Raw genomic sequence first — 70,754 nt, 5'->3', positions numbered from 1 at the left:
TTTTGACCAGAGCTTCCTACTAGAAGAGTGGGCTGGGGAGCCCACTTTGTTGGAAGCTTCCTGTTAAGGACATGTGACTTCCAGGTTCCATGAGATTTTCAGAATCTTTCTTTCAGAAATTAGGAGCTAGCCCCCAGGAAGGAAGTCTTTTACAAAAAATTACTCAAGTGAGTTTGTGACAGTGTACACCCATGGAGGTGCTTCCAAATGACATTGCATTAACTGCTTCCTGAGCTGTGCCGGTTGGTGGGTGCCCCCCAAGAGATGAGTTCAAGTTCTAAACTCTAGAAGCTCAGAGTGTGACCTTATTGGGAAACAGGGTCTTTGATGTCACTGGGTGACCTCAGTCCAATATGACTCATGTCCTTGTGAAAAGGGGAGTTTGGAAAGAGATGCATAGAGGAAATTCTAGGCAAGCAGGGAGAAGCCAGGTGAAAGCAGAGGGCGGCTAGTGACCCTGTTGCCAACCATGAGACACTAAGTATTGTGGATTGATGTGAGGTGTCCTCCAGAAGCTCACATGTGAGACAATACAAGAAGACTCGGGAGAAATAATTGGGTTCTAAGAGTCTTAACCCAATCAGTGAATGAACCCCTGATAGGGCTTCCTGAGCGGCACTGAGGTGGTGGGTGTGCTGGAGGAGCTGGGGCCTGGGGCGTGGCTCTGGGTCCACGTTTCTCTGCAGAGTGGAGTCTCTGCTTCCTGGTCACCATGTGAGCTGCTTCCCTCTGCCCCACTCGTCGCCCACCTTGAGCCCCGCGGAGTGGAGCCAGGACCTCTGAACCCCAGCCCTCAGGTAAGCTCCTCCTCCTCCACTGCTCTGTTGGGTCCTTTAGTCGCAGCAGGGAAATAGCTTTCTAAAGCACTAAGGGTCGTCTCCGAGCCGGGGGTCCTGAAGGGGGGCTGCTGGCTGACATCTACCTCTGAGACTTCCCGGCCCAGCACTGGGGGGCAGCGAGTTTCTGCTGCTCAGTGCCACCCAGCTGTGGTCCTCTGCCATGCCAGCCCTAAGAAGATAACATGTGACAAGGTCTCTGAGCCCCGGCCTGGAGCATCAGGAAGCAGAGGGCTTTGCCTCCCAACCTGTCCATCAGGATGGGCCTGGGCCACAGAACCTCTTCTAGACAGTGGACTCTGTTCCCCACTGTCTAGGCGGGGCGCGGCTGGTGGTCGGATGGTGCGTCTCCCCACTCCTGGTCCCCAGCCGGGAGGTGCATGCTCGTGGGCCCAGGTCTAGCGAGGCTGCTACCCAAGTTATGAATGGATTTTCTTTTAAGCCAGAGACAGACACCTACAAGTAGACACTCAACTATCACTTTGTCTTAAATTTCAGTAAAAATGTAATGCTGTTTCAATGAAAAGTACTTGGATTGAAATATTCTCCAAGTCATGGCTGGTTAACTAGTATCGTGTAAGCCAGGAGTTGCTTTCCCAGAACTGGGTATTCAAATTGGGACACATGGCGTGGGATCCTCACATCTCAGCAGATGATGAGAACGGTGTTCTCCGGCTCTCTGTCAAAGGTGCAAGGCTTTCCTCTGTTTTCTGGGGCAGGTGCCCTGAGGAAGTGCACAGGCGGCAGGAGTGTCCTCAGAGGCAATTCAGGCCAGAGGGACTTTACGACTCGGCTGCTGGTGATGTCAGAGCCTACATGGGCCTTGCAAGGCCAAGCCACCCAGCTCTCCCTTCTTCAGGGAATCCAAGGCACAGGGGAGTGCCCGAGGCCGGAGCTCAGTTTCTCTTGGAGGGGCAGCTCAGCTCCGGGAGCGTGTACTGAGCAATGCGCACATTGTGTCTCACACGTGGTGCGGAGCGTTTTCTCTCATCACTAAAGTCAGCAGTTGGTGAGATGGGGAGGTTCCGATCCTTCTTCTTTGTAGCTTTCCACGATAGCATTCCTCCACGCAGCTCCATTCAGCCAGCACGGCAGCCACGCTGGCCATGGTCAGGGCTCTGTCCTGCGGGAGGCCACTCAAGACTGAGGGCAGGGGGTGCCCAAGTTCTTTCCTCAGCCAGATTCATGGCACATGTCCACTAGCATTTGAATCAAAGCCTTGCTTCACTCAAGAATTTTAAAAGCATGTTTTCTGGAAACGTGGCAGCATGTTAGATAACGTCAGGAAACAGTTGACATCCATTTTGACCTATTCCACCTAAGCTCTTCCCTCGTCCTCCCAGGGTCTCCTTCCAGGGTCTCCCCCCAGGGTCTCCTCCCAGGGTCTCCTCCCAGGGTCTCCCCCAGGGTCTCCTTCCAGGGTCTCCCCCAGGGTCTCCTTCCAGGGTCTCCCCCCAGGGTCTCCTCCCAGGGTCTCCTCCCAGGGTCTCCCCCCAGGGTCTCCTCCCAGGGTCTCCCCCAGGGTCTCCTTCCAGGGTCTCCCCCCAGGGTCTCCTGTTGAGAGCCACAGCCGAAGGGGCCCCAGCAAACTTCCAGCTGCCAGCAAACTTCCAGCTGCCAGCTGATGATTGGCTCACAGCGGCCCCAGCAACATCTAGCTGATTGACTCCTCTGCGGTGATGCTCATTGGGCTGTTTCCCTGCCCTTTCAGACCACGGAGCTGCTCATTGGGGGACTTTTTTGGCTCCGCCCACACGACCCAGCCAATCGGCCTCAAGAGCAGGAGGAGAGGGGGAGGTTGAGAGGCTGGTGGGAAGCCGGTGGTGGTAGTTGGGCTCTGAGGGTTTTTCCTGAGGAGCTGTGTGGTTTGGTGTGTGTGGTTCTAAAAATAAAGTTCGTTTCTTTTGACAAGTGGCTCCTGAACTGTGCCCAGCCACTGCGGCAGTCTCCCCCCAGGGTGGGGCCGATAACCTGAAACCCCTTCTTCACTGACCGTGGTTTCTGGTTAGTCCACCCTTGGGAAGCACAGGCGGTTGATTAGGCTGATTGGCTGGTTAGCGGGAGGAGGAAGCCTTCCCCTTCTGCCCAGCAGGCCCAGCAGGACCCAGAGAGCGTTGGTCCTCCTGATCCCTGGCCCCTGCTCCCCTCCCCAGCCTTGGTCAGGCGCCCTGTTAGACCTCTCCAGGTGAGACCTCTCAGGGCCCTTCAGAGGGTGCTGAACCAGCACGGTGTCACTCACATGCTCCTGTTCACCACTAGAGCTGTGTGACTTAGGACTCTACTGGCTTCGGGGAAAGTGGCACCTGCATTTCTGAAATACGGGGTCTGTAGGCACAGGGGTGTGGGCACTGTCGATGAAGATGACGTCGGCCCGCTCCCACACGCAGTCACTCCTAGTGTCCTTCCCTTTCTCTGAACCCTGTGTATACCTACATATTCTCAGTGCGCTGATCTCCAGCAGGTGGAGGACTGAGATGTGGGACGTCTTAATCCCTCGGTGTCACAATCCCTAGTCAAATCACTGAGTTTTGTTTTTCAGGAGAAAATCTTTGTTCTTGGGTGAATCAATCTCTTAGTGACTCTGTTCAGAAAACCAACTAGGGTGAGCCTTGGTCCACTCATGGTCTAAGAGTCCACTTGAAACATTCCCCGTAGTACTTCCAGGGGATTTTAAGTCAACTGGGAAGGAGCCATTTATGGATCTGGAACCATTTGACATAGTGCAGAGCAGAGGGAAGGTACTAGGTCAGTTTTTAAAAAGTATTTGTTGAGTTAATGGACAGGGGACAAAAGCAAGATGACACAATGGCCAGAGGAGGGAGAAGAGAGGTGCAGCGCTGGCCCAGAGCACCCCACATGCCTGCGGGGAGAGGGGTCACGCAGATCTCTTGGTTTTCCCATCCCATAGGGGTGCCTGGAGGGGTGGATAATGGTGCTCACCTTTTTCATGAAAATAATTGGAGCCCAAAGTGGTTGAGTAATTTCCTATGGATCCACACCAGTGACGAAAGCCAGCACTTGCTGTGACTACTAACTGCTTTAACCATCAAACCAACCCATGGCTCCAGGGCCACTGACACCAGCATCTCACAGAAGAGGAGTGGAGGCTCAGGAAGGTGACCGGCTACGTGCGAGCAGCTCAGGGTGGTGCTCTGTGGAGTCTCAGCTGGGACACATGACTGCCCCCAGGGTGTGGCTAAGAGCTGGCCTGAAGAAATGCAGCTCTGACCTTGGGCCTGTGCGACCAAGTCCAGCGCGTCCTCCACACAAGCTAAAGAGTTTCCTGCTGAGCTGCTTCTCAAGAAGACCAAAGTTTCTTAATCAATAAAAACAATTTAAACCGGTCATGACCAACAGAGAAATAAAATAGAAAGCACGATGCCATTCATACTAAGCAGCCATAGCTACAGTGACCAAGCAAGTGACATTAAATACCTACAACCTTCATGAATTTAAAATACATAGTAAGACATGAAATTATACATGAAAAAGGGAAGGTACATACAATATTCATGGATGAGGCAACTTTTCATTGAAAAGAAGTATATCTCCACTCAATAAATCTATGAATGCAATGCTATTCCAATAAAAATACTAGTGATTGTTTCTAAAGTCAAATTATTGCCTTTTTCAAAGTTATAGCCTATTCAAGCTAATTAACAATGCATTATCTCCCATACTTATTTTTAGTGGTGAGAACACTTTAATTTAGTGATTTTCACAATCACTGTGAAAATCATCGTCACTATGTTCCACAATAGACCTCTTGAATTTGCTCCTTCTGTCTAGCTGAAATTTTGTTTCATTGATCAACATCTTGGCACACCCCACCCCCATCTGGCCTCTGGTAACCATTCTGTTCTCTGTTTCTGTATGAGCTTTCTGTCACTAGAACACAATTCCTGAGATAATCAACTTATAAAGGGGAAAAGGTTATTCTGGGTTACAGTCTTGGAGGTTCCAGACCATAATGATTAGCCCTCTGGTTTTGGGCCTGTGGTGAGGCAGCCCATCCTAGTGGGAGCTAATGAGGGAACAAAACTTCTCCCAGCACGAATTAGGGGGAAAAGCAGGGGAGAGAAAAGAACCAGCATCCCACAGTCCCCTTTGGGGACCAGCATCCCACAGTCCCCTTTAGAGGCATAACCCCAGTGTGTTAAGAACACGCCACAAAGTCACCACCCTGGGGACCTAACTTCTGACACAAGGCTTTTGGGGGACATTCAGGATCCAAACTAGAGCAACTTGGGTGAGTTCGACTGCTTTGGATCCCCGTGAGCGAGGTCAGCGGGTCTCCTCCTCCGGTGCCTGGCTGCTTCCCTTCCAGGCCGTCCTCCAGGCCTGCCCATGCACCAAGAGGACAGGACTTCTTCTAAAGGTCCCGTCTGGCTCCGCACATGGGTCAGCGGACACGCGCGGCTCCCCCTCCTGGCAACTTGAGTGCTGAAGGGCTGAGCGCCGGGTGCCCACGTCTCTTCAACGTGTTCTCAGAAGTGGGTTCACATCACAGGAAGATCTCGCCTCGCACCCGTCAGAATGGCTGTTATCAAAAAGGTGGGCGGTAAAGCCCTGGTGAGGGTGCACAGAGGAGCCCTTGCAGCCGCCGGTGGGAATGGACGTCAGAGCAGCCCATATGGAGAACGGAAGGGGCTTCTCAGAAACACAGAATGTCGAGCTTCTCCATGATCCAGCAATCCCCACACCAGGAGAATCAAACTTCCAGGTTCATGGGACAAGAGACACCCAGGACGGAAAAGACAATTTGAAGAAGGCAGAAATGTTAGTGCTCCAGGTACCGGAAAAGACAATTTGAAGAAGGCAGAAATGTTAGTGCTCCAGGTACCAAGACAGGTAGAAAGAGACGGAGGGAACCGGGAATCTGGCGGGAGAACTGGCCTGCGGAGCAGTCACCCAAGGCAGGTTTCCAGGTTGGCTGACACCGCTGGGGTTCCCACACCTCCTCAGTGGAGACAGGAGTGCTTTCAGCTGGTCCTGGGCAGCAGCTCAGTCCATGGACAGCAGTGTGGGTGGACGGAGGGACAGACAGCTGGCTGGAGAGAACACCAGGTATTGAAGAGGCAGCAGGAAGGCCTTTAAGTCTAGGGTGGGAAGGAATTCCTCCAGGGCCTGGAAAGCAGCCCCTGTGCCAAGCCTGCAGGTCTGCGGGGTGGAGCAGAGACTCCGCAGTGAACCAGAGCACTGCAGAAGGGGGGTTCTCCATCGTCTGGGTCCAGCAGACTGCCTCCAGGACACACCAGGTAGCTCTTCAGACGAGAAGCGGAAGAGGCCTGGGGCCTGCAGGAGCCGTCGGCAGTGCCGGGCCCTTCCGTTATTCGCCCGTTGTCTTCCAACATGGAAAAACCTGGTAGGTCGACGACTGGTGCTGGATGGACTAGAAATCCTAGAACACAGGTCGGGGCGGAGCAGTGTGTGGGCCGCAGTGGGCAGTACCTGGTGAAGATCAGGATCAGCGCCCGTGACTCGGGACTCCCCCAGAAGTGCTCAGGGGACGTAGAGGATGCTCACTGCTGGATGGACAGAATGACCAGCAGCCCCCGGATACTGGCATCAGCAGGGAGAGTAGAGCAGGGCAGGGGGTGGGATGGGGCCACTGTGGGCACAGCCTCCTGTGCCCACCTGGGAGGCCTGCAGAACTCTGGTAGGTGCTACTGGCCTTGCAGGGCCCTTCTCATTCCACGCCATTTGAAATAGCCAGTGCCAGGAGAAGACGGGGATTTTGCTCAGAGCTGAGGAATGGAGAGGGGAACTCCTGCCCCACAGCCTTCCTGAGAAGATCTGGGGGCTGGCAGGGGCTGTGGAGTGGGCGAGCCGTCTATTCTAGGGGCTGGGCTGGCAGCTGGCAGTGGAGAGTGGGGGGCCATAGGCCTCCAACCCTGAGTCCCATGGGCAAGCTGCACCTCAAACAAGCCGACTGACAGAAGAGACGGTCACTGGGCGGTTCTGGGTGGGGGGACACCCAGAGAGCCTCAAGGATCAGAGGGAGGCGCTAGCCCAGTGTGAGCTCAGCTTACAATGTATCTACGTAGGATGCACTGTAGAGACACAGGACATGGCGCTCTGGAGGTGGAAAGGATTTGGGGTGGAAAGAGAGCATTAATTGGAAAAATATAAAATAAAATAAACGAGGCATGGGGTTTTCACCGTCCTCTGGTGGCTGCTGTGCACGTCAGATAAGGTTTCTGTGGAGGCACACTGACCAGTCCCCTGGGGTGCTGAGTGCCCACAGACTCCTGCTCCCCATCCTCCGAGGCTGACAGGCCAGCTACGCTCTGTGCACTAGGGTTGGGCTTTGGATCCACACCTGGGGGCTCCCAAACCGTTCCTTCTCGTACCTGAGATGGTAGGTGCTAACAGTGCAGGGGAGCCGGGGTCCCAGGGGTCGCTCGGGGAGGGAGTCGGGACCCCCCTTGTGCTGGCGGAATTCCAACATGGACTTTGGCAGGACTTTGAGCTGGAGGAGAGGAACAGAGAGTGGGCGGGAGCACACCGCACATGAGGCTGGGATGCCAGGAGGGTACTCTGACCCTTCTTCAGGCAGGATGGGCGAGGAGGCACGGAGGGCTGTTGGGCAGGGGGTGGTGCGGTCTGCACGCACTTTGGGCTCTGGCGGCTCGGTGAGGACCCCTTCCTGAGGGTGAGGCAGTGGAAGGGCAATGAGAAGCCCGAGGGTGAGCAGAGGGCGTGAGCAATCAGTGTGTATGGGGGGTCTGCGCAGGGCAGCCTGGGAGCGAGGCCTTGGGACTGAGGCAGGAGATACCTCCGTGTGTAGCTGGAGCGCAGCGAGGAGAGCAGCCTGTTTAAATCTCTTCCTTCCACAGCTGAGAGGCCCTTTCCCGGAGCCAGATGCTGTGCCGGGGTGAGAGCCTCGCCCAGGAGCGCTCTTGGAGGAGAACGCTGTGTGAATCTGCGCTCCAGGCAGAGGAGGGCCCAGGACTGGTTTCTCCCGTTTCTCCCACTGGTCAGACTTGGTGATGTCAGTGGAGGCCTCCTGGGAACCGCAGCCACCCTCTGACTGGGGAGCTGCCAGGGAAGCACCTGGAGGCAACACCTGGGCAGGTGGCCCCTCTGCCCAGGGCTTCTGCTGTGCAGGCCAAGTCTGCCCCAGTGGGCACCTTGCTGCAGGGTGGCACCTGGTCTGCTCCACCAGGGGAGTGTGCTCAAGTGCAGGGCCGCGCGGTCCAGCGGGAGGTCCAGCGGGAGGTCCAGCGGGAGGTCCAGCAGTCCCAAGAGTCTGACCAGCTGTGGGTCCTGTTGCTGGCAGCCAGGGCCTGATCCTTGATACAGCGCCATGGCTCAGGCCACTCTTGCAAAAGGAGCTGTCAACTGTGTGCGCCTGTGAGACCACGGGGCTCTTTCTGCAGGCCACAGGCTGCATCTCCCTGTACTGTGCATGGAACTGTGGGCTCCCTTCTGAGAGGCCGTGTCCTCCAGGGGCGGCAGGAGGAAGAGCCCCACAGACTGGAGAAGCTCACTTCTGCACAAGAAGCTCGGCAGCACCTGGCCCAGCACCTGTCCAGGGAGGGAGCCCCGGCTGCGTGGAATGTGCCATGCATGTAGGCATGTAGCTCCTATGTGGACCAGATACACTCTCAGCAGGGCTTCCCAGACAGCCAAGCAGCTGTCCCAGAGCCATGCTGGGGCAGAGGGTGGGGTTGGAGGCAGGGGCTCGAGAGCTCCTGGCACAGGTGACGTACCCACTGCCCCTTTAGCAGAGTGGCCTGGAGCAGGTCACTGCTTCTGGACCAGTTTCTTTACCTGTTAATTGAAGGGTTTTCTTTACCTATTAATTGAAGGGTTTCATGGAGAAGAGATGAAAGGGAAACAGCATGGAGAGATGCAGGTGGTAAAATGTAGAGTAGGAAGGTGGTTTCTCAGCCCCTTTGCCCTGGGCTCTCCTGCCAAGACCCTCTCCTTGCACCGAGGCCCCTCACAGCGCGTTGTGCATCCCATCTGCGGTGGAGCCTTGGAGGAGCTGAAGCTGCCTGACCTTGAGGAGCCGTCAGCCTCAGGCGGGTGAGGTGCACCTAAATCATCCCGGGAGAGCTGCTCCGCGCTGGCTTTCAAGTCTTCCTGCATAATCAGCCCTTGTCCCTGGCCTTCCTGCAGAGCCAGGGCTTTAACCCTTGCAGGGGGGAAGTCTGCCTGAAGCCTCACCCGGTGCCTGGCAGCCCCTCCTGGCGGCCCAGGCTGGCTGGCTCCCGCAGGCTTGGGCGAGATACCCGTCATGCTGCTCCTCCTTGGCAGGGGGCTCCCAGCAGCTTTGGGGCATTGGGGTTTGCACCCTCTTCTCCACCTGTGTTGGCTTGTCCTGGTACCCTCACATCTTCACCTAGATACACTGTGGAATAAAATCTGCATCTGAGAACCTGCTTGGTGATGCCAGTAATGCCCCTGCACGCAGCTGCTGTCCTGGTGGGATGTCTGGGTGAGACGCCCGTGCTAGGTGTCTTCAGCAGTTCCTGCAAACCACCCCCAAGGTAGCCAGCTTGTTTCATTAATTCTGAAAACATGGGTAAGGCCCTTTCCATGTGCCACTTGTGCAAATATATTCAAATGATCATTCAAATGATTTAACACGCAAAGGGTCAGCCTTCCCCGAGTCAATCCTGCTTTTAATGTGCCTGTCTGAGTGATTTCATTAGGTTGCAATGTTAAAGAGAAGTGTATACTGACGCATAACTTATACAAATGTATGCAAATGATGTGCCTGAAAGAGCCCAGAGTGAAATTCCTTGGAGATTCCCCTGAATTCCTCCCTGTGTGGATCAGCTGTTATCATCACAAAGAGCACCAGCAGACAGCAGGGACAGGAGTGCCATTAAGGCTAAAATGGGGGGCGGTGGGAGGGGAGAGCTCAGTGACACCCAGAAAGCTCTTCCAGTTGGAGAGGGTCTCGCCCCGGGCTGGCTGTTGAGCCGACTCCCCCACTGTGCTGGATCTGCAGCAGCTGCCTGTGCTCAGAATACAAATCAGCTCTCAACTTTTGAACCCCTTTTGGTAGGAAAAGGAAAAATATCATGAAAAGAAGCCAATTCCATGCCGAGTCAAGGGACTGGCTTGATTTCTCTTCAGGGAGGGAGGTTGGAGAAGGGCCAGGAGAAGCCACCGGGAGGGCTCCGCTCAGACTTGCCCCTCAGGCTGCCGGGGAGTGCCAGTAGGTGCTGGGCACAGCTCAGGGCTGCTCTCAGCCGTGCCCCACATGGTCCCTCCCCAGGGAGAGCAGCCAGGCTCCATCATCTCTGGCCAAGGACACAAGACAGCAGCTTTCAGGAGCCTCCCTCTACCTTCCTCTGCTGTCCAACCCCATTCCAGGGCACAGGGACCTTCTGCACCTCCGCCTCCCAGAGCCAGGGCCCAGAAGGGGTGGGATCACATGGTGTGAGGTTCAGGAAGGGCACTGCACCAGACGGTTCTGCTGCCCAGACGGGGCATCCTGGGAGGAGGGCACTCTTTGGCTTTGGAGCTTCTGGGGTCACCTGGACTCTGAGCGCAGACACCTGTTCTGAATGGGAGACACAGGTTGTGGGGTCACTGGGCCTCCCAAGGGCTGATGGCCAGTTTGGATGTGCACCTGGTGCCGTTACCCCTTGCCCGTGGTCCCTGAAGTGCCTGTCCTGCGCTGGACACTGCCCTCTCACCCTGGCCACTCTGGGACCTAGTGCTGCTCTTTGAGCTCACGTCTCTGAATGTGCACGTCACTTCCTAGACCCAGAGGAGCCGCCAGGTGTTGGTGGAGTCAGGGCGCCTGCCACCTGGGGCCAGGCGCCTGCCCAGGCCTCTCTGCTGTTGCCGGGAACTCCCATCCCTGCTGCGGCATCTACTCCAGCCTCAGACTCAGAACCCTTCCAGAAAGCCTGCCCGGCCCTGGGCTGAGTAAGACTCTGCTCGGGCGCTTCCCTTCTGCCTCTCTCTGGTCTGGGCTTGTCTGCCTCTGTGCTCACCATCCCCAGTCACAAACCTCACCAGACCAGACATTGCTTCTTTTGTATTTCAACAGTCACACCTGATGGAGAACATAATCAGCATTTGCGATTGTGCCCCTTATCCACAGTCTTACCTTCTAGTGTCTGTCACCCGATGTCAATGGCAGTCTGAAAATATAATGTGGAAAATCCCAGAAATAAGCAATTCCTGAATTTTTTAAGTGCACTTGATCTGAGAAGTGAGATGGAATCTTGAAGTTCCACTCTGTCCTGCTGGGATTGGAGCATCACCTTGTCCTGAGTTTCCACTCTGTATACACTACCCACCCGTGAGTCAGTAGCTATTCGGTTATCAGAGTAACTGTTGGGGTACTACAGTTTTCCTGCTAAAACCCACATTTCACTTGAAGCCTGAGGGCAATTTGGACATACCACAGAGAAGCTGCAAATGTATCTCAGCTTAATAAGGAAAGGAAAAAGTCATGTGCTGAGGTTGCCAAGATGTACGATAACCTGTTGCTAGTGTCTGTCTGTGGCCCCCTTATAAATGAAACTCCACCACAGTATGTACATGTGGGAACACCACGGTGTCTCCAGGACTTGGAGTTGCCCTGGTGTGGACACCACTGAGGATTTCAGGGTCTTGGGCTGCATCCCTCCCAGGGGGAGGGAGGCTCTGTATTTGACTCCCACCGTGTGCCCAGTCTTTCTAGATGTGACCTCAGTTCTGCTACAGCCCTCTCCACGGAGCTCTGTGATCTCAGAGCTGAGAACGGCCTTCCTGGGGTTTGAGCCCAGATCTTTTCCTTCACTCTGCAGACATTATTGAGCACCTTCTGCGTACCAGGCACTGTGCTGGCAACTGATCACCCAGTACTGAGCAGAACAGGCCTGTTTGGTACTTGGCCTGCTTCCCAGTAGATGCCAAGGGGGGCCTGTGGTTTCTGGCTACCTCCATCGACTGCAGAGGCTCCTGAGGACGTGCCATGTGGACAGAGAAGCTGTCAGGCGTGGTGCAGGCTGGCACAGCTGCTTGCCAGTGGGGCCATGAGGACACTGGCTCAGGAAGACATCCATCATGGGAAGTGACTCAGTGGGGGGACGTCAGATGTGACTCAGAGAGACTGTCTGCTGACGTCTGGTGAGCTGGGCCAGCAGCTGTCATTGGTCGCTGCGTGTGTGTCACATGGAAGCTCCTGGTGCAGGGAGGTGACCTGGGCCACTCCAGAGGCCGAGGGTGGAGACTTGCTGAGCGTCCGCGTGTGCAGGGCACAGCTCCCCTGCAGGGCCTGGATAGGGGTGATTAAAAACAGTCCTCCCCAACTGGCCTTGGAGAGTGGGGCTCTGGGGTCACCCCTGTAAGTGCCCTGGGTCCCAGCACTGAGTGGAGAGGGGCGGGCAGGGTGGCAGGGCAGCCTTCTGGGAGGCCCTCCCCTGGTCAACTCACCCTTCTGGCCCTAGGTGGATGAAGACGTGGACACTCAGGAGGGGTGTGCCGGGAGGCAGTGTCCCCAGGGGCGGCTGCAGGAGGGACAGACGGGGACAGGAGACAACATGGCCTGCTGCCCCAGGACGGGAGGCCTTGGAAGAACGTGGCAAGAGGAGGAGCCCCGGTGGGCTGGCGGCCCCAGGGCTGGTGGCAACTCTCCAGGGTGCGTGAGGTGGTTCCGCCAAGGTGGCCCAGTGAGGGGAAGGCCTCACAGGCAGGCAGCAGTGTCTGGAGGGGGCCTGCTCCCACAACAGGAGTTGCCCTTATTAAGTGGGCGCACTGGAGATTCGGGGGACACGCTGTCAAGCTCCTCAGAGCTTGGGCAGGAGCTGACCTGGCCTGGGGGCCACTCTGCCCACTGGGCCACCCGCGGTGCTTCAGTGACTTCCCAGGGAAGTCACTGCATGCTCTTGGGGCCATTTTCCAGAGAGAGAAGCTGCATTGGCAGCACCGACATTCTAATGAAAGGCCACTCTGCTCTGGGACACCTTCGACAACATCTTCGTGGAGTAAGGCCCCAAAGAAATTCTACAGTGATCAAGAGACCCGAGGCCCAGGCCTGGCGTGACCTTTGCCTCGCCATTGACGAGCTGAGCACTGGGGACGGGGTCTCTGCAGCTGTGGCATCTGTCACCGCACAACTGGCAGATCCCCCTCGCAGCCAGTGGCCACAGGCCGTGAGTGCATGGGACACTCAGGGAGCCTGGGGCCCAGTGTGCGCTGTGGCCTGAGCTCCTGATGGTTCAGAGTTCCGGTTGAACCAGGAGTTGACGTCATCACTGTGTCCTCGCTGTCTGTGGCTCTGCTGTAACTGGAATGTGGCTGGAGTCCCGGGACCCAGGTGCTGGAAGGCAGGTCCCAGTGTGGTGACGTGAGAGGTGGTGGGCCCTTAAGGGGGGCTGCGTGGGAGGTCAGGACCCTAAGTTAGTTTTCTGGAGAAGGTTTTTGCAAGACGCTCTGGTCTCCTGTCACAGCAGGTGACCTCTCTCACAGGCTCCTGCCATGATTCCGCCTGCCATGGGGTGATGGCCCCAAGAGGACCCTTGCCAGAGCCTGTGCCTGTTGTTGGCTTCCCCAGCTGCGGGCTGAACGTGCCCCTTCTTTTGTGAGTCACTGGCCTCCAGGTGTCTCACTGTAGTAATGGAAATGGGCTGGGATCTGACTCCTGGCCCAGATCCGACTAGTCCTTCTAGTTGGCTGGACCCACTAGACTCTAAAATAAAACCAGAGATTTTATATCAGAGACCTGCCGAGACTCTGAGAAACACTAACTCCATGCTGAACACATAGTAGGTATTCAAAATAGTGGTTACCCATTTCCCTGTCCCAGTTCAAAAGTCTGTCCCCTGAGTTCAAAAGTCTGCAGAGGTGGCTGGGCTGAAACAAGACGGGTCTATCTTTGTGCCAATGTAAGTAACGAGCTCTGAAGCCAGGTGACCTCTGCAACGGGGCCTGGCTCTGGTCAGGCGAATGGGAGTCTCAGGAGCCATTCAACCCAAACAAGATTGGACCGTGACAGCGACTGTGGCCCTTGACTGATACCCCAGAGGCTGCTGCTGCTTCTCCCTTCCAGTCGCTGACAACAAGCGAGCGCTCTCCCGGGGACTCGGAGGAAGACAGGAGAGGAGCACAGGTGGGAAGCGTGGAGGAGATAAGGTGGGGCAGAGCCTCGGACCTGCACAGCTCAGTGTGCTGCTGGCCCTCTGCCAGGGCTGGACCGGCTCCTTGGAGGGCAGCCCAGCTGCTCCAAGCTGTGAAGCAGCCACCAGGTCTCACCCTTGACGTGGTGGTCGGTGCGGCTGCGCGGTGCGTCTGGGCAGAACCGTCCTCTGGGGGTCCGCGGAGCGTAGGGCCCTGGAGACGCTGGCTGCTCTGTGGGGCTGGTGACTGCTGTGACTCGCACTTCCTGTTGGCTTTGGTGGGATCCTCCCTGCCTTTCATTGTCAGCTCTTGTCCCTGTCAGGAATGTCGTCACCTGTCATTGCTCTCACAGTCCAGCGTCTTTTCCTGGGGTGCAGCCCGGGTCATCTCTTCTGCAGACAGGACCTGGACCGCCCGAGCCTGCTGCAGCCTCATGGGTCACTCATTGTGGTTCCCTCTGCATGGTGAGGGGCTCCAGCCCCCATTTCCCAGCACCTTGTTGGTGATGTGTGCTCACGTGTTCTGGTTCACTTATGTGTCAAGCGTGCCCTGAGTCCCTCTGTGTCCCAGGCCCTGAGGATGCAGGCGTGAACAAGCACACACACGGCTCAGGGAGCCCGCCGTGGAGGGAGGTGGAGGAGGAAAGGGTGAGCGAGTGGGTGCCCTCCAGTGCATGGACAGCGAGGAATGTGGAGGCGGAAGAGCGAGGCCGGGGACAGGAACGTGCTGTGGAAGCTGCCTTGGAGGGTGGCCCTGGAGTGACGCCTACGCAGCAGCCACTGAGCCGTGCTGGTGCCTGAGGTCAGTGGAGGGGCCGCAGCAGGGAGGTGCTCTCCTGTGAGGGGCTCAGGGCCAGCTGACTGCAGGGAAGCCGGAGCCCTGGGGAAGGGGAAGCGGGGGTCCCTGGGAGGCTGGGTCACGGGCAGGTGAGGACTGAGTTGGCCAGAGAGCCAGCGTGCGCAGGGCGGAGGCTCCACCTTGTTTCATGATCTGTTATTCAGAGCAGTCAACACCCTGGCTTAGTGAAAAAGTGTGATTTTGACTCACACAGTCCTGACCTGACGCCAGGCTCCTGGGCGCTGCCTCCAGGGGTGCTGCAGGCACCCAGGTGTGGCCCCTGCAACTGGAGGCTGAGGTACAGGGCCTGAGTTCCTGCAGAGACGAGAGCTGGGGAGGAGAGGCGCTCTTAGTGACACAGGCGCCTGTTCCATTGGCAAGGAGAGTCACCTGCCCAGGCTGACTGCAAGGGAGGCTGGGAAATGCCCCCGTCCCTGTGCCCAGGTGAGGAAAGCATGTAGACGTGGCGTGGCCTGCCCTAACTCTGTGGCTGTCTTGGGAACAGCAGGGACAGTACTTGGAAATCGGAGCACCTAAGGTTCCCTCGAGACCAAAGGTTGGCCACCATGGGTGCCCTTGGCTGGGCTACAAGGTTGCCAGTCTCAAATGGTGGTGAAGTCGGTGGGTCCCTCTGAGGTTCCCATCTCACAGATGAACTCAGAGAGGGCCACTGACCTGCCAAAAGACACAGAGCACAAGAGACAGGACCAGGACCCAACTCTCACTCAGCGGCACTGGCCATCACTTCTACTTCCACAAACACGTCGAGTCAATGGAGCCCAAGGGACGTCCACCAGGAAGGACAGGCAGAAAGGCAGATCAAAGGGCTGAGAGAGTAGGGCTTGGGAGAAGGAGGCCTCAGGAAGGCCCTGACCTGGCACGGGACTCTGGCAAGACGCTCACCTCCTTGAACCTTGGTTTTGTGACATGTTAAATGGGAAAGATAATGTGGGATCAACTCACAAAACCAACAGCAACGAAGCCCTTGGGTTTCGCAGAGGCACCTCCTGTGCCAGGGTCTCTCATGGGGACCGAGGACAGAGGCTTCTGCCCTGTGGTCAGGGGTCCCCAGGTTCCGGGTTCTGCTGGTGGATGGGCAGAAAGGCTGTGTGGAGGAGCCCCGTCCCCTTTCCAAATGCCCTGCCCAGAACGTAGCCCGTCAGCTCTGTCCATCTGCCATTGGCAGAAATCAGTCACATGACCACTCGGGAGCCAGGGGGACCAGAAACTGTCATCCCTGGTGGGCAGCAACACCGGCCAACCCCCATGAAGGACAGGACACGCCGTTCCTGGCAGGCAGGCGCCCACTGCTGTTTCATGGGCCTTTGGCTGAGGTGACTAGAAGACTCGCCCAGCACTACAGCCGAGGAGGGAAGGTGTATTTGGGGCTCACAGTCGCAGAGGTCTCAGTCCAGGACACTCAGCCCCATTCCTCAGGGCTCAAGGTGAGGCAGGACACCATGGTGGAAGAGTGTGGTGCGGGGACAGAAGCAGAGAGAGCTCTCCATTTGCCAGATACAAATATACACCCAAAGCCACGTCCAGGGCCCCTCCTCAGCCACACCCAGCACCTCAGCTCCCATGGTTAATCCCATCAACGGGGATCAATTCACTGATCAGGTTAGACTCTCACAGCCCAATGGCTTCTCCTCTGAACCCTCTCACATTGTCTCACACGAACTTTTGGGGACGCCTCATCCAAGCCGTGACACCTTCCACCATCACATCTTGCTGGTTGCTGTGGAGCTCTAGCCTGGCAACGATCGTGAAGCCCGACCAGGGGCCCGTGGCCAGGCAGACGCTGTCACCTAGACGCTGTCACCTAGACGCTGTCAGCTGTCACCTAGGCGCTGAGTCAGCTCCTTCCGTATCCACGCACGCTTCACAGCTAGGTTCCCCATCTCCTCCAGCCTGGGTGCACTCTTGTGTGACAATGGGGAGGGTGATGTCGATTTTAAGGACCAGTTTAGGGATCGGGTTCACGACATCTGGAAAGCAGCTCCATGATCAAAGGCTCTGCTCTGGTGGTCAAGGCCCAGGGAGCGGCCGTGCTGGAGCCTGTCCCGTCCTCGGGGGTGGTCGGCACGGTGGCAGGCCCTGCTTAAACTGTGAGCTGGAGGAAGGGCCACTCTTCCGTGTGCTCATGTTTTAGGCAGCTTCTGAGTCACTGTGACAAAAGACCAAGGGGAAAAGTCTGCTTTGGTTCATGGTTTCAGAGCTTCCGATGGTGATTGGCAGACTCCCTAGAGCTGGGTCTGAGGCGGGTGGAACCTCAAGGTGGAGGGGATGGTGGAGGACAGCAGCTCAGGACACCGCCACCAGGAAGCAAGGCACTCCCCTCACCAGGGGTGATGTGTCAACCCAGAGGCACGCCCCGGGGACCCTGTCCCTTGCCTACCGTTCCCACCCGCTCATCCATGCCATGACTCCATCGTGTCACCTCTGACCATTCTTGCACCCTCAGACATGAGCTCTGGGGACACCTCGTATCTAAACCTTAGCATCTCGCTATGATCATGGCCGTTCCCTTGTGTCCGCCTCAGCTTTCGAATCTCTGATGTGGGAAAAACAAGAGAAGCTGGAGGGGGAGTCGCTCTTCCCTTCTGCTAATGCAGCAGAGCCCACGGGCTATATCTCTGCCCCAGTCCTCACGCCTGCAGGATCTCACTGGAATCTGGGCAGAAAAAATGATAATACAAATGTGTTGTAGATGGAGTTGATTCTGCATGCACAAGGCAGAGCAAAAACAGGGCAGACTCACCTCCTTAAACAGCCTGTGCCTAATGGGGATTCACTGCTCCTCCGTTTCCTCATGCCACAGGATCTCACTGATCCATATGGAGGGCTGGAAGGGAATGCTGATGAGGAGAGTGGGGATGCGCGCCTCTCCTGGTCCTGCTCAGGATGCCAGCCGACGCATGTGTGCATGTGTACCTGATATCGACCGACCGGCGCTCCTGCTCCATCTGCTGCAGCTCTTGGATTTGGAAGCTGGGAAAGGTCTCACCGTTTGTGGTTTTGTGGACCAGGAGGCTGTAGTGTGTCCACAGACAATGGATGAACAAATGCCTAATGCCCAGGGACTGTGAGAGCACCCTGGGGCCAGGTTCTGGATGGCCCTGGGCCTCCCCAGGGTGCTGTGGGTGCTCCGTGTCCTGGCCCTGGGCCTGACCCTCCTGCAGGAGCACCATACCTAGGGCTGGAGGGGGTTGGCTGAACTCAGGCTCCCTGAGTATGGCTCCGCCAGGCGCCTGGCCCATCACTCAGATCACCCACCCCCAGAGCCCTGGGATGACGCCTCCCTCCACGTACCCCCCGGGCCTGGGCTCCCCTCACACACAGGACTGGGGCCCGGGCAGGAGCCCTGCAAAGGTGTTTCCTGCTGCTGCCCCCTGCAGCTTGCCCTTCCACAGTCCCTGGGGAGATCGAGCTCCTTGAGGAAATCAACACCCACCTGTCCTCCGCCCCTGCCCCCCTGCCCCAAGGCTCACGCACAGTGAAGGGCAGCCAGCAGCTGGAGGTAGAGGGCCAGAGGCCGCCGTGTGTGGCCGGTCCTGACATGGGGAGGCACAGCACCTCCAGCACTCGGTGGACAGAGGAGGAGGCTCCCAGGCCAGTGAGTGGAGCTGGGGGACTGGGAAAATGCACGAGGGGCTGAGGGGGAGAGAGGAGGCAGAGAGGTGCAGAGGCCCCACAGAGTGGGCAGGCGGCCCCAGACAGGATGAGCGCACCGCACTCACGGCCGCTCGGAAGGGGCAGGAAACTTGCGCCTGGCCTCAGGTTTCTGGACCTGGCGGCAGCACCCCCTCCAGAGTGTGGCAGCACGGCCCTGCGGGGACCAAGCCGCGGCCCTTTTAAAGTGGTGTAGTGCTGTGTCGGGTTGAACTACTTCAGCAGGGTTTCGCTTAGAAAATCCCCTACTGGTGAATACTCATCCCTCCCCCAAAGGATCAGCCTTGCTAATTTGAAGGCAGAGACACTGGTGGACTTGCTCGTGGCCGTGCGGAGCACACACTTACCGCAGAACCGTGCTTTGACTCTGCGCTCCGGGTCTTCTCCTGGGCAGCAATACGTCGTACCCTCCGTGCACTGGACTCCAAGTGAGCTGCCCCTCCCGGCAGCCTCTGGACCACCAGAGAAGCAGCGGAGGACACTCGATGCTTTTTCAATCTCGGATATATTCAGCTCACCCTGGGCTTATTGGGCACAGTCCTGCCCCGTGTCAAGGGGCTTCTGCAGTCACAGCAGAAGCAGCCAAATGAGCGCGTTCTCCTTTCTCACCAGCCTGGCCCCCACCCCTCCTCACTGAAGGTCCTAGTGGGGAGGGGCCTTGCTGAGGGGAGTAGGGGAAAGAGCAGCGCTGTCAGAAAGTGGCCTCCATAAGCTGGCTGCACCAGAGCTGGGGAAGGGACCTCGGGGCAGTGCGGGCTTCTGCCTCCCATCAGGCGCAGGCGCATGGCCTTCCAGAGAGGTTGCAAAACCAGAGGTCTTCCAGAAGCATCTAACAGAGATCACGGCAGGTCGTCTCCGGTCCTGCCCCCGCCCACCTGTCCTCTGCCCCCGCCCACCTTGACAGTAGGCTATTAAAGTGGAACTCTTTGGCTTTTAGGACATTCCTCATCAGCGGGGTAAACTTTTTGTACATCTATTGAGCACCTGCATTTCCTTTTGGATGGTGAACAAACCTCAGTAGCTGGTGGGGAGCAGAAGCTCGATTGGCCGAGGATGCTGGGGCCAGCTGCAGGTGAGTGGCAATATTGACAACCAGGGCTGACGAACAGACAGGTGGCACTTGGCCCTGTGTTGGAGAGCTCGCTGACCAGGCACCAAGGAGCATGACACAGCATCCTCACCTTCTTGGGTACCGTGGTCAGCCAGGGACTTCAGGTGGCCGATGGTGTCCCAAACAGCTTTCTCCAGCGGCAGTGGTCAAGCATGGCAGGTTTCCTGGGTCCAACTCCACTTGGTACTGGACCTAAGGTTACAGGCAGGAGGCGTGGGGGAGGGGTGGAGTTGAGTCCCACCCACCAGTGGAGGGCTGAGGTCCCTGAGAGAGGGCGGTTTGGGGCCGTTTAGAACCACCACGGAGCCCTGGTCTGGTGGAGGCACTGCTGTACACATGGGTGGGAGAGACCTATCTGGCTGAATATCAGGGAATAGGAACCTCTGCAGGTGTCTGGCAGAAGGATCAGCACAGGGGACAGGTCCTTAGAGTCCTGCAGTGAGCTCCTGGGGAGGAGCCAGGAATGTGAACCCAGGGAGAGGCTCTTTGGAGCTCAGAGGCTGTGGAATTTCAGGAAGCCACTGCCTGGTGATGCAGAGCCCTGGGTGGGTGGTTTGTACCAAGTGCCTGGAAGCTTCTACACGAGTGCCACGGTGCCTGTGTGCCTGCTCACGCCTGCTGCTGGGAGGCACTGTCTGCACTTCTGTCTTCCAAGTTTGCCTGGAGCGCCTCTCGCTGGATCTCTGGGTGTCAGGGAGGCTGGAGGGTGGGTGCCAGTCACCAGCAGGCAGCGTGCAGCACTCTTCTGTGGTTGGGGTGTTTCCAGGAGAACCTCGTGTGCTGAGCAGCACATCAGAGAACACAGAAGATCCCTGTTTATCCCAGTGCTTCCTGGCAGTGTGAAGTTGGATCTGAGACCCTGGGATGTCTGGGAGTTGATGTGGGTGGGGCAGGACTTCCAGGCAGAGGGAGCCATGAGCAGATGCCAGCAGGAGAGCTCTGGCCCTTCCAGATTTCTCCAGCTGCAGTAGGAAAGTCAGCCTGCTCTGCTCCAGACAGAGTGGAGAGGGTGGGCCTGATAAGTGTGTCCGACCATGAGCTTCCAGGACACAGTGGCCAAATCAGCCAGGCAGGCAGGGGTGCTGTGACCAAGGGGGATGTGTCCCTGGAACCCCAGCTCTTGCCAGGATGACTCTACCATGTGCTGTTAACTCGGGCAGGAGTACAGAGTGGCAGGTTTCTGGGGAAGACTCACTCATGCTCGGGTTTGGTGTGGCTCTGAGTTCTGAGTTCTGAGTTCTGAGTTCTGTGGGATGCTCCAGGGAGGGATGTCTTCTGCAGCTCGGGAGCTGGTGGGACCATGGGGGGTCATCCCTGCAGGGGTGTAGAGCTGGCTGTCACCCCAGAGCAGACCTGGTCAGCAGGGCGGGCATGGAAGGCCTGGCCTGGGGCAGGGTTCACCCTGGGGAGCCAATGAGGGCCTTGGGGAGTGACTGGGTGCAGCAAGAAGTGGCTGTGTTCCCAGGAGTGTGCAATCTCCAGCCTCTTCCCTGTGCCGCACCATGTGCAAAGCCCGGCCACAGATGCTGTCCCCATGGGCTCAGGAGACTGAGTTTTATAGGTGGGGAAACCGAAGCCCAAAGAAGTTTAGGTGAGGCCCCAGGAAATCGCCACAGCAGAACCATCCACTGCTCCTCCTAACCCAAGTGGTCCCTCCTTGTCCCTCCATTGTGTGTTCAGGTGGCTCACACATCCCAGAGATTTGGTTCAAGTGCTTTTAAAAATAATGGCGATAGCTGGGCATGGTGGCCAAACCTGCAATCCCAGCAGCTCAGAACGCCGAGCCAGGAGGATCAAGTTCAAGCCTCTCTCAGCAATGTAGTGAGACCCTAAGCACCGAGTGAGACCCTAAGCAACCGAGTGAGACCTCATCTCTAAATAAATATAAAAAAAAGGCTGGGGATGTGGCTCTGTGGTACAGTGCCCCTGGGTTCAACCCTGGTACAAAAAAACCCCCCAAAACCCAAAATCGTGACACTAACAAGGAAATCGCTCTGAGGTAGAGGCCTCTGCAGCTGTGCTAATGCTCACGGGTTGGAAGTTCAGTGGGCCAACAGGTAATCACAGCAAATATTGGTGATCACATGGATCGAAGGTTGGAAATAATTGGAAATTGATTTTTCTGTGTGGAAACAGGGAACGTTAAGAATCATCCTAGCTGAGCCTTCAGGCAAAGAGGGCATGAGGCCTTCTTAAGTTCTCAAAGTCACGGTCACTGCTGTGACCCCGAGAGCAGCCAGGTGCTCGGGGCGAAGCTGAAGATAAGAAGTGGCTCTATGGTCTCAGAGCCTGCTCTGCCCACCTCCTGGTGCCCTGCCCACCTCCTGGTGCCCATGCCCACCTCCTGGTGCCCTGCCCACCTCCTGGTGCCCTGCCCACCTCCTGGTGCCCTGCCCACCTCCTGGTGCCCATGCCCACCTCCTGGTGCCCTGCCCACCTCCTGGTGCCCTGTCCACCTCCTGGTGCCCTGCCCACCTCTTGGTGCCCTGCCCACCTCCTGGTGCCCATGCCCACCTCCTGGTGCCCTGCCCACCTCCTGGTGCCCATGCCCACCTTCTGGTGCCCTGCCCACCTCCTGGTGCCCTGCCCACCTCCTGGTGCCCATGCCCACCTCCTGATGCCCATGCCCACCTCCTGGTGCCCTGCCCACCTCCTGGTGCCCATGCCCACCTCCTGGTGCCCATGCCCACCTCCTGGTGCCCTGCCCACCTCCTGGTGCCCATGCCCACCTCCTGGTGCCCATGCCCACCTCCTGGTGCCCTGCCCACCTCCTGGTGCCCTGCCCACCTCCTGGTGCCCTGCCCACCTCCTGGTGCCCATGCCCACCTCCTGGTGCCCTGCCCACCTCCTGGTGCCCTGCCCACCTCCTGGTGCCCTGCCCACCTTGAGCCTGTCTCCAGTTATGGGTGCTGCTGAGGTGACGTGCTCACCCCTCCACTGAGCAGGTCCTCTGCGCCTGGGGCATGGGTGGAGCAGCAGGTTGTCTTGGCCTTGCCAGCTGGCTGTCCTCGTGGGGGCTGGGTCTTGAGTGGTGTGAAGGCCGGCTGTCCTTCCCTCATCACTCATCCAGCAGGAGGGCCCAGACAGGCGCCACTGGACCAGGAATGGGCAGCCGCAGGGAGAGCCCTGAGCCATGCTGGGCTGCCATCGTCTCAGGACGCTCACCTGCTGGGCTGAGGGATGGAGCCAGGACTGGGAGGGTGAGGCGAGCAGCGAGGCACACACCTGCCCAGCTCTGAGCTCACCGTCCATCCACGCTTGGGCTCCTTTAATGTCCTCATGAGATGCAGTGCCCGCCCCCCACATTTGCAGCACGTCCACTCGTGGTAACCCAGAGACGAGTGCCCGGGCAACAGAGTCAGGTTCCAAGTCCTCCGCAGGCCCCTCTGGACTGGAGGTTCCTCTTGGAGCAAACCTGTCTCTAGCTACACAAGATGTACTTGTACGGCTATGGTAAGCGATGTAGTTTCTAAAATCCTTACTTTACAAAGGATTCTTTTGCCATCTGTGTATAATATGGTCTCATTTTGAATTTAATTCATTTCCTGGTTCATTTATTCATTCTTTGTCTCATTTATCCAGTATTTCATCGACTAAGTATTTTTCGGGTCTATTATGTGTCAAGTGCTGGGAACGGCAAGGTGGTGGCCTCTGGAGCAGCTCTGTGGCTGGAAGGCACGAATTACGGAGCATCCTGCAGTCGGGCGAGGGCTGCCGAGGAAGGTGGCCTCCTCAAGGCCGTGTGAGTCCGCAGCCTCAATTCTGCTGGAGCTTAGGGGAGAGTCAAGGCCTCAGAGGCAGAGTGAGAGAAAGGACCAGAAGGAGCTGCTCGGGGCCCCTCTCCAGGTGGCCTTGGAGGACGTTCTCTCCATGGGGCGTCCGTGGCCTGCAACAGGGTCCTTGCATCTGTGAATTCAATCAACCCCAGGTTAAACATTTTTGGTAAAAGATGGCACCTCTGCTGAACACAGGCAGACATTTTCCCTGTCATTATTCCTAATCAATACAGCCCAACAGCCACGCACCCGGCATTCACCTTGTGTCAGCGGTTCTGAGTCACTGGAGATGGGTCGGGAGCACAGGAGGGCATGCTCAGGTCACGTGCGCACAGCGTGCCTTTTCTGCAGATTCTGGTAGGGGTGAGGGTTCTGGGAGCAGCTTTGGGGATGCTGACGGGCACCGTGGAGGACAAAACGGTGTCCACAGGGTTTGGCTCTCTCCTTGGTTCCAGGCATCCTCTGAGGGTCTTGGATTTTTCATCCCTGGATACAGGGCAACTGCCACATTCCAGTTCCAGGCCCAGCCTTAGAACTCCCGACTTCTGTCTCTGGTCCCTGTCATCGCCATGAGAAAAACAGGCCGGGCCACCCGGACAGAGCACCTCGGCGACTGGAGACAACCGACACTTGCCCTTCCCCAGTTCTGAGGAGGAAGTCTAAATCAAGGAGGCTGACAGCGACTCTCACTCCAGGGCCCGTCTGCTCTTCCAGTGTCGGGGCCCAGCAACTCCTGGGCTGTGGCAGCGTCCCTGTGGTCCGTGCTGTGCCTTCCCTGCACGCCGCTGTCCTCACGGTGTGTGCACCAGGGTCTCTCCTCTCACGAGGACATCCGTCCTCATCGAGAAGGCTCTGCCCTGATGACCTCGTCTCCAACAGTGACATCTGCAAAGACCTTATTTCAAATAGTGTCATGTTCACAGGGACCAAGGGCCAGGACTTCAGCATGTCCTCTCACAGTTGAACCATGGCAGTTATCTCCCTGATTGCAGGAGAACAGGGTCACCTTGTGTGAGCTGCAGCCTGACCGAGCTGCCCAGCAGCCAGGACTCACTCTGCCTACCCCTGAGCTCAGGCAGCTCCTGAGGCTGCATGGCTGTGGCCACTGAAGGCGGCTGAAACCCAGGGCACCAGCCTCCAGAGGCCCGTAGCGCCCTGGGCAGCACTGCAAAGTCATCCTGTGGCACCTCGGCAGGTCACAACCACAGGGGAGGCCAACCGTAGGAGGCTGCCCATGTCAGTAGAAGGGATAGGACCCTCAAGTGTCTGTGACCTGGGTGTGGCCTTCCAGCTCCAGGGTGCAGTGTAGGCAGGGGTTGGAGGTGGATGGAGCCAGCCTCGGAGCAGCTGGGCACTCTGGTGGGCAGGGGGACTCACAGGTTTAGAGTAATAAATGCTGCTAGGAAGGGGAGCCTGGCCTTCACAAGGTCCCTGCCCCTCTAGGAGAAGGCGCTGGCCTGGAGTGACTGCAGGGAGGGCTGCCCCTCCCAGCTCCTCCTGCACCAGATAATGACGGCAGTTTTGCCCTTGAGACTGAAGCTCTCACACAAATAAAAGTCTTACCGCCAGCGAAGGCTGGGCTCTTTAGAATGCAGGTCCCCTGTGCCTGTAGCGGCAGCTGTCAGCAGTGGTGTAGGTGGATTGATGGAGCCCTGGGGTGGGAGATGGCGACAGCCTTAGGAAAGGGAGGGGACAAAGGTCCCAAACCACATTGACACGGGCTTTATGGTTGTGTTCAGAGAGGCCCCTATCTCCAAATCCCCCTCAAAACAACAAAGGGTGACGTCTGTGCCTGTGGGGTACAGAGATCCTGAAATAATTAGCTCGCTAGCAAGGATCCTCGAGCACCTGCTGCTGTGCTGGCCCTCCTGGTGCAGAGGTGAGGCAGACAGACAGAATTCCCAGCCCTGGCCACATGGTGCAGGCAGCTGGCCAGGCCACTGCACCAGTACACTTGGGGACAGGGTGAGGGTGGGGTCCCCAAAGCCTTCCGAGGGCATTTAGGAGCCTCTGTGGACAGCGGGGATGATGTGGTAAGGGCAGGCAGCACCAGAACTGTGCAGAAACTGCTCCCTGACACTCAGGGAGCACGCGGGCCTATCCACGGCAGGAGCGAGAGCCAGGCTGGGGGCCCAGGGCCGGTTCGTGGGCAGCTGGTGTGCATGCGTCTTGGGCTCCTGGGTGCCTGGAGCCATGAAAGGCATCTGGTGCTTTCTGGGGTCCAGACTTCTGTCGCGCTTGCTCTGAAGACAAGCTCTCTAGAGTGTCAGTCTCTGGCGCTGGCAGGACTGCCTCCCGGAGCAGGGACCGGCTGCCAGGAGAGCCCTGGGGACTGATTCCATTAGGATGTCTGAGACAGTCCCCATTCCCGGAAGAGCAGCAGAGCAGGCGGGGGTGGGGTGGGGTGCCAGGCTGGTGCAGAGGCTGCGGGCAGTGCCCTGAGGTGTTCCACATCTGCCCGGCCCGACAGCAGGTACAGGTATAGGCTCATCTGAGAGTCACGGGGGGTTCCTTGCCTGCGAAGGAGGGGCTGCCCAGGAGCCCTGCCGACTGCAGCCCTGGCTAGCAAGGACCTGGGTCACACCTCCCTCTGCAAGCTCAGGCTGTTTGTTGGGTCGGAAGTGCTATAAAGGGGAACGTGAAGAACAACGTGGTGACAAGCGTTGCGGTGACACACTGCCTGCTCTCGGGCTGCTTGAGCAGGGCTGGGAGGAGGCCCAGATGTGCTGTGCAGGGACCTGGGGCTGGGGACCTCTGGCCCAGGAGCCCCCTCCCGCTCCCCTGCCGGCAGCAAACCCCTGCCCTGTCACCTCACCACAGCCAGGTTACTCAGCAAGCAGGAAGGGCATTGCCGTCAGAGGTTGGCATGCATTTTGACCCTGGTGATGGGGTTGGCCTTTCTGTCACTCGGAAGCCATTGTGGGTGACTATGCCGGGCTGGCGTGGGGCCATGCTCAGCACAGGGCCCCCGAGACTTCAGGACTCATGGGAACCACACACAGTGTGCGTGCGGGGCACCCTTGGCCGGTGGCCTGGGATGGTCCTGGATGGAGCCTGCTGCTCAAGAGTCATCACAAGGAGTGGCCCTTGATTCTCTTCCAGAGCATCCTGCTTGCAAGACATGAATTAAATGGCTGATTTACACAGGGAAGTGGAGGAAAAGGGGCTGGGATTGTCTGGGGCACAGGCCTTCAGACAGCCAGAGGGGACGGGGGAGTGTAAAGCAGGGGATAAAAATACAGAGGGGGGGAGGGGAAGGGCAGCAGCATTTAGGAAGGCCCCTGGGGTGTGGTGGAGGTGGCTGCAGGTCGGGTCGGTCGGAGGCCAGGCAGGGCAGAGAGGCAGACCTCTGCACGTCCCCGGCTCCAGCCACACCTGTGCATGTGGGGCCGTGTGGCCTTCTGGTTCATTAGGTGCAAAGACGATTGGGCAGGCCGTGGCAAAGCTTGCCCACCCTTGGTAGGATGGGTAGGATGGGAGAAGGAGAGGACAGGTGCCCGGCCTAGGGGGCTGGACCTTGGCGGTACCACAGGCCCCTCCTTGCGCTCCTCCCCTGGACCCCCCTCCACTCTGGGGCCTTCTGCTCGTCCTGCCCTCTGTCCCTGTACTGCCACCCAGGTTTAGGCTTGACCTGGTGATTTGTCCCTGTAACCAGCTTCTGTCTCAGTAACTGACCCTCCTACTGTAAGGGTCCGGTGAATGTCAGAGGAAGAGACCACCAAGTGACCAACTCATGCAATAGCAAAAGGGGTTTATTGAGGATCCAATCCAGTGTGCTGGGGCTCCGTGCTCACTCAAGAAGCGAGAGCAGCCCAGAGCCCCAGGCAGGGCTTGAGCAGTGTTTAAGTACACTTTTTGGGGAGGGCGGGGGCTTTGCATACATCACAGTCTCCTTTAACATAACATCATACACCACGGGAAAATCAAACAACAATCTTAGACATGATTAGTACATTCATTGGCGGGAACAGGTTGGGCGGGGGTGATTGGTCACTCCCAAGTGGGGTACACATTCAAACTGATTGGTTTTGGGCCCTGAGTGCCTACGTGCCAGGCTACACAGGGTCCTAGGTTATTAAACAACCAGAGGGTCAGGGGGAATATTTACTGGGCAGTTCGGGTATTGTCCTAACAGCTACAGGAATTTCAGGTTTTGGGGATAGCAGAGGAACTTAACAATACCTGGTCCTTTGCTTTTTAACTCAGGCCTTGCAGCTTAGAAACTTTACAATGCCGGGTCTTTTACACTTTAACTTCTTTTACCCTTACACTACCTGTCCTCCTCTGCCCTGCTGCCTCCTTGGCCTGGAGACCAAGACCATGGGACCAGGAGGGGCAGAACAGTTGGTGGCAGTGGCAGGACACCCGGGTTGCTGTGTGTTTGCGACTTTAAAGAGCACAGTGTGACAGCCCCACACCCAAGTCCTCCCAAAACGTGGGAATGGTGTGCAGTGTGCATTTGTGTGGATAGTGTGCACATGTGGTGTGTGCACGGTGGCTGCCCTGTGTAGGTTGTGTGCGTGTGTGCATGTATGTGTCTGTGTGTGTGTATGGGCTGTGCATGTTGCAATGTGTATGTGGGTGTGTGTGTGAGCGTGTGCAAATGGATGGCTGTGGTTTGCACAGCAGGACTGGCTGGGCTCAGAGGCCGATGTGCCCCTGGCTAGGACCTGGTGACCTCCCATGAGGTTGCCTGTCCCAGTCACAGCACAGCTGCCTGTCCCCAGCTGGTGGGGCCTTGGGCATTGTGAGGCGCCTCTGCTGGTGGTCACTCCTCTTCAATCTCAGAACCGCCTTCTGAGTGTGCCTGCAGGGAAGTGGCCTTGGCTTCCATCCCCAGGGCCCCAACTTCTGGATTTCTGGGGCTGGACGGGGCACGCCCCATGCTGCTGTCTCTGTGGGTGCAGGTGTGGGGGCCACGGGAGGGCCCTGTGCTCACCGGGAGCCCAGTGCTCAGGCTGCCCTTCTCCTGGCCCATAAATTGTCAGTGGCAAATAGAATTCTAACAGGCACCTGGGGAGCTGGGCGCAGTCTGGCTGGTTTTGTTGAAGGTGAGTGATGGCAGAGCAGTTACCAGCAGGTTTATGGAGGTGTCGCGGGATGGCGTGGAAGGTGTCCCTGGCGCCCTCCCCGATTGTTCTCAGAGCCTCCCCCAGGCCAGCCGCTGTGCTGAAAGCAGAGAGCCTGCACCAGGCGCGGGAAAGGCCCACGTGGAGCTGCGGGTCTTCCTCCCACTGTGCTCCTCCCCCTCTGGGGTCCTTGGCACTCCCTGTGGAGCGGTGGCTCCTGGCTGGAGACAGTGGGAGCTCCTGAGGCTCTCTGCTACACAGCAGGGTTCTGCTCCTCACTGCTGATTGGGGAACTGAGGTGTCTGGTTTGGGCGGTGGCTCAGAGCTCCCCACGCTGGCGGCTGTGCGTTCTCAGAGAAGGCTCTCTGGGGAGGGCTGCTCCTCAGACTGGAGGTGCCAGCCTCGGGTTGGGAGGGACGGCCGCTGGACCAGGCTCAGTCACGGGCCATGAGCAGCAGCATCTTGCTGCCTTACCTGGGCCACGGGCACAATGTGGTGGCCTGGCAGAGGCCTTGTGAGGGCCAGACGCCACAGCAGACGCCAAGGGCCTGGCACGTCATAAGCACTGGCAGGGTGGCACGATACTGGCCGAGGCCCTGAGGCTGGGGAGGGTCTCGCTCAGAGCTCTACCCAGGGAGGTGCTCTGGGGGTCCCGAATCCTCCAAGCCCTGTGCTTCTGCCTCTGTCGCTGCCTTTCCTTCCCCTCTTGCCCAAGGTGCTGGCAGCAGGAGGGCAGCAGCCCCATGCCTCCCCTCGCCGACCCTCTCTGGACCACGGCACAATCACAGGCCACGTGTGTGGCACATGGGCACAGGCCCAGTGTCCCAGGGTGGCTCAGGCCCTGAGTCGAGCACCGGCCTGTGGACGTCTGTCAGGAAGTCATGCCCAGCTGCTGGAAGTGGGGGATGGAATCGGAGATCAGTGGGGATGCAGAGGTGGCCGGCTGGGCCTTCCTCACCGCCTGCGCCTGGCTCTCTGGGTGGGTGTCCTCCTCGCCTGGTTGAGGCCCAGGGGCTGGCGGCGTCAGCTTCACCTGTGACTCTTGTTCTCATGCTTTCTGTTCCCCTCCCTCTTGTGCAGGTGTCTGGTGGGCACCAAGTCCGCTGTGTGGTGGAGCGGCCAGGTGCGCGTGCTGCAGGTGGGGCGCAGACCTGTTCTTAGTTTGACCCTGGGGGTCCATGCTCCTTGACTTTGCCCACCACTGGTAAGGTTTCCAATGCCTCTTCCCCCTCAGAAGTCCTTTCTACAGAGAGGTGACAACAAGGGCACTGTTGAGGGTCATAGGATGATGCATGGCATTTTACCAGAAGGGAGTGGTTGAGAGGTGATGCCAGGGAGCCATTGAGATGATGATGTTATGCTAAGCTGTGTATTCAATTGTATATACGACCTTTACTGTCCGGCAATAGGACAGCTCTTGCTGCCTCAGGAGCTGGCTACCTTGGAGTTCCTTTGAGTTCTCGCGGGGGGGTTTGGGGAGGGGGCGCCCGGACCTGGTGGAGGGTGAGTGTGTTCCCGGGGAGCGTGTGTGGAGTGCTGGTGGAGTTCGGCAATGAAGAGTTGCTGTTTGAACCTCAAGTGCTTTGTGGCGGCTCGGTTACTTGTGCCCAGCCAGACTGCGGCAGGGACCTCCCCTGTGTACGTGCCCCTGAGAGACCCCATATGGTACCTCGTGCTTTAGTATGGAGAGAAGAGGAGAAAATCCCAAAGTCATCTCACTGACGGCTCCCGGGGACTGAACAGGGCGGGAGTGGAGATTCCAGCACCGTCCTGGCCATGAGCACACGGTCCATGTGAGAAGGTGTGCAGGGCGTGCGCCCTGAGCTGGGCTGGGAGGAGCAGGCCTTGGAGCTGAGCTCAGCCTTTCTGTGTGTGACAAGGACAGATGGCCTCAGAGGCCTCCCTGGGAGCTTGTTCCACCTCCAGCCAGCCACTTCCTGATGGGTGGGCTCAGCCTGGTCTCTGGTGGGAAGAGGCTTTAGAGGCCCATGCAGACGAGGAAACTGGGGCCTGGAGGAGGCGTCCACCCCCTGAGCATCACAGGTAGATGCTTGGAAAAGCTGGACCTTGTAAAGGTGAAATTTCTAAGCTGATTCCAAGCCGCAGAGCCTGAGTTAAAGTGTAAAAGACCAGACACTGTGAAGTTTCTAAACTGCAGGGCCTGGGTTAAAGAGTAAAAGACCAAGTATTGTTCAGTTCCCCTGCTACCCCCAAACCTGTAATCCCTGTAGCTGTTAGGACAATACCCGAGCTGCCCAGTAAATATTCTCACTGACTCCTCTGGTTGTCTAATAACTTGGGACTCTGAGTAGCCCGGCACGTAGGCATCCAAGCCCCAAAACCAATCAGTTTAAATGTGTACCCCGCTTAGAAGTGACCAATCACCCCTGTCCAATCTGTTCCCGCCAATGAATGTACTCATCAGGTCTCAGAGTTGTTGTTCAATTTTCCCGTGCCTCATGATGATTTGTTCTGATGTATGCAAAGCCCCCACCCTCCCCAAAAAGTGTACTTAAGCTCTGCCTGACCTCTGCTCTGGGCTCTGGGCTGCTCTATCTTCCTGAGTGAGCCTGGAGCCTCAGCGTGCTGAATCAATAAAACCCCTTCTTCCAATTGCATGGAGCCGGTCTCTTGTGGTCTCTCCCTCCGACGCTTCGCCGGACCCTTGCAGACCTCAGCCTTGGTCATGTGGGGCGAAGTCGAGAGTCGACACCATTCTACTCCTCAACTTTTCTTTCATTTGTTGACTGATGGTTGACAAAAACGCTGGGCCTTGTCCATCCTTTGGAAAGTGTGGAGGTGATGCCTTTGGCTCTTTGGCAGGTTTGGCTGAAGATCAGCTGGGCTGGCGACATAGATGTGACTGCTGGGTAGGTCATAAAGGCGTCTCGCAGGCGGGGCGCTGGGTCCAGGGTCACCATAGGCTTCCCTCTCTCACCTGGCCCAGGGCTGGGCCCAGAGTTCCAGTCACAGGATCAGCCTGCCCTAGCACCCCACCACCCAATCCACAAACACTGCACAAATGCAGGCAAGAACATGTGTGTGCTCACACCTGTACATGCACATATGTTTGTCATGTGCCTGTGCAAACCTGTGAATAAGACATGCTCATACATATATGTGTGTGCACAGAAAATGCATACAATCACACTCTTGCAGGTGCACACACAGGCATACCTGAGCATGCACACACACGTACACATGGGATTCTCAGCACATGGAGAGGGGCAGAGATTTCCTTGTACAAATGAAGCCCCTGAATCCTGGTGAAGATGGGCCAGCCCTGAACTCTGGCAACGCCTCTTACTCTTCAAGACCCCGCGTCCAGGGTACAGAACATAGCAATCCGATGAGCGGCGGTTTGTGTCCATCAGAGTCCAGTGGCATCCAGGAGCAAATTCACACTGGCCTCTGGAGGGGTGTCCCCATTAGTGTGGTGGCCGACTGACGAGGGAGTTGGGTGGAGTCAGGCAGACTGCTGTGGGGCTGGGTTCACTGCCCTAAGCTTGAGGATGTGCACATGTCCACTGCCAGAGGTGGCAGGTGCCGGCTGGAGACCGGGGCCAGGGTGGGTCCACCACTACCCCAACAGCAGGGGTCCTCGGTGAGCCTGGTCCACCTGTCGGTCACCTGTGGGAACCCAGCCAATGTCTGCAACTCCATGGTGGCCCTGCAGGTGAGGCTGGCTACAGGGCCTCTGGCTCAGCCACTCTGGGGTGAAGCCACCAACCTGGAGATGTTCAGGCAACCTCGGGGGGCAGGCGTCTGAGGAGCTGAGACTCAGCCCTGGGGAGACGGCAGGGCGAGCAGGAGCTCCCAGGACAGTAAGGACGGCTGGACAGGCTCTCCCTGACCAGGACTCAGAGGCAATGCAGGCTGCGGCAGGAACTCAGGGTGCTCCCAGCACAGTGCTCAGTTCCCTGCCACGGGAGGGGACCAACTGCTCCTTGACAGATGCCACTCACCTTCCCAGCCACCATTAGAGGAGGGGTGGGAGTGGAAGTGGGGGCTCACTCTTTAGTGAGGCTCCAAGACTGTGCCTTCCACATCCCTGCAGTGGGGAGTCCTGGTGCCGTGGGTTTAAGGAGCAGGTCAGGCGCTGGCACAGGCCCTGGGGAGGAGGTTCTGGGCTGAGAAGTTGTGAGAAGGCTCCAAGAGGTGGACTTTCTCGAAGAAGCAGCGGGTGCCCCTGACCTAGAGTGGGAGGGGCCTGCTGGCTTGTCCTTCCCCTGGATTCCTGCCCTTTAGATTCAGCTGCCACCATCCAGAGAGGAAAAGAGAGGGAAAAGGAGGCCCCAAGGAACAGAGGAAGGGGAGTCTCAGAGGCCACTCTCTGGAGCCCACTCCCAGGGAGGCACCCAGAAACTTGACAGGTGGATGATCACTCTGAGCCTCGCTGGGAGATGCCCTGCTGGGCTGGCTCTGCCACCTGCACCCCAGCAGGCTGGTGGAAAGCTTCTCCGCCTCCAGGAACCAGCCCTCGCCAGGTGCCCACGTGTGCCGTGTGCCAAGACTGCAGAGAGAGAGCAGTGGAGTCCCAGGGGTCACGGAGCGTGCCTTGGGCGTGCCACATGAGGACTGAGGCTGCGGAGGGCAGGGGTGAGGCAGGCAGGAAGAGGAAACTCCACCTGCTTCTCCCCTCTGCAGGGTGAACCTTGCTGCAGGAAGCAGGGGACATCCCTGCCACACCCAGTAATGACAGACCCGCCTCGGCCGATGTCTCTTCCAGGAGAAACTGGCTGTGCGGCCTGCTGTGGCGGTTTGAGGGATCTTCATGCAGAGGAGAGCCAGGTCTGATTTGGCCAGGGGTCCAGCCCTGGACGCACCATGGCTTAGCCCGCTGGAGAAGCAGGGGAGGAGGAGTGGACTGCCCTGACCCTTCCGCCGCACACCCAGAGACAGAGGCAAGGAGGTATTTATGGGTTTAAAACACCATGTTTTATTTGTGGCTGAGCAGGACCTGGATACTGCTAAAGGCCCACAGGCTGGACTGGGGCTCAGAGTCCATGTGGGCCCTGCCAGGTCTCCCCTCCAGGCCTCTTTCCACTCCCTGACCAGCCTTTCAGGCCTACCTGCTCTTGCATTGCTCCCACCAATGAGAGGGGCCCTTGGCACTTCTGTGCGGTGAAGACTCTCGCTGCATTTCCTTATGGCAGGACCGGGCCTGAGTCCTGTGGGAGGAGGAGTGTCTCCTGGGAACTTCTGACCAAGTGCGCCACCGGAGGCTGGGTACTTCCCGAGAGCCCTGGTGCATGGCCTGTGGTGAAGGCCTAGGGTCAACTTGGCACTCCGGAAGTGCCCCGAATGGACAAAGGCTTGGTCCTGTGCTGTGGGTCCGTGGACATGCAGAGACTTTATGTGAACAACATCTGTTCCTCCTGTTGTGGATCAGCTGTGACGTGTCCCCTGAAAGCTCCTGTGTGAGACCAGAAGTTCAGAGGTGAACTCCTCGGGTTGTAGGAGCCTTAACCAATAAGGGACTAACCCCCTGGTAGGACTGACTGAGTGGTAACCGGAGGCTGGGGGTGTGGCTGGAGGAGCCCTCCCTGAGGGTATGTCTTTGGTGTGTATTTGGTGAGCTAAGCTAGGCTCTCTGCCCCCTGTCTGCCCTGATGTCCTGCCTCTCCTCCAGCGCTGAGGACGGAGCCACTGTCTGTGGACTGAGACCTCTGAAACTGTGAGCCCCCAAATAAGGGTTTCCTCCTCTAATTGTTCCTGTTACGCTTTCTGGCCACAGAAAGGAAAACTCTGACTGAGACACCCCCAAGTGCACTGGGCACACATGGCCCAAGCTTGCCTCTGGGCAGATTTGAACCAGGACATGGAGGTTCCCACCCTGGGTGTGAACGGGCTTTATTAGTACTCAGAGTTCCCAAGCGGATATATTCCACTGCACTTTTAGGTGAAGCCTAAAGACCAAGAGGGCTCCCTTATTCTAAGACCAGAGGCCACATCTACATAAAATTGAAGCCCTATCCACATAGGACTGAGGACACATCCACATAGACCAGAGGACACATCCACATAGACCTGAGGACACATCCACATAGACCTGAGGTCACATCCATATAGACCTGAAATCACATCCACATAGACCTGAGGATACATCCACATAGACCAGAGGATGCATCCACATAGACCTGAGGTCACATCCACATAGACCTAAAGACACATCCACATGACCTGAGGTCACATCCACATAGACCTGAGGACACATCCACATGGACCTGAGGTCACATCCACATAGACCTGAGGTCACATCCACCTGGACCTGAGATCACATCCACACGGACCTGAGGTCACATCCACACGGACCTGAGGACACATCCACATAGACCTGAGGTCACATCCACATAGACCTGAGGACACATCCACATAGACCAGAGGACACATCCACATAGACCTGAGGACACATCCACATAGACCTGAGGACACATCCACATAGACCTGAGGTCACATCCACATAAACCTGAGGACACATCCACATAGACCTGAGGTCATATCTACTTAGACCTGAGGTCACATCCACATGTACCTGAGGTCACATCCACCTGGACCTGAGATCACATCCACACGGACCTGAGGTCACATCCACACGGACCTGAGGACACATCCACATAGACCTGAGGTCACATCCACATAGACCTGAGGACACATCCACATAGACCTGAGGTCATATCTACTTAGACCTGAGGTCACATCCACATGTACCTGAGGTCACATCCACATAGACCAGAGGTCACATCCACATAGACCTCAGGTCACATCCACATAGACCTGAGGTCACATCCACATAGACCTGAGGACACATCCACATAGACCAGAGGTCACATCCACATAGACCTCAGGTCACATCCACATAGACCTGAGGTCACATCCACATAGACCTGAGGTCACATCCACATAGACCAGAGGTCACATCCACATAGACCTGAGGTCACATCCACATAGACCTGAGGTCACATCCACATAGACCTGAGGACACATCCACATAGACCAGAGGTCACATCCACATAGACCTGAGGTCACATCCACATGTACCTGAGGTCACATCCACATAGACCAGAGGTCACATCCACGTAGACCTCAGGTCACATCCACATAGACCTCAGGTCACATCCACATGGACCTGAGGACACATCCACATAGACCAGAGGTCACATCCACATAGACCTCAGGTCACATCCACATAGACCAGAGGTCATATCCACATAGACCTGAGGTCACATCCATGTAGACCAGAGGTCACATCCACATAGACCTAAGGTCACATCCACATAGATCTGAGGACATATCTACATAGACCTGAGGTCACATCCACTTAGACCTGAGGTCACATCCACATAGACCATAGGACGCCTCCACATGGACCTGAGGTCACATCCACATGTACCTGAGGTCACATCCACATAGACCAGAGGTCACATCCACATAGACCTGAGGACACATCTACATAGACCAGAGGACGCATCCACATAGACCTGAGGTCACATTCACATAGACGTGAGGTCACATCCACATGGACCTGAGGTCACATCCACATAGACCTGAGGTCACATCCACCTGGACCTGAGGTCACACCACAGAAACCTGAGGTCATATCCACCCGGACCTGAGGTCACATCCACATAGACCAGAGGACACATCCACATAGACCAGAGGACACATCCACATAGACCAGAGGTCACATCCACATAGACCTGAGGTCACATCCACATAGACCAGAGGTCACATCCACATAGACCTGAGGACATATCTACATAGACCTGAGGTCACATCCACCTGGACCTGAGGTCACATCCACATAGACCTGAGTGTGGATACGTCTCCCTGGGTCAGAGCCCTTGGGGACAGGACTGGATCTGGCATGCTCTCACTAGCCTGTGATTTCTTATATATGTTCTTACAGAGGATCCTGGATGGCAATAACCAGATTGCAAGGTTTTTTCAACACTCAGGGAGACATCTGTCCCCTCCTTCCACTGTTGGTGGTAAATAGCCCACTTGCAAATTATATTATGAACCTTAGGAAACTTAGTTCCCTAAATACTGCTTTTATGAAATGTTAAAATAACTGTCCTAGTCCCACATGGCTGTAGAACAAAACGTCTTGGACTAGGTAATTTGTAATTAATAGAAATTTATATCTCGTAGTTTTGGAGGCTGGAAAATCCCAAATCAAGTTTCCAAGACATTCAGTGTTTGGTGAGGGTGTTCCGTGCCTCCAAGACGGGTCCTTGCTGCTGTGTCCTCATTCTGCAGGAGAAGGAATAGCAGAATGGAGGAACAATGCTGTGCCCTCACCTGGCAGGGGGCAGGGCAGGAGAGGACTCTCTCTGAAGCCTCCTTCATATGAACATCCACCCCATTCAGTCGCAGACCCCCGTGGCTGAACTCCTCCCAACGCCCTCCCTCCTGACAGCCACCATCATCTAGGGGTTTACGTTCCAGCATGTGTTTTGAGGAATACACCCATTCAGACTGTAGCATTCCGTCCCTGCCTCTCTGATGCCTGGTTCTTGTTCTTCTCATGGGCAAGATACATTCATTCCATCCTGATGGCTCAAATAGCCTTGATCATTCCAAAATCAACTCCAAAGTCTAAAGTCCAGCATCTCATCTCATCAAATGCGGCTGAGAGTCCAGGTGTCTCATCCTGGGAGAATTCCCCTCCAGCTGGTGATATGGAGCATGCCATGTGCTGCCAATCACAACAGTGGGACCCATATGGGCCAGACATTCCCATTCCAAAAGCAAGAACAGGGAGGGAGGAAGGAGTGGCAGGAACCTTTGTGGCTCAGTGCTCTGTCCTCCAGGCTCACTAGGTGGGGGGTGCATGCTCTCAGCTTGGCCATGCAGATGTCTGAACCCTAGGGCTCCCACTCCCATGAATCTACTTGACCTGGTCCTAGCGGGGGCTTCCTTCAGGGGCCCCATCCCTGGGGTGGTCTGTGCCTGGGTCTCAGCAGCCTCTCAGGTGCCCTTGCCCCGACAGCTCTGCTGCACAAGATGCTCACTGCAACTGCCCTCCAGAGCTGCAGCTGGGCAGCAGGAATGCTCAGGGCAGGGCAGAGGGTGGGCCTGGTGTGAGGGTGAGGCAGTGCTGGGCAGCTTGGCCCTGGCTCGGCCCGAGGCCCTGCCTTCTGGCTCTGTGATGAGGAGGGCAGCCATGATAGATTCTGAAGTGCCTGGGGGATCAGTCTTCTCTTGTCTTGACCAGTGATTCCTGGCTTCTCTTTAGACGGCTGACCCACACTCATCTCCCTGTGACATGGCCACACACACCCTGTTTCCTCCCGAGCAGGTGTCCTCCTTTTCCCATGGATGGGTGAGGCTTTCCAGATTTTAGAGTTCTGCTCCCTTTTGATTGTCACTTCTGTCTTCCCATTTCACTAAAGGCAGTCAAGAGGAACCAGACCCCCTTCAACACTCTCTTAGAGTGACCCCTCTCAGGTTCTACCTGTCACGCAGCGCAGATATGTGGACACGCTGCAGCCAGCCATCGGCCTTTACGTAGCCAGAGTCACGGGTCCCCCTCCCTTCTCCACCAGCGTGGTTCCTGTTTCCATGGGAGACCCATCAGAATGGCCTTTCCCACCTGTATTTCCCATTCTACTCATAGATACTGTCCACGGAGCCTGGCCTTCCTCCACAGCTCTCCCACCCTCCTCCCCCTCACCAGAATCGCCCCGAATGGCCTAGTCATGACCTAGATGCATCTCTGGACACTTCTACTCCCTACGTCACCAGGTTCCAGAGCTGCTTCCCTACTTCTAACTATGGGCTGCAGCGGGACCCCACCCTTGGTGAGTATGTACCTTGTGTCACTGTGACTAAAAGGCCTGAGAGGAATGACCTAGAGGAGGGAGAGTTGATCTTGGCTCACAGTTTAGAGGTTCAGTCCACGGTTTGCTGAGCTCTTTGAACATCATGGCAAAAAGTGTGGTGGAGGGCAGCTGCTCTGTGCAGGGCATCCAGGAAGCAGAGAGAAACAGAGCTAGGGGCTCCAAGGAAGCTGCCCTCCCAGGGCATAGCCCCCTCCCCCTGGGCATAGCCCCCTCCCAGGGCAGAGCCCCAGTGACCCAGCTCCTCTGGCCGCACCTCACCTGCCTATGGCTGCCACCCAGTTGGTCCATTCAAAGCAGGATGGACGGATAGGTCACAGCCCTCACAACCAACCATTTCACCTCTGAACATTCCTGCGTCAACACAGGTGATTTTGGGCAACACCTCATATCCAAATTACACAGTGCCAGATTTCTGTCCTATTTTGATTTCAGTTCCTATAACAAACTGTCACTGATATGTGGCTTATAAACAACAAAGTCCGCTTTGTGTGTCTCTGAAGGCTGGAAAGTTCAGGATCAAGGGGTGCTAGAGATTCTGGTGCAGTTTGGTTTCTACTTCGAGATGGCGGGATCTGCTGTCTCCCAGGAGGAAGGGCACTGGTCCCATGCGTGAGGCTATGTCCTCATGACCTAAGCTGAACACCGTCACCATGTGGGCTGGGACAGCATCATGGGGGTTTTCAAGGGGGGGGTCCCAAGCTTGCAGACCACAGCAGCTACTTCCATAGGAGAGTTTGGTTTGGGGTTTGGTTTTTGCTCTTTTGCAACATACCTATGACTCCAAGTGCACTTTGGTGACAGTATTGGTTATAAATGAAACCATTTTCTGAGGAATGCGTCTGATCTATGCTTGTCTGTGAAGCTGAGCTGCTGCAGAGGCCAGGTGCCGGCGTGGAGTTTTGGCCTGGTGTGGTGTGCTGATTTCAATGGTTCTGCTGAAGCACACTTCGTCTTATGCTAAGTACTGGCCCACTTGGGTCTGAGTGCCAGTCTCGCCTAGGGCGTCCAAAGGCATGTTTGTACTTGGTTTAGTCTGTTCACTGAATGGCTGTTGTAAGTACTGGTGGCATCAAGAAAGCCACCACAAGGCTCTGGGCTGTCCCCTCTCACAGCATGTTATGCTAAGAACACACCACCGGGACTTGGGAGCAGGCCATGCTGGTTTTAAGCCCAAGACAGAGAAGGTTAGTTGTGCATGTGCTGACAGGTTTCCCTGGTTCTATCCGGGTCTCCCTGCCCCGTGCCCTCTGGGGCTGACTCTGGTAGAGGGGTCAGCAGGTGCTGCTGAAGTGGGCCTGCCCCTGGGAATGCCCATCTCTGCACAGTGTGCACCACCCCAGCTTCCAGCAGCCCCTCCACGCAGGCAGCACTCTCGGGGACCAGGCATCCAGGAGAGACTCTCTGGGGGTGGCCGTCTGCCAGCTCACTGTCACTCCTTCTGAACCCAAGAGTCCTGGCTGGCGGCTGTCAGGTGATGCTCTGTGGCCAGGTGTGACTCCCAGGGGGTTTCACCTTATCTTAGGACTGCAGGAAATGCCCACAGGTTAGCGGGAACGACGGCACTCACTCCACACGCTGAGAAGATCCAGGAGCTGGAGTTGCGAGGGAAACACTGCTGGCTTCTCCCAGAGCTCGGGTGGCATTGCTGTCAGGATTGGCCACACGGAGTGAGAGTGTGTCCTGAGGTCCACTTCTCATGCTGCCCAGGCTCCTCCTCTGAGGTTACCGAGGGCCGCACAGCAGCAGCGACGGTTTGTGTGGGGCTGAGGTCGGGCACGCCGGCTGAGCAACAGGAGCAGGCCTCTGCGTGGACCGCGACCTCTGCTGAGCAGCCCCAAGGACACAGGTCAGAGCCTCTGGCCGGGCAGGAATGCCAGAACGTCCTCTAGAGGTGCTCTGAGGTCAGCAGGCCAGCCTGTTCCTCGTGGAGCTGCTGCTCTGTGCAGATTCTGGCAGGGCCTGCCCACCCCGACTTGGCCCACACCCGCTCCCAGCACCATCTGCCTGCTCCCGGCTGGCGCTCTGTCAGCCTTCGCAGCACCGCGATGAGCCTTGGAAAGCTGGAGCTTGGCTTAGCAGAGAGATGAATTTGAAATCTTCCCTCTGGGCCCCCCTCTCTCTGTTCCCCCTCCTCGCCCCCCTCCAGGACCAATTTATCTGCCAGTCCAGCCTCCAAGTGGAGTTGGGGCCAAGTTGGCGACCTGCCCACACTTATCAGCCTCTGTGACCAGATGGCAGGAGAGCAGCCCACGGCAGACAGGACAGGGCTGGGAAGTCCCCATGTGCAGAGTGTGCTCAGCAGGGAGGTGGGAGGACAGAAGGTTCTTCCAGGCCACAGAGGAGGTGTGGAGGAGAGGGACGCCCTGTCCAGGAGGGAGACACTGAACCGTGGTGTGTGTCTGTGTGCACGTGTGTGCACGTGCATGTCACGCACATGAGCACACATACGGCTGTGCGTGTGCACACACGTTCCTGGGTGGTGGAGACAGAGTGGGAGGAGGCATTGCATACCTCCGGGCTGTGTGGAGTCCCTGTGTCTCCTGTCCTGTGGTGGCATGTGCAGATGGTCTTGGGACTTGCAGCTCGCCGTGCTTAGGGCTCTTGTCACAGTGGACACGGCATACCTGAAGCTGTGGGAGGACCAGGCCTGCCAGCGAGGGTCCCCAGTGCCGGGTTCTCATCTGCCTGCAGGATGCAAAGCACAGGCTACCCATTCACGGATGCTTCTCTCTGCGCGGGGTCCTGGTTTCTGGTGTGCCCAGGCCTCTGGACTGTGGGGGGCGCTGGAGAGGCCGGCGTAGGAGGATGAGCAAGTGTTCAGGTGGGAGGAGCCTCACAGGTCGCCCTGGTGCCACTGCGGGTCCCTTCCTGCCAGGTGACTTTCCGTGAGGTGCCCTGGGAAGGCGGTTTCCCGGACTCTGTTCTGCCTGGGTCCCCTCCCTGCCCTGACGTCTTTCCCTCTGCTCCCCAGAGGTCTATTCCTGGACTCTTTGCACCCTGGGGACAGTCCCTGGTGGTCCTGGCCACTCCCTCACAAGGCTCGCGTCTTTCTAGCTCCAGGCTGCACCCCACTGCCCAGGGACCACTCTGCTGGAGATCTCAGGAGCCCTACTCAGCCGCCAGCCAGGACTTTGGGTTCAGAAGGAGTGACACTGAGCCCTTAACCAGCCGCGGGGTGACTTTTACCCCCAGTCTGCCCCTTTCTGTGCTCCTTCTTGGGGATTTCCCTCTCTTCCCCAGTCCAAACCAGGAACTAGGGGGCCGTTCCACTCCCCGTGGTCCACCCACACCCCCTGCACGGTTCTATACCCACCGGTGTCTGAGATTCGGGTTTTCATTATCCTGGTCTCAGCCACTTCTGAAACCCAGGTTGGTCTCTTCACCCAGGGAGGTGCCCATTTACAGTGCCCCTTCTCAAGGCCTATTTCATTCACTGTCCACACTGTCCACAACGGCCTCCTTCTCACTGACCAGCAGGCATGCTGGCTTGGCTCTGTACCACCTTCAGTAGGTGTGGGAGACCAACCTTGCACCTGACTGAGTCACACTCCCTGGCTGGGTGCTGAGGGGCTCAGTCACAGAAATGTGGCAGAGCTTTCCCCACCCTTCTTGGGTTCGAGGGTCGGACTCGTGCAGGGTGTGTCTTGCTACAGCCCCATGGGTGAAGCTACGCTCACCTGTTCCTTTGTAATATAACCCCTTGCCATGTTTAGGATAGAATCTTCCATGGAAGCGCCTTGTGTGTGTCCCCTTCTCCTACTGTGCCCTTGGGTGTGGCCTACCCAGGTGTCAGTCAGCTGCTGACAGTGGACATCATGAAGATAGACTCAGCCTCCTGAAACCTGACCCCTTGCCTCATTTGAATAGCTTCTCCTCAATAAAAGGGGTCAGTGCGGGCTCTCGCGCTCTCTTCCTGCGAACCCTTAAGGTCAGAGGAGCGTCACAGTGACCCCAAACAAAGAAGCATTTGTGTCTCTTGTGGGGTTATTTTGCGCAGCCCAGTCAGCCCAGTTCAACTGGAGTGACCCCTGAGCCTTTTAGTCACGAACAGAAAACCAGCAAATAGGACCTCAGCTCTGACTTCCATGGGCAAGGCGCTCTGCCTGCTGCCCTGTCCAGAGTTGCTGGCCCTGCTCCTCACCTCAGCATCATGGCTCCCACTGGACTCCTGCTCCTGGCCATGCCTGGCCCAGCTCTGGCCTGCTGGAATCACAGCGGAGCTGCCCTCCTTTCTCTGCCACCTCCTGAGCTCTCGGGGCCAGACTATGTCACAGTTGTCTTTGTTCTGCAATCAGAGCGTGACCTTAAGTGTTGTGACAGCAGGGATGCAGCTGTCCCTGCCCCAGCTCTGACCTGAGGCTGGCTCTGAGCCCTGGGGCCACCCTGTCCTACCTGGTCTGGCTCTGACTGGTCTGGCTCTGACCGCACCCTCCCGACTGGGCAGAATTCAGACCCCTCACCTCCTGAGGCCTCCCAGAACCTCCCTCTGCTCTGCTTGACATCCCGCCAGGCAGTGGCTCTGTCCCCCTTCTGAACGCCCCAGCAGATGGGGGCAGCAGACCCAATTCAGCCCCGGCTCTGTGGTGAGCAGCTGCTGGCCTGGAAAGCCTTCCCTCAGAGCCAAGCCCAGTCTCATCTGCATCACAGTCAGCTCAGGGTGCTTTACCCAGAATCTGAGCTGGGTCCCTTCAAAGGCAGATTCTGCTTTGGAGCCTGGAACCTGCATTTCTAAGAAGCACATTTCGGGGCGTGAAGCTGGACTCAGCTCCTCCTTGTTCTCTGGACGTGGTGTCAAAGACCTCGTCTAATCCCTTGGTGCAGCTGCGCTGGAGCACAAGGCTGGGTAGTTCATGTGGAACAGAGATTTACTCCTCAGTCCTGGGGGCTGGAAAGTCCAGGATGAAGGCGAAGACCCTCTCGGCACGACCTCCCATGGCAGAGGGCAGAATGGAGGTGGGACAAACGTATGGCAGAAGAGTGAAAAGAAGCCAGCCCTCTGCCCCAAGCCCTCTCCAGACAGCTCTCGGCCCCTTTGCCAGGGCACAGCCTCATGGCCTGATTCCTCTGGGCAGCTCCCCTGCCCGGCACTGTTGCCTTGAAGGTCTTTCCAGTTCTGTGGGTCTGGGGACATATTCAGACCAGGGAAGTACCCCAGTTGATCTATGAGGTTCCACTGGCCTGGCCTAGGAGCTGCAGGTCAGGGATACGGGGTCCTCAGCTCTCAGATCTGGTCTCTGCCCCCCTGCAGCTGCAGAGACCTGGGGTGTGTGGCAGACCCCTTCTCATGTGGGGTGAGGACTCACAGCTTAGAGGACAAGAGGGCAGTCTCCACCCTGCACTTCTGACTGGCTCTGGCTTGGGAATGTGGGGTTTTACGTCCTGTCTTAGCTTCTAAGACTGATTTGAGGCTTCCATGCAGGCGTTGATGAGCTCACTGAGGTCTTGCCGTCTACTTGCCCCCTCCCTAAAGAGGTGACGGGCTGCAGCAGGGTCTTGCTGTCTCTGTTGGCTCCAGTGCCAAGGCCACACTTGGCCACGCTGGCTCTGGGCCCAGCCCTGGGCTAGGTGAGCTTGCAGGCATTGCTCCTGAGCACTTCCTCCTCCCAGGTCCCTCACTCCTGACCCTGTGGGTCTTTATGGATGTGCCACTGGGAGAGCAGTTGGTGCCCAAGCCCTGTGCTGGTGCTGCCCCCCTCCAGGTCCCTGGTGTCAGTCCCCCCAGGGCCACCCACTTCCCCAAAGCCAAGGAAAGTTCCCACTCCCACGGAGCAGAAGGGCCAGCCTTCTAGAACCTCTAGAGGAGCAAGTCCTCGAGTCACTAATGTTCATTTGTGGATGCGTTAAACGGGTCTACTGTGAAGAGGACAGAGGTAGGCCTGGCCCGGCTCCAGCGGGACCCCTGTGAGGGTGCCAGCCAGCCAACTCACCTGCGGTCCCCACCCGAGCGGAATACACCCTAAGAGAGGAAGCAGTCACTTGTCGGAATTGTGTCCAAATTTAGCCGACGGCTTCAGAGCTTTGAACTCAGGTTTTAAGAATGGCCTCTGCCAGTCTGCGGGTACCTCAGATTCCACCGACAGTGGAGAGCAGGGTTGATCTGGCAAACCAGGTGTCACGCCTGCATGAGAGGCGCTGCAGGACAGTGTGCCAGCCTCACACAGGAGCCACGTCCCCTGACAGCTGCAAGACGGAGGCCGAGTCCCCCAGAGTGGAGCTGCACTCTGGACAGTTGGACATGCCGCTGGGCACACGTCCTCCCCCCACCAGGGCCTTGCCAGCTGCCCGAGCTCCACTCTGAGAGACGGCCAGGATGTGAACCTGCCGTGCACTCATGCCTAGAGGAAGAATCCTGTTCTGCAGGGCATCTTTAGAAGGAGCCTGCATTGTAAGAGGGTGGATGTCAGTGCTTGTGGCCAAGCGTTTCCCTGGGGCTGACTGCTGGCTCTGCCATCTTTTTCTTGCTTGGCATCTGGAGACTGGGAAAGCACAGAGCTCTTCAACCCAGGAGGCTGGGATGTGCGGGGAGCTGGGCAAGGACACCAGAATGTGTGAGGGTCTTCACTCTTGCCGACCTGCCCTGCAGAGCTGTGTGTGCTGAGTGGGAGCCCAGGGGCACCCTGTCCTTCCAGCACAGGAAGCCGGAGGAGCCGTAGGGCAGGCCCGGTGACACCCAGCCCCCAGGGTGAGGAGGGCCTGCTTCTGCAGACCTGGCAGGCCGGCTGCCCCCAGGAGCCCTGACCCGCTGCTCAGCCTGTGTTGGGAGTGGGGGAGTCACAGAGTCACCTTTATGACAGGCTTTGAAATCAGGCAGAGGGTCTGGCTCCTGACCCCATGATTTTCCACCCCTTTCCCTCCTTGAGGAGAGTGGGACGGCAGCGACCTTGGCCTCGGTCTCTGTCCTCAGGAGAGCAGCAGAGCAGCCTGAGAGGGCCAGCACTTCACTGCTGTCTCTGTCCCCAGAGACGGGCCTGGGCAGAGGGGGCCCAGGGGAAGTGTGGTCACAAGGTGTGGCCCTGACCCAAGAGTAGGGGGTCCTTATAGGAAGAGATGAGGACACACACACACACACGAGACAGCCATGTGAGGGCCCAGGGAGCAGCCACAAGAGTCTCAGCAGCCTGTGGCACCGCCCTCTTGGACGGTGAGGATTTGTCCTGGTGTGGGCCGTGGTCATGGTCCCTTGTTGCTCAGCCTGAGCTGATGCATACGGCACAGCGTCTGCCTTGGGTCCCCGACAAGGACAGATCCAAAGCGATGGTGGCGGGCTCTTCCACGGGCCGCCAGGTGGGCTCTGTGGCCTGTGCTGGGAAGGGCTCGTGAGCGCCTCTTTCAAGTAGGGCTTTCCTTCCACCTGAGGACCCCTGGGCCCAGCTGCCATTCCAGAAGGAGCCTGGGCCACAGCGAAGGGCCACGTGGGCACACCTGCCCAGCAGGCTCACCGGATGCCATTCCAGAGTCTTCCAGGTGAGTGGGAGGCCAGAAGGTTCCTTCCCCAGCACCTGGGTGTCGTCAGGTGAGGAAGCTCCTCTCCTTCAGTGGAGCCTGCATCTGGTCCCTGGCCCTGGCCTCGGGGGTCTTGAGTCTCTCCCTCTGTGTTGGGCTGTCCTGCAGCTGTGGGCCACTGGAGTGCTGGCCCACTGTGAGCCTCACCACTGCTCACCCCAGGAGCTGCACAAAGTGCAGCTTCATCTGTGGCGACAACAGGGCTGACCAGCTGAGTCCCAGCTCACACCTCGGGCCCCACTGTCCTGGGCCCGTGACTGCTGTAACAGGTGGCCGTAACGTGCGCCTGCATCTTCTGCGCTTCACTTCTGTGGTCCCATGAACTCCTCCTCTTCTGTGGGTCCTATGTCCCTCTGCATCCCTCTTACAAGGACACCTATGACTGAGTCAGCGTCCCCAGATGACCAGAACCGTCTTCTCCTGTGATATTTACAGAGACCCTCCTTCTAGTTTCTGGGGATTGGGACCTGTCACCTCAAGGCCACCCTGTATAGGAAGGCTAGAGCTGCCACCTTCAGAGCAAAAACCTGGGTGACCATTGAGATTAGGTGGGGCATTTCCAGCTATCTGACCATAGGCCTGTGTTCTGCTTGTTGGGACCTCGGTCTGTCCACCCATGAGTGGGAGACCACTAGCCTCCTCAGCATTCTTAGGTTGTGAGGTCAGGCACATGGAGAGCCGGGCAGTGCCCGATGGATACATGGCCTGGGTGGGAGCTGCCCCCTCTCCTGTCCTCAGCTGGGTCACTGGAGATTGTCTTGCCCTCACCCCACTCTGCAGAGGTGACCGGCTTGTTCCTCTGTGTCTTGTGTGGACCTTAGTCTCAGGTTGGGGTCTCTGGGGGGATTTTTCCATAAGGAAATGAAGTGCAGTGATCGAAAGCCCACCCAGGGCACTCGAGGTGAGCTCCGGATGGAGAGCGGGCTGGAGACGGGGGCCAGGCCTGTGCGGAGGAGCTGTGGGAGGCCGGCCTGCAGCCCCCGCGCTAATGAGCCCGCAGAACTCCCCTCTCCGGATGGAGCTGCTGTGAGCCGCCAGCCTGCTGAGCTTGGCTTTCTGCTCTCCTCTTTCCATGGCAACGGGGAAAGGGGGCCAGGATGTGGCAATCTGCAGAGGCGTGGGCGGGCTGTCTGCAGGCAGTGCGGCTGGGAGGAGGAACCCGAGGACAGCAGCCCTGGCTCCAGCCGTCACCACAGGCCCGGGAGCTCCTGGAATAACACCGCATGTCCATCTTCCCGTCCGCCCTGGGTAGCCGCAGAGGAAGCTGTGACAGAGGCAAAGCAATGTGCCTGCGCCATCCAGCTAGTTAACAGGCCATTTGGGGGCTTCTGGGGTGTGGCCGTCCTCAGGGAGCCCTTCACTAGCCTTGGAGTTTCCTGAATCCCAATTGGATTGACCAAGGCCCTTGTTGGAGCCACAGGACAAAGCCATTCATCAGTGTGATACCAAGGAACGCTCATGGGCGACAGGATTTTAGGAAATCCAGGGATCTGAGGACATCCATGCACCCTGGGTTCTTGTCGAGTCAATCAGCACTTTTTTAGTCAGGAGCTATTGTCATGTGGAAATGGCTTGTTCACAGGGGATTTAAAACCCCAGTGTAGCCAGTCATTGCTGCAGGGAGGAGTTGGGAGGAGAGGCAGGCCACAGGAGTTGGCTGCAGAGTCAGGAGGAAGGTCTTGGCCCAGGGCTGCCTCTGGCCTGACCCTGCCTGGCCCCCCACGGGGAGCTCCGTGTCCTGCACAGACTGTGACCTGCTGCCATGGAGAAGCTTTCGCCCTGGCTGAGGCTACTTTTGCTGGTTCCAGATTGGCTGTTTGTGGTTCCTGCCCAGATCCCTAATTCTGCTCATGTCTGCTCCACAGAGAAATGACTGTCCCTCTTGGATGAAAAACACCCTTGGCATGTGGAGTCACCTCCTGAGTGACCCCCAAGGACGGGGGCAGGCCTGGTTCCCCCGCCTGCTGACCAGGGGCAGATGGCCTGCAGCTTGGCCTGGGCTCCCTACTCAGCCCTCAGCATAAATAAGCCAGGAGGATGTCCCAGGTGGTCAGGCCTAGAGGCTCCTGGGAGAGGCCCCCTGCAGGGAGGGACTTCAGAAATCAAGGGGGAAGAACATCTCAGGGTGCCAGACGTTCCAACAAGAGGAGACCTGCAGACAGGAGTGTTGAGATCCACTGTGGGAAGAGCCGGGGCTGCCTGCCTCCCCCTCCCCAGTCACCCAGACTCGCCTGCCTGCTTCTGGAGCAGGATGTCCTGCCTGAGGGTTTGGAGGCTGGAGGCTGGAGGCTGGTGGCCGGCTGGTTGCGAGGCAGCCCCTTCCGTGGGGACAGCTTTACTGGCAGAGTTCACGGCTGACATGTAGCTGAAGCCTCTTGCCCCTCGGAGCCTCCGGAGCCAACGCTTGAGGCTGCTCCAGCCACACCTTTGTTTTGGAGGCTCCCGCTGATGGGGCTGCCAGGATTGGGATGTGTCCTAGACCAGCTTCCTGCAGGTCCTGGGGTCAGGAGAGGCTGGGTCTGCAGGAGCTGTAGGAGGCGGGCTCCCTGCAAGCACAGGCCCAGACGGCACGCGTGCTGAGCACCCACTGATGCTCTGCTGGGCCAAGCGCACGTTCCCTTATTTTAAAGCTCTCATTCTATTTTACATTTCCAGGCTGCCTCTTGTCATGACTTGAATCTGAGTGTGTAATAATCTGAAGCCCGAAGGCTGGGTAGATTTTTCTTAAAGCTCCATCTGCTTTTTAATTAGTGCAGATTCCTCCAAGATTCTCACGCTAATTGCTCATCAGTCTCGGTTCTGGGTGCTCTGAGGGCTGCTCCGTGCTTGTGGGCCACAGCAGCGGGAAGGGTGCCAGGGCTGGGGTGTAGCCACGGACCACAGTGACCAGGCTGAGTGGCAGAGCTCCTTGCTGCTCACCAGGCCCCATGCAGCAGGTTGATCTCAGGATCTTACACACAGGCACCAAAGCACACGGGTTTCCCCTGCCACGGGGCCGAGAGCAAGCTGAACACAGAAGGGCTCCTGAGGCCAGTCTCCTGGGGGTGGGGTCTAGACAAGGACAATGACGGCCTACAAGGCAGAAACCCAGCCCTGACTCTTCCCAGACCCTACGGGGGGCGTCCTGGGGTCTCCACCTGTGTGCTCAGCTCCCCGGTCACTTGGAGGAGGCCAGCGGTGGAGGGCACCCAGGGCAGTGTCCACACCAGCCCTGCTTGTGGTCATTCTCAAGCCAGTGGCCTCCTTGAGCACAGTAACGCCTGCTCAGCGTCCTTGAAATCAAGTCGTACCTGCCAGGGAGAAGTTAGTCCCCCTCCCGACACCACTGTGGGGTCATCCTGGCATGGCCTTTGGTTCCTGCCCAGGGGAAGCCTGCCCTTTGTTAGGGTTTGTAAACAAGTCAGGATGGCGCCTGGCAAATTTCAGAGTCTGTAAACAAGTCAGGATGGCGCCTAGTATTTTGCCAGAGGGAGTGGTTTGTGAGGTGGCGCCAGCGAGCCATTAAGTGTGGAGATTCCTTATTGGTTGACTGCTGTATCTAGTTGATGTTAATTAGATAAGCTGTGTGTGATGTATATATACCCCTCCTGTCCTACAATGAACGGCTCCCACTCCTGCTGTATCAATCTACACAAGTTGTTCATCACCCCCCGGTTATTTTGCTGCAGCCGGGCTGCGGCAGCCCTTGGAGCAGGGGATCGCAGATTTTGTTTGGCTGTGTGTTGGAGATGAAGCCCAGGGGGGCCTCCTCAGCCCTGCCCTCCTCTTTCCTCCAGGGCCAGTCTCCTGCTGGCCATACACGTTTGGTTGCTTTGTCCTGACTTACAAGAGGCAGGAGGCCCCTTGGTCTGCCTGCCCTGGGGTCCAGAATCAGGAGCCAGTGCAGCTGGTCCTTGATCCTCCTCTGCAGCCTCCAGTGCCTGGCCCTCAGTCGGCTCAGCATTCAGCAGAACTAGGAGGGGCCGTTCACTGTCTTCCGGAGCAGCGCCCAGGGTCAAGGGTCATCACGCCCAGCTCCTTGCCTCCCGGCACCCGACGCTCTCCTTGGAAGCAGCGGGCTCCTTCAGGGTTCACCTCTGTGTCCAGTGATGTGCTCCTGCCCTCACACTGGTGGAGGTAGCTGATACTGTCTGGCTGGAAGGCGGAAGAGTCCTTCCTCAGCGCCTGGCTCTGCCTCCCTCCGCCCCGTCCAGGCAGAGGTCAGCAGCCTAGCCAGACTCTGCCAACTAGGCCTGCAGCTCCTGTTCCCTTGGGGGCTCAGTGCCCTCCGAGCAGGCCCCCTTCCTGCACAACTCAGTATCCTGTCGGCAGGCTGACTTCGGGAGGCGGATCTACTGACCAGCTGCTCGCCTGGGGCCGCTTGAGGACGCCTGGTCTCTTCAGAACAGCCTCCTCCAGGCCTTGGCCTCTGGGTGGACCCAGGCGGGGTTGTGGGGGGGGCATTCTGTTCCCATCTTCGCAGCCCCGACCCTGCCCCGGGCTTCCACTCTGAGCCCCTGGGGCCAGGGCCTCTCGGGCTCAACTTCTTGAGAGCCTCCCTGGAAGCCGGCTCTGCGTGTGTGGTCCTCCCAGAGGAAGGTGTGGGTGCTGACCTGGGGAGGTCCCGGGATCCCAGTCCTGTGCTGTCTCACCACTCCACTTCATCGCAGCCCTCTCCCCGCCCCAACTGTCCACTAAGACTGGGCCTGTCTGCCCACCATGGGCCCCATTTGTCCTACATTCACAACCTTGCTGTTACCTGGCACCCCAGCACCTTCTCCTCACACACTCACACATGCTCACACACTCACACACACACACACACTCATGCACACCCCCCACCCTCATACACACACTCCCACGCACACAATCACACACACTCATGTACACCCTCACACACATACTCATGCAACCCTCACACACACACTCACATACTCACACACACACACACACACCCTCATGCACACACACATACACACTTACACCTTCACACATCCCCTCACATATACTCATATACACACTCACAAACACCCTCACACACACACCCTCACACCCTCACACACATTCAGTCATTCTCTCACATAATTATACACACATACTCATACCCTCACACACACACACATTTTCACACACATACTTGCACACACACATTCATATACACACACTCTCACACACATTCACACCCTCACACTCACATACTCATATACTCACATATACCCTCACACATACTCACACATATTCACACACACTCTCACACACACATGCACACCCTCATATAACACACACTCAGATACACACACATACTCACACATACACTCACACACACATACTCACACACTCATACTCTCACACACACTCATACTCACACATACATACACTCATACACACACATACACTCACACATACACTCACACACACTCAGATACACACATACTCCCACACTCACACATACACACACTCATACTCACACACACATACACTCACACACACACTCACACACATACTCACACACACACTCATACTCACACACTCATACTCTCACACACAGACATTCACACATACACTCACACACACACTCACACACATACCCTCACACACACACACATTTTCACACACATACTTGCACACACACATTCATATACACACACTCTCACACGTGCTAATAAACATACACTCATGCACACCCTCACACACATTCACACCCTCACACTCACATACTCATACACTCACATATACCCTCACACATACTCACACATATTCACACACACTCTCACACACACATGCACACCCTCATATAACACACACACTCAGATACACACACATACTGACTCACACATACACTCACACACACATACTCACACACTCATACTCTCACACACACTCATACTCACACATACACACACTCATACACACACATACACTCACACACACATACTCACACACTCACACATACACACACTCATACTCACACACTCATACTCTCACACACAGACACACACTCACACACACACACTCACACTCTCACACACACTCACACTCTCACACACACCCATGTTGCACGTCGTCACTGACTGCATCATGACCCTCTCTGAATGCTGGGTTGGAGCTCGACTCCGCAGGGCACCTGGACCTGGAGCTGGGTCTCCAGAGGAAGTGAAGTTTGGGGCACAGGTGGGCCTCATCCACACGACTGTAAGAGGGGAGATGGCCAGAACCGGCCTGCACAGAGGAAGGGCCCTGAGGACCAGAGAGGAGTGGCCACCAATCGGGAAGGCACCTCGTCAGGTTCCGACTTGGACTCGCCGGACGATTGGAGCCGCTGGTCATCTGTGTGTCCTCAGGGCAGACGTCTACCCAGGGCCCTTCTCAGGGTTACACCAGGCTGGGTTTAAGATAACCTGTGACCCGTACGACTCTTCAGGTCCTTTGAAGATGAAGCCCTTATCAGACAGATGGCACCTGGGTTCTCCCGTTCGCCAAGTTGGTGACCCCTCCGTCATGCAGTCTGTCAGTTGGACGCAGTTCTACTTATTAGCGTCCTTCTGTTGCCTGTGCTTTGGTTTGCAGCAGTTGGATGATTTTGATTTGGTCTTGGTGACTTGAGTGTCCCTAGAGATCCAGCTTAGTTTGCTGTGTGCTGTGCCTAGTAGCCTATGGCAGTCCGCTTTCTTTCTGTGTCAGCAGATGTGACCTCTTTTCTCTAGTTTCTGATTTATCTGAGCCCTTACCCTCTTCCTTATTTTAGCAAACACTCTCCCAATTTCCTTTATCTTAGAAGAAGCTTTATTAGTTTTGTTCATTTTTCTACTCCAATTATTTCTGCTCTGATCTGTATTATTTCCTTCCTCCTGTTAACGTAGGGCTCGGTTCTTGTCTTTACTGCACTAGGAAGTGTAAATCAAGTTGCTTATTTAGGACCCTTTCCTACGTAGAGCATCTCCCCATGAGCCTCCCTCTTAGTGCTTCTCTGGAAATATCACCTAAGCTTTGGTGTGATTTGTTTCCTTTTTCATTCTTCAAGAATCATTTTTATTTCCCTTTGATTTCTTCTTTGACTTGATAATTGTTCAAGAGTGTGCTATTTAATTTCTACATATTTGTGAATTTTTCAGCTTTACTTTTGCTATTGATTTCTTGTTTCATTCCACTGTAGTAAAAATATATATTTGCTACGATTAGAATCTTAAATTAAGCAACACTTGTTTTTGAGCAAATACATCAACTATTCTGAGAAAAATTCATGTACAATTGGGAAGAAACTGTGTCCTGGGCAGGAGGTCCTGTGAGACAGGAAGGTGCCTGCCGTCTGTATTCCTTACTGACCTGTCTGAAGGCTCTGTCCACTATTGAAGTGGAGCACCCGAGGACCTGGTGCGGCCGCATTGCCGGTCTTCATTCAGTGTGTTTGTGTCTTCACGTGTCCTGCTGCTGTTGGGTGCACGTATGTCAAGAGTCACAGCGTCCTGGTGGCTCGACCCTTCTACCCTTAAGGGTCTGTCCCGTGGTCGTTGGATGGAAGGCTCATTGTGTCTCATGTCAACACAGCCACCCGTGGGCTCTGTCCCTTGGCTGTCCGGCTGTGTGTCTTCAACATGAGGGAGCTTCTGTCCACACGTGGAGTTGGGCCTCACCTTCGTGCCTGTGCGGCCACTCTGGGCCTTCATGATGTCTGCATTTGCTGGTGTCCCCTCGGCCACGCCACCTTTAATCCATTTGTGGTTGAGCGCTGATCGATGGACAGTGTCCGCCGCTGACCTGCTGGGGGGCTCTCGGCTGGTTTTGTGGTAGTTCTGGCCTTTCCTCTCCTGCCGTCTGCCTCAGCACTCGGTGGCTGCTTGTCTATACTCAGGCTCCTTTCCCTGTCTTTTGTGGGTCTCTGCATGTACCTACAAAACACCTTAAGGCCGCGGAAGTCTAGCTGGTAACCACTGGGCTTCATCGCATCCTTTGCTTTACCGCCCAACCCGGGGGCTGTCATCATTTACATGATTGATACTCTTTATCTTCCAGTGGTTTTAAAGTCCCAGTTATTTTACTGGGTTTGCACTGGAGTTCAGAGTGACCTGCCCGCTGCCGTCACAGCAGGGCAGTGTTGAGGTTGGTCTGTTGGCAGGCCTCGTCGGCCCCGCTCGGACTTTCTGTGCTGTCCTGCAGCTGACCTGCATCCTCCCGTTTCCCCTGCAGACCTCCTCCAGGGCAGACCAGTAAAGTGCCGCAGCTTGGCTCCCCTGGGAAGTGCTGGATCTCGCCTGCGCCGCGGGACGGGCGGCTTCAGCAGGGAGCCTTGGGTCACCGATGTTCCTCCTTCTCTGTCTCTCAGCACTTCATGGAACAATCCCACTTCATCTGACCTGAGGTTTCTGCTGAAACGCTCTGAGGGAGGCTCCCGTGTGTGTGAAACTGCTTTTCCCTCCATGTTTCCGGAATCGCCTCTGCCATGTGACTGTTTGGATGGGTCTTGAGGGGGGCTTCTTTTGGTTCATCTGATTTGATGTTTGTGGGCTTCCTGGATCTGGGTATTCATTTCTTCCCCCAACCTGGGAAGTGTCCGCTCATTATCTCTTGGAATAAGCTTTGGTTCCTTCTTTCCTCCTTGGAACTTTAGCAGTGCCTAGTCTCTGTGGGTGGTGGCTTTCGATCACTTCCTCCTCCTTCACCTCCTTACTTCCTCTTTCTTTTTCTCCTGTTTCCTTTCTCTTCTGACTGAAGTGGTCTCACGTGGGGCCCTTCCTCCTTCTCCAGGGACTGAGATTGAAGTCACTTGGGGGAGTCCCTTCTGAAAGTAGAACTCGCGTCCCATCCCACAGGAGGATTAAGAGGCAGATCCCAACACGCTGAACAAGAGAAGCAAAAGGAATGCATGCCAAGTGTATCATGGTCAAGACAAAGGATGACTTTGGAAGTATTAGGAGAAAAGTGGTTTTTCACATACTTGGGAACCTCCATAAGAGCAGCAGCAGATTTCCCAGCCGAAACCTTATAGTGCGGGGTCCTCTGGGGCAGGACGCGGTGGGGGAGGTTCTTCCTGGGGTGGGTGGACTGGGAAGATGAAGCCCAGGGTGGAGCTGCCTGGGGCAGGGTCACGACTTGCCCAGACCCAGGTCATGATCTGGGGTTTCATTCTAGGCTTGGCTGATGGAGCCTGGGTCTTGGTGCCCCTTCTGACACCCAGTTATTGTTCCTTTCAATAAATTGTTTTGCAGGTTGCAGCAGCCAGAGGTGTTCTGGGCCACTCGCACCAGGAGCCTGAGGGTGCGGCGCCCCTATCTGCTCTTACCTTGCACTCCCTCCTCAGGAACAGCCTCGGGACCTTGGAAGACCACAGCAAGACCTCGTTGTCACCTGGCGCCTCTCCCATTTAGCACACCCCAATCTGCTTACCCTGAATTACAGCCCCACATCTCCCAATCTCACCCACAGCTACACTTATCTTCTTGAAAATTATGTATTTAGCAAAAATATGTAGAGAGCCTGCTGGGTACTGGAGCCCAGGTGGGTCCCCTGAACGTGCAGAGCACAGTCTGTTTCACAGTCTCTGCTCCACATTTACAGTCTCTGGATTCTTATCCCCTGACTTCCACACAGCTGGGTCTTCCTCCCGGTTGACCTTGGACTAAATGCCTCATCCTCAGAGAGAGCTCTCTTGACCAGTGACTTAACATGAACACCAAGGTGTATGTGGAGCCGGTCACTGCCCATCCCATGCTCCTGCCTCCGGCTGGATCATGTTCTAGAGTGTCCTGATCCACATACACTGCTTGAGGCCACAGTGGACATCAGATTACATCCAGAGCAGCCAGTACTTATTCTCTGGAGAAAGATTTCTACTCAGCAGGTTTGTAGAGAGGGGGCAGGCCCTGGGCAGGGGCGAGAAAACAGCCTGTGGACACATGGGAATGGCCCTGCCTAGCCGCCTCCTTACACACTTACCACCCTGGCTCACCGTTTACTAGCTCCTGAGAATGAGAAGTGGCTCAGGTGGGCCTTGAAGATATCCAAGAGTCATTGTCACCAGTGGATTATGGACTGTCACAGTAGGACAGGATCAAAGAGCATATTAGAAGAGAGAGTTTTCAAATCACTTCCAGATGATCTGTTTTGGAAATTGGACATGGACCTATGCCCCATCCTGGTTCTCCACAAATGCAGTGGGCTGGTGGCTGGATACTGCCCCGAGCTCCCTCTGCTACCCTTAAGAGTCTGGAGTTGAGGGTACCCCCAGGACACTTGGGGGAGGACTCTCCCCCACTTCTCTGCTCCCAGTGCGGCTGCTCCTTAGCTCTGTTAGAGGAAATCAGAGCCTCCTTCTCCATGATCTTTCCAACTGGGCCACAGCTCACAGGGGGAGGCTGCATGGTCTGGATGTCTGCTTCCCAAGGTCACAGGATGATGGCAGCAGGAAGCTGAGGCCAGCCAGGGGGGTGTAAGCGTCTCTGCTACTGACCTGTCCAGAGCACCATTCCTGTTTGCCGCCTGACTTGGGGCTGTACTAGAAACCTGTATAAGTGGAACTTCACTGAGAGCTAAGGAAGAGAGGGAAGAGCCACTTCCCACACCACGGCGAATCCCACAGGGTGAGTGATCTCTCTCCCACATTGTGGGAAAGGCAGTAGCCCACTCAGGACCCCTGGCCCCATCCACCTGGCTTGGAGCTGGCTAGAGGCTGGTTCCCAGTTCTTACTTGGCTGTAGAAGAGAACGGTGTTTTCAAGGTCAATGACGTTATTACAGATGACATAATCAAAGTCTTCTCAGGTGTATTCAGTACAGTTACAACTGCGTGTAAGAAGACCCAGGTGATGACCTGGGACCGGCGAAGTCCCCCGGTCTGTGACAGTGGCACCATCCGGATCTTCCCTCTGAGCAGGATGGTGCCATGAGCCAAGCTGAAGAATCACTAAGATGCAGGCTCCTGTTGCTGTCCCCTGGGGGCAGAGTTCTACTTGTGCTGTGTGTTTGTCACAGTGTTTGAGAGGAGGTCTCGCCTGGTCGGCACCTGCGTGGAGAGCACGCCCAGTCCCTCAGTAAGCCTGCCCTGAGCAGGACGCAGGCCTTGCTCGGGGTCTCCCGGGGAGTGACAGGAGCTATTTTGGCTATTTGGGGGGCTATTTTGGCTTCCAGGACCAAAGAAGCGTGGGGTGTCCCAAGGCATCAGGGTGGAAGTCTGGGCTCTCCTCAAGCGCCCCCTGCAGCAGGCAGTGACGTCTCAGAGGGAGGCCGGACGGGCTGGTCTCTGCATCCTTTCCAAGCCTGAGTCCCACACAGAGCCTTGACACTGCTCTAGATTAGATGCGTAGCACACACCACACGCTTCCTCGTCTCTGAGGGTAGTGCCAGGGAACACAGGCCCCCTCCTCAGCACTTGCTCCAAGGTCAGGTACCTAAGAGCACCATCTGTGGCCCCCATCCTCAAACGTATCAGAAGCTACTGCAAACAGAAGTCTGTCTTGCTTTCTGCTTCCCCCATAGAACCCTTTGGAGTGCTGTGTGCCTCAAAAGGAAGACAGAGAGCCGAGCCGTGGATCAGGGTGGGGTGTACGACTGAGGGACCTGCTCCGTCTCGCGCCATCTGCCTGAATACTGAAGCCTCATGTGGGGGGGGGCACTGCTCAGCTCGCCTCAGTCCAACCAACACCTGGGCCTGGTGAGTGTCCTGTGTGGTCAGTCACTCCAGAGCTTAGGGCTGAAACAGAAGCCTTGAGACGGAGCTTCTCGACATCGGTGCAGGTGGGGTGGGTGGGGGGCTGCACACAGGTAAACCCACCGCAACGCCAGCTTCACCGAGTGCACGCTTCCCCCACCCCTGAGCTCGGCACGCAGGGCCCCGGGGTCTCATGTCTCCCTTGTGACCCTGGGGCTGACGGGGCCAGCACTGCCGGGAGGTTCATGTGGACTGCGTACGGCTGGCCTGGGGAGCTGCAGAGTTCAGAGTTCAGTATATGGTTTCTCTCAGACATGTGTGGATTTCACGCTGGTAAAGCTGAAAAATCATACCTCAGGACTCTGCAGGTCAGGGACCGTCTGTGTCTCCCAGCTTAGGAACCCAAGGCGGCTCACCGGGTCCCCTGACTGGGCACCACAGGCTGCTGCGCTCTCAAGGCAGCCCAGAGAGGACCCCTGTAGCCCTGAAGACCTCGGGTGCTGGCTGGCTGCTGCCAGGTTCTGGGCCTCTGGCTCAAGATGGCAGCAGGCTGTCCTGAGAAGACTCTGGAAGCCCGAACTGGTGAGGAAGACCCAGAGCAGGTTTTTCTTGTGACCCAATCTCAGGTGTGGCACTTACTCTGCTTTATCTTAGAACTGAGTCACCGGGCCCAGTCCACCTGCAAGGCAAGCAGAACCAGAGGGGCACAGACACCAGGTCCTGGAGACGGTGACCTGTCACTCTGTGAGTGGCTGGGATCACAAGGGACAGTGTGTCTTTGTTCCTGGCCCTGAGTGGCTTAGTGACAACTTAGTAGAAGAAGCAGGTAGGTTGGCACATTTATTTTGATAAGCGCTACAAACATTTAGAAAGTGTGACGGTGGCCCACGTGGCCCAGGGAAGGAGCGAACCAGCTCTGCTGTCAGAGGGTGGGGAGAACTTTCTGGAAGAGGGGAACTGCAACCACTGTGGGAAATGAAGAGCCCACCCAGCCCTGCAAGGGTGGGTGCAGCTGGCAGCCCCAGGGGCCACAGGCTCCTTCTCCTCATCCAATGCCCCCGAGAACGTCAGGGTTGGCGTGCCGAGTGCTGTGGCTCTGGCAGCAATGTTACTGTTGAAGTCAAGAGGAGCGTGTGTCCGCGCCCGCCGAGCTCAGTCAGCCGCACTGCGCGCTTGCCAAGATGGCCTTGTAAACATCAAGTTTTGAGGAAGTGCAGGGAATTATGTTAATCATATTCCTGAGAGCACTCGAGCAAGGGCTGTTTATCGAAAATATTGACAGGATGAAAAAACTGTTGGAGTGATCATTCCTCGGGGCTTTCTGGGACGCCACGGGGATGTGAGGGCTGTTTTGACGCTAGGATGGGCTGACAGATCAAGGATGCTCGCGTGACGTGAGGGGCACGTGGGGCTCTGAGCAGCAGACCTTGGGAGGAAAACACCCTCAGGAGGTCACTCTGGTCCTGGGGGGCTGTGGCCATTTTCTCACCCAGGAGCAGGGGACTGTGGCTGGCTGATAAGGACGAGGTCATTCGGATGCCGTCCTGCAGGATCTTCAGGGAGGTGGCTCAGGGGCTCAGCTGCACACACTGGGGGAGCGTGTCCAGGCTCTGTGTGGGCCCCTGGATTTCCAGATCCGGTCTGTTCCTCCCCAGTGAACTGCAGGAGTTCACCACCTGCCTTCCCAGGGCATGCCCCTGCGCCTGCAGGCTGCGTAGCCGCCCCTCTGATGACCAGGGTCAGAGAGATGCGGGTGAGTCGTGGCCACAGGCTCAGTTCTCGGAGGGCGTTGGGAATCTGCAGCCCAGCTGGTCTCTGGATGAAGCCTCTACCGTGATGTCATGTGTGTGCAGCTTGGAGGACAGGCTCCCAGCTGAGACCCCGGCTTTGACTCCCAAACCAGCCACTTCCTGGAGTCTGACCCTGGGTCAGTGCAGGACATGATTTGCACCGTGAGAAGTCCCGCTCCACCCTGGGATCGTGGGTTAGGGTTGGCTCAGAGGTTCTGGGTGATGGTGGCATTCCTGCTCTGGGTGTGCTGACCAGTGTGGACATTAGCCTCTCTCAGTGTGGAGAGTCTTAGGGAAGCTGTGAAGGGAGTCCCAGAGGCAGCAAATGTGGGCAGCGACAGGACCCTCCTGGACAGGGCTCTAGCTGCTCCATCTGTCTGCATGCTCATTTCCCCCAGTGTGTGCGTGTGGCAGGAGAGGCCTGCCCACTGGTACTGACCTTTCCCTGCCCTAGGGCGGCCACTCAAGAGAATCTGACGTGGACCAGCCAGGTGAGCCCATCCAGGTACAGTCAGCGGGGCCTGGGGCCCTGGTCTAGGAGACCCATTTCTCTGAAGAGGAGCTGTTCTCAGAAGCGGGGCACACTGAGGAGCTGGCCCCCCACACAGGGTCTGCCGCATGTCGGGATGTGACTCATGACCCTGAAGTGCGTGCCACCTGGGGGGTGGGGAGCAGGTGAGGGAGCTTCATTAGGTCAGGTTCCGCCGGGACATTTCCATGGGGGAATCTGTGACTTCTTTAAAAATCCTGTAAAGTTACTTCTTTATTATAAAAGAATGTGTTTTAAAACCTGAAAGTTTCAAGAAATATGCAGAGAAGGCATTTGCAGCAGTTGGTGGTGCAAGGCTATTGGACATACTTATCACTCTGCTTGACAAATTTTCTGTGAACTTGAGAGTGAGGCAATGGTAGCGGAGCAAGGTGTCAGGAGGGTCAGTGCCAATGGAGAGAGGCCACCTTAAAAGGGCTTGTGCGGGAGGAGAGGTCAGATGTCCTGTGCAGAGCCGCTGCTGGGTTCCCAGGAGAGGGGAAACCTGTCCTGGGGCAGAAGCTGTTGTCTGCTCCCGTCTCGGCTCAGCCCCACCTGCTCTGCAGGAGCCCCCTGCTGCGGTGCTCCTGGGAGCTTTGGTTTCTTTGCCATTCCCGGGGCATCGCGCCTGGACTAACAGGTCCCCTGACTCACACCGGGCAGCGATGCTTCCCCACATCTGACGGCTTGCCCCTGCCTTCTCAAGGCCCTGCACTTACTCCATGACTCTAGGGGCCTGTGCCTATCAGCCAGCCCTGTCCTTCACCTGCATTCTGCTGGACCTGCTGGTGCTGTCTGCTGGCCGGGCAGCTCTGGGATGCCGCGGGTGCTCCGTGGGCGTGTGGGCGCTCTAGTGGTGAGAACCAGGGTGTGCTCAGACAGCTGAAGGCTCCTCTCCTAGGTCTGGTGGAGGCGGAGTGGAGCAGCTCTTTTGGGTTTTGCTTTGCTTTCTCTCCACACTGGGACTCACATTTGCGTCTTGGTCTGGGAGGCTCTGTCCCTGGAGACACACTTCATCGGTAGCATCTCTGACGCGTCCCCTGATGCCTTCCCTCACATGGTGTGTCTCCCTGGAGGCCCTTGGCTCTGGTGCAAGCAGGATCGGGCAGGCCCACTCTGCCCCTTTACCCAACATGCCCAGGTGTGTCTCAACCCCAGGGGAACAGCGGCTTGACTCAGGCAACCTGTCAAGTGGCTGTGACTGACAGTTGTTGGACCCTCCGTCCAGGTGTGGGCTGCCCCTTCTGGACACTGCCCTGACTCTCAAGTCCAAGGCTGATGGAGCGTTTATTGGGCATCTGCTACCTGCTGGGCTCAGCCTGGTCACTTCCATATTGGCTACCTCACCTGGTGTCCGTATTAGAGCCTGTATTTTCATCGCTGGGAGACAGGACTCAGGGTGATTAATAAGCTGTCAGATTGTAGACTAACCTGTGCTGTGACGTGCTCAGACAGTCAGGTCCGAAGAGACAGGGCCAAGCGCACCCACCAACGCTGGGTTCTCAGCCAGTGTGGTGCCCACCGCCAAACCCTCCCACCAGAGTCTGGCGTCACCCTGGGTCTTCCCACCCACCAGGCCACCAGCAGGTGCACTGGCTCCACCACCAAGTTCCGGAACCCCAGGCCTTCTCTCCCGCTCCCTGATGCGGTCAGGCCCGCTCTGCCTCAGCTCCTGCTGGGCTCTGGTAGCAGCTGTGGTCCTTGGTGGCCCATGAGACATGTCCCTCCTCTGCTGGAAATCCTCCTGACTCTCCCTCGCTCCAGGTCACGGGGCAGCTCTGACAGCTGCATCCCCTGGCTCACCCATGCCTGCAGGGCCCTCCCTGCCCGGCCCTGCCCGGCCCTGCCCAGGCCCGGCTTCTGCTCTCTAGGTCCCCCTCTGTCCCCAGGCCCAGCCAAGTCCGGGCCCAGCTCTGCCTTTGTTACCACTTCCTGGAGTATTTTTCTCCAAGCTAGTCACATGGCGGTGTCTCAGCCGGTGTCACTCCCAGAGCTGATGTCCCTCCAGAGCCAATATCACCCAGAGATGTCGCCTCCTGAGGCAATGTCACCCTCAGAAGCAGTGTCAGCCACCAGACATGTCACCCCTTGAGAAGATGTCACTCCCAGAGGAAACATCAACTCCAGAGGTGAGGGCACCCCCAGAGACAATGGCACCCCCAGAGATGTCACTTCCAGAGCCGGTGTCCCTCCCAGAATCAATGTCACCCCCAGAGGAGTTGTCAGTTCCCAGAGGTGAAGATGTCACCTCCTGAAGTGATGTCAGCTCCCAGAAGAGATGTCACCCCATGTCACCCCAGAAGCAATGACACTTCCTGAGGGGAGGTTGGCTCCTAGAGGGACGACCCCTGAGGAGCTCTCGGTCCCGACCCTCCCTGCCACGTCTCCCGGCTGCCTCCATGTCTGCTCTCCTCTGTCCCTTGCTGGCAGTCTGTCCCCAAATTACAAACACACCCACGCGGCTGAGGCGGGCGGGAGTGGCCGCTCCACCTGGGCCTGGGAGAGACTGGCCACCAGGAAGCTCCCCTCCTCCTCTTGGAGGCGCCTGGTGTGGGGCTCTCCACATGCTCAGGACGATGGCTGCCGCAGGACATGGCCCTGGCTGGCCTCGGACTAGACCCTGGGCCACCCCATGTGACAGTGATGGGGACTCTGCCTGGTGGGGTCCCGGCCACAGGCCCCCGGGGCGGGGTGGCTAAAGGGAGGAGGACGAGGCTGAGGAGCAGGGGTGGGCTGGGGGACACGGTGCCGCGCAGGCCGCTGTGTGCCCTCCAGGAGCCGTGACGGTGGGTGGCCGTCCCTGTGTTTCTTACCCTCTCCCCTCGGAATAGAAGCTCAGTAAGACAGGCTCTCACGTTCCTTCTGGGAAGCCGGAATTCAGGCTCACGTTCCCTCTGGGAAGCCGGAATTCAGGCTCACGTTCCCTCTGGGAAGCCGGAATTCAGGGTCTCACGTTCCTTCTGGGAAGCCGGAATTCAGGGTCACGTTCCTTCTGGAAAGCCGGAATTCAGGTCTCACGTTCCCTCTGGGAAGCCGGAATTCAGGCTCACGTTCCTTCTGGGAAGCCGGAATTCAGGGTCACGTTCCCTCTGGAAAGCCGGAATTCAGGGTCTCACGTTCCCTCTGGGAAGCCGGAATTCAGGGTCTCACGTTCCTTCTGGGAAGCCGGAATTCAGGGTCACGTTCCCTCTGGGAAGCCGGAATTCAGGCTCACGTTCCTTCTGGGAAGCCGGAATTCAGGGTCTCACGTTCCCTCTGGGAAGCCGGAATTCAGGGTCTCATGTTCCCTCTGGAAAGCCGGAATTCAGGGTCTCACGTTCCCTCTGGGAAGCCGGAATTCAGGGTCTCACGTTCCCTCTGGAAAGCCGGAATTCAGGGTCTCACGTTCCTTCTGGGAAGCCGGAATTCAGGGTCTCACGTTCCCTCTGGAAAGCCGGAATTCAGGCTCACGTTCCTTCTGGGAAGCCGGAATTCAGGGTCTCACGTTCCCTCTGGAAAGCCGGAATTCAGGGTCACGTTCCTTCTGGGAAGCCGGAATTCAGGGTCTCACGTTCCCTCTGGAAAGCCGGAATTCAGGGTCTCACGTTCCTTCTGGGAAGCCGGAATTCAGGGTCTCACGTTCCCTCTGGGAAGTTTGAATTCAGGGTCTCACGTTCCTTCTGGGAAGCCGGAATTCAGGGTCTCACGTTCCTTCTGGGAAGCCGGAATTCAGGCTCTCACGTTCCCTCTGGGAAGCCGGAATTCAGGGTCTCACGTTCCCTCTGGGAAGCCGGAATTCAGGGTCTCACGTTCCTTCTGGGAAGCCGGAATTCAGGGTCTCACGTTCCCTCTGGGAAGCCGGAATTCAGGGTCTCACGTTCCTTCTGGGAAGCCGGAATTCAGGCTCTCACGTTCCCTCTGGGAAGCCGGAATTCAGGGTCACGTTCCCTCTGGGAAGCCGGAATTCAGGGTCTCACGTTCCCTCTGGAAAGCCGGAATTCAGGGTCTCACGTTCCCTCTGGGAAGCCGGAATTCAGGTCTCACGTTCCCTCTGGGAAGCCGGAATTCAGGGTCTCACGTTCCCTCTGGGAAGCCGGAATTCAGGCTCTCACGTTCCCTCTGGGAAGCCGGAATTCAGGGTCTCACGTTCCCTCTGGAAAGCCGGAATTCAGGGTCTCACGTTCCCTCTGGGAAGCCGGAATTCAGGGTCTCACGTTCCCTCTGGGAAGCCGGAATTCAGGGTCTCACGTTCCCTCTGGAAAGCCGGAATTCAGGGTCTCACGTTCCCTCTGGGAAGCCGGAATTCAGGTCTCACGTTCCCTCTGGAAAGCCGGAATTCAGGGTCTCACGTTCCTTCTGGGAAGCCGGAATTCAGGGTCACGTTCCCTCTGGGAAGCCGGAATTCAGGCTCACGTTCCTTCTGGGAAGCCGGAATTCAGGGTCTCACGTTCCCTCTGGGAAGCCGGAATTCAGGGTCTCACGTTCCCTCTGGAAAGCCGGAATTCAGGGTCTCACGTTCCTTCTGGGAAGCCGGAATTCAGGGTCTCACGTTCCCTCTGGGAAGTTTGAATTCAGGGTCTCACGTTCCTTCTGGGAAGCTGGAATTCAGGCTCACGTTCCCTCTGGGAAGCCGGAATTCAGGGTCTCACGTTCCCTCTGGAAAGCCGGAATTCAGGGTCTCACGTTCCTTCTGGGAAGCCGGAATTCAGGGTCTCACGTTCCTTCTGGAAAGCCGGAATTCAGGGTCTCACGTTCCCTCTGGAAAGCCGGAATTCAGGGTCTCACGTTCCTTCTGGGAAGCCGGAATTCAGGGTCTCACGTTCCTTCTGGAAAGCCGGAATTCAGGGTCTCACGTTCCTTCTGGGAAGCCAGAATTCAGTTGACACTCAACAAACGCCTGTGGAGTGGAGGAGCAGCGGTAGGAGCCCATGAGAAGGTGGGACTCCACTCACGTTCTCTGCCCCCCTGCGCACGTCCCGGTGCCTGCGCACATCCCGGTGCCTAAGCTCCAAGGCAAGTTCTCCCTGAAGCTCCCGCCCCGAGGGCACCTGGGGTGCAGGCTCAGTGTGCTCCAGGCCTCTGTGGCCTGCCAGCTGGTGGCCCCGGCTCCTCCCCAGACTCCCCGTCCTCAGCACAGGAGGAGCCCGTGGCAGCAGCCGGTCCACGTGGGACGGGCAGGAGAAAGAGGCCATCCGGGAGCCTCTGGAGCCACGACTTCACGCACCCCGGAGCTCGGCGTTAGACGTGGGCGTCTCCTGTCACCTCTAGCTCTGCCTCACCTCTCTCCTCAGCTGTGGATACCCCCCACTTGTCCCGTCATCGCCATCCCCACGAAGGCCCGAGTGACCATGCCTGCTGGCCCTCCGAGGTCTGTTCTGTGGGCAGAGGGCGTTTCTGTGGCCCGAGGTGAGGCTCTGCGAGGCTGATCTGTCTGGATAGCTCCCTGAGACCCCTGGAGGACAAACGCGCTTGCCTTGCTCTTACTGGATCTCACATAGTGTCCGTCAGAACCGACCAAGTGGATCGTTTCTTACATTTTTCTTTCGTAAGGTTCCTTTTGCCCTCTCGGTGGGGACTAGATTCCCGGCCATTCCCGGCTCCTTCACCTCACTGCAGCAAGGCCGCCTGGACCTCGGAGGGGACCGTCAGCACAGAACGCCCGCCCCGCGGCTCCTGCTCTCCCCCGTGTTACTGAATACCTCGTTGGTGAGAGACGATGGAGCCACCTGGTAGACCATGCCCACCGCTCACAGAGGACCCACCACTGACACCCGAGCGGCCCTTCATCACCGCCCACCCCCGCCGGCTTCTGGCTTCTTCACTTTTCTCCACTTTGCACTAGGTGAGTTCTCAGCTGTGTGGGCAGCCGTACATCACCTCCGGCCATTCCTGGGCTGCCAAGGGTTGGTCATGAGTGCTCGCCTCTTGTCCTCAGATTATCACGGCTGTCCAGATGCAGACACATGAGACGTGCGGGCGCAGGGCTGACCCACCCAGAGGGGTCCGGCTGGGACGGGGGCTGCTGGCAGTCTCTGGGCTTTGCACCTGGGATTTCTGGAGTATTGGACTTTCCTCATTCTCTCTTCTCAGGGGACCAGACCTCGCCCCTGCAGCCCCGAGGCAGTTATTCACAGCCGCCTTTTACTGTCACATTTGTGATTAGGAAAATAAACGCAGCCCCACCAGCTCCCAGCCTCAGCCTGCATCTGACCCACCCACCACCAGGCAGAGTCCCGTGTCCACCACGCAGTCAAGCCAGCACTGGGAGTCGCTGCATGCAGGTCAGTGCCCTTCCCGCCATGGTGGTCCAGCAGAGGACGGCTGGCCGCCGAGGTCTGAGCAGTCGGAGGCTCTGGGTAAGCCACCGCCTGTGACTCGTGACCCTGCTTCCCGTGTGGCCACGCTGTCTCATGAAGCGCTTTGTGCTTTCTGCCTTCAGGCCGTCACTCCAAGAGATTGCACAAGAGACTCCAGGAGAAGCCCACTCGTAGGGTCTCCAGTAAACAGATGACCCTTTAGTGTACGTTCATCAGCAGTGCCAAGAAGCCAACGAGTGCCCACCTCTGGCTGTTCCCAGACGTCACCTGGACACAGGACAGTGTCTGGCCACTGACTGTACACACCTGGGCCCACACTGGGAGTCATGCAGGAAGAACTGCGCAGAACGCCCACCTGCTCCCAGCACCTGGCCTCTCTGAGGACACTCCTTACCAGCAGCCTTGAAAGTCAAGCCCACCACCTTGTTCTGTGAAGCTCGGCTCAGTGTCTCCCAACACGATTGATTGGAATAATGGCATAAAAGATGATAAAACTAAAAAATTCAAGGGTAAGTGTCAATGTGATAATTGAACTCACTAATCAGGAACGTTTCAGCTGAGCATGGTGGCACACGCCTGTGATCCCAGTGTTGAGGGAGGCAGAGGCAGGAGGGTCACAAGTTTGAGGCCAGCGTGGGTGACTTTGTGAGACCCTGTCTCAAAATAAAAAATAAATAGGGCTGGGGATGTAGCTCAGTGGTACAGTGTCCCTGGGTTCGATCCCCAGCACCAAAAGTCATTAGGGAATCGCTCAGTTCCTTGTCCAAAGGTCGGAAGCTGGGAAGTGGAGGGGGCTGGGGGGCCTGGTGTCCTCGTTGTTTGAGTCACCTGGGGGACAGCTGGGAGCCCTGTCCCTCCCATGCTTGAAGCATCCTTGCCCAAGAGGACCTGATGGAGACAGGCCTCCAGGGAAGCACAGGATGGCCCTCCCACATGCCGAGCCACCTCGGGGTGGGAATCGCACTTGCGATGGGCTGGCCAGCGCTGTCGGTGCAGGGACAGGCCGTGTGCTGTAGGCTTGTGGGCTGCAGCGTCTCTCCTCCATCGCAGCGTGAAGCCCCGCCCAGGCTGGTAGATTGACAGCAGGCTGCGTTCCAGGAAGGCTTCGTGGGGAAGAGGAGGCAGCGCCCCAGCTGGCCAACTCCCGTCGGAAGGGATCCCCCAGGTGGCTGAGAGCTTGGAGAGCTTTCTAAGTGCTGCTTGGGCACACGCTCCCCTGGTCCTGCTGCAGCTGAGAACCCAGGCCCAGGTCTCTTGGTAGAGGTAGTGCTCAGACCAGGCAGGACCACTTCTTTGGCCGACCCAGGGAGGCTGCTGACCCTGGGAGCAGCCTGTTCTCACTCAGATGGTCCAGGGAAGTTCAGCTTCTCTTCGCTTTTCCTGGGTGCTCTGTTACGGACGGTCGCAAGGTAAGACCACCTTGCGCTGTTAGAAGGCCTTCCTCTTCTTTGGTGTCCAAAACCACGAGGGTCACAACTGATTTCACAGATTTCCCTGCCTTTGGCAAGAGAGGACGAGGACTGATATTACTGTGTGCCCGATGTGCCAGTGGCTAGGCTGGCACCACCCCACCGGGCCTTCTGGGCCTGGTTTTCAGGCAGGGAGCAGGCTCAGGGGCATGTCCTCTTCTCCTGTTCTGGGTGTGAGCTGGACCTCTGCGGCTCTGCTGGGCTCAAACCTGTGCAGAACCGTGGCGCAAACAGGGTTGAAGTGACAGTTCTCGGGGAGGGAGGTGACTTGGGTCTTTCCACGGCCCTTGGACTTGGAAGAGGCCACAGCAGACTTAGCAATCCCCTTCGGGTGGGTCTCCTGAAGCCGCACCTGCCTCCCTGTGCACTCCCTGAGCGAGGGACTTGCCATGGCTCCAGACGGGTGTCAGCATTTGGGGACAGCTGGAATCGTTAAAGAGCTTTGTCATTTTTAATGAGCTATTGAACCAAAATCTGCTCCCTGGATGTTCTCAGGTGACTGTTTTCTCTTGGCTTGGGGTGTACACAGCTCTGACTCGATTCTCCCCGGAGAGCAGTGTGAAACCCCAGCCCTCTTCAGTGGGCCACGGCAGGTCCATCAGCCAAACAGAACGGTACAGATGCTGCCCAAGCCCAAGACCCAGGCCCTCCCAGATCAGCACCCAAGACACATCCCCACTCACCCACACGGGTGTCGCTAGTGCTTTAGTGTTGGGCTGCTTCAGCCCCCCCCCCCCCCACCCCGTGTCAGGTCTGACCGTCTTCGGGCACAGAACCTGTCGACACAGGTCTCCGGGCCTCATGTTTCCTCCTGTTTTATTCAGCTTCACGTCACTGTGGCCAATGGCTTGGAGGAGGAAACCTTTATTTGGCCTTACTGTGCCAGAGGGTAAATCCAAGGTCATCGGACTCCATAGCTGGGACCCAAGGTGAGGCGAAGAGGAGGGGAGACGGGGGTCGCGGAGGAAAGCAGAGAGAGCTCGGTCCACCAGGGACAGACATGAGCCCGAGGCACCCCTCAGGGGCCCACCTCCCCCAGCCACTCCCTGCCTGAGGACAGTCACCACCCGCTAATTCACATCAGTGGATCAATCCACTGATCAGGTTACAGCTATCACAATCCGGCCAGTCGTCTCTCCTCTGAACACTCTTGCCCTGCCTCACACAGGAGCCCTTGGGGGATACCTCGTATCCTGACCACAACAGGGAGGATGAGACTCGGGTCTTGCCGTGAGAGTCTAGGCCAGGTCTCTTGAGTACACGGCCCTGGCTATCAGCTAGCTGTCACAGCCTGCTCAGAGCTGACCCAGGAGCCTCACTCAGCCCGAGTCCCCGCCAGCAAGTCTGTGTCCAGCAGCCCTTCCTTCTCAGCGAGGGGGATTAACCAGCCCAGCCCAGGCGCGGGTGTGGGGCGTCTGGTAGGGAGCCTTTGGTGGCCTGCTGGGCACACTCCCCCACAGCGGATTTCTCCCTCACAGCCCAGGACAGCAGATCTGCTCACCACGTAGCCGTGGCCTCCCGGGTGGCACAGGCCTATCTCAGGCTTTCCATGTCACGGGGTCACCTGGTGCCTCCTGTGTTGGGACCTCAGCTGGCCTTGGACTGAGGTGGCAGGGCAGCTCACAAACACCTGCGCCGCTTCTGAACCAGCTGGGACAGTGCAGGGGAAGCACAGTGCAGGGCACTGGGGGGTCTGGAGGCCTTTGCAGGTCAGAGGTGAGTGAGTGGCACCCAGACAGGGAGGCCGATTGTCCTCTCCCCACCACGTCCGCCAGTTCCAGGAACTTGAGGGGCCAACCTTCACTCCCGGGGGCCAACCTTCCCTCCGGGGGGCTGCAGGGCAGATCGTCATCCGGCTTCCCAGAGAGGCAGAGCCACTGGAAGGTGGGTGGAGTAGAGTCGTGATGTGAGGGGTTGGTCACCCATCCTTACCCTACGAGGGCCAGGGGCCGCACCTTCAGGACGCCACTGGGTGAATCCCAGGAGCCCCTTCATGTTGGAGGAGTTTCCCAAGCTCAGACCCAGGTAAGGGTCCTGGGAATGCAGGAGTGGGCTGGCCACGCGCGGGTCTGGCTGGCTGGTGTGCGGACAGCATTTGAACAGGTGCTATTTCCAACTGACGGTGGGTTGGTGGGGACTTGCCCATCCCCAGTGGGTGGACCGTGGAGGGTAGGAGGAGTCTGAAGACGGCTCATGCAGTCACAGAGGCCGGTGTGACCAAGGTGCTCAGGGTGGGATGGCAGAAGAGCCAACAGAGGGTCAGGTCTGAAGGTGACGGTCTGCTGCAAAGTGGCCTGTGGCTCCAGGGGCCTCAGGCTTGGTTCTGTTAGGGCCCTATATTATGCCGTGGCTTGAGGCTGAAACTTGATCCCCACCGCGAGGGACCCAGAGGGTGGGCTCCGTCTGTAGTGGTGGGAGAGGTGGGGCCCTGGGAGGTGATCAGGGTTAGGTAGATCACAGGTGGCCCCGTCACTGAGTCCTGGTGGCCTAAGAGAAGGGAGAGAGACAGCTGACCTCCCTGTCTCTGCCGTGAGATGCCCGGCCTGCCTCAGGGCGCTGCAGTGGAAGCCTCCGCCAGATGCCACCCAGGAGCCCCTCCAGAACAGGAGCGAGCCAGGCTGCTCTTCAGAGAGCCCTGTCTGTGGTGCCGAGTGATCACCACAGAAAGGCCCTGAGGAGAGCCAGCAGGTGCGGCCCAGACCCTCACAGAGGCTGATCTGCACCCAACGCCCACAGATGACCCAGTGTCGTGGCTCACTGTGAGAGCCCAGTCCAGGGCCTGCCAGCTGGACCCGGTCCACCGGTCGTCAACAGGCCCCTCTGTTTAATGCAGGTTCTTCTTTTCTGTTTTGTTTTTCTTCCTGGGCCTGATTTTATGTTGTATTTTGAGACAGGGTCTCACGAGTCCACAGGACCTAGGTTGCTGTGGATGCCCCATCCTCCCGCCCCAGCACCCCGAGAGCGCACCTTATTTAACCCCTGCTGGTCTCTGGGGGCAGCTGCGGCCCCAGGGCTGCCTAGGCCCTCCCTGGGGTGCTGGTGGCTTCCTGTCTGAGGAGCACCAGGGGCTGCCGCTCTCGCGGGGGCTGTTTCCCAGGTGGGCTCACCCACAGCAAGCACAAAAATGTGGGGGCGCAGCACTGACCAGGCCTGAGGAGACCTCTGTTCACAGGGTGGGGCCTGGAGCAGGACCTGGAGCCCCTGGCCCCACCAGGACCTGTGCCCCTGAGGCCAACGGCTTGCTCCCTGCGCACGTCCTGGGATGACTGAGGGCTTCGTGAGGTTGATCTGGGGGTGCCAATGGAACTGAGCACCTGGGTGAGTG

Source organism: Callospermophilus lateralis, chromosome 14 (genome assembly GCF_048772815.1).
Source record: "Callospermophilus lateralis isolate mCalLat2 chromosome 14, mCalLat2.hap1, whole genome shotgun sequence".
Classification (NCBI taxonomy): domain Eukaryota; kingdom Metazoa; phylum Chordata; class Mammalia; order Rodentia; family Sciuridae; genus Callospermophilus; species Callospermophilus lateralis.
This window is presented reverse-complemented; position numbering follows the sequence as displayed.